The sequence below is a fragment of the Narcine bancroftii genome, chromosome 2, assembly GCF_036971445.1.
Source record: "Narcine bancroftii isolate sNarBan1 chromosome 2, sNarBan1.hap1, whole genome shotgun sequence".
Taxonomy (NCBI): domain Eukaryota; kingdom Metazoa; phylum Chordata; class Chondrichthyes; order Torpediniformes; family Narcinidae; genus Narcine; species Narcine bancroftii.
In genome coordinates, this window is record NC_091470.1 from 154,954,810 (window position 1) to 155,026,898 (window position 72,089).

Below are 72,089 nucleotides of genomic sequence, written 5' to 3' on the forward strand. Positions count from 1 at the left end.
TATGTGGGGAGTCCGAAATCTCAGGAAGTCATGTCTTTTGGCTCGGTACGACAAGAACACCTTCCACAAATTTTCCAATGATATCACGGTCCTGGGTTGTATAAAGGATTGGGATTGAAAACTTGGCTGAATGGCGCACCAACAACAAACTCAATGTCGCCAAAACCAAGGAGCTGATTGTTGACTTCAGGAAGGGAAAACCAGAGGTGTACGATCCAGTGATCATTGGGGGATCAGAGGTGGAGAGGAGAGGAAATTAAGTTCTTGGAATCACCCAGGAATTTGAAGTTCTTAACGCCTGTCTACTGCTGACTCCTCCATTTCTCTCTGAATCCCCCCATTAAGCCCACAATCGGCTCCTCAGCTTTGTAAATAGTTGAGTGCAAGGTTGTTGTGGTGACGCCACTCAACCAGCTGATCCATCTCCCTCCTGGACACTTCCTCGTTGCCGTCTGTGATTCTGCCGACAACCGTGGTGTCATCGGCAAATTTGTAGATGGTATTTGAATTGTGCCTGGCCACACAGTCGTGGGTGTAGAGAGAGAGTAGTGAGTTTGAGTGTTGATTGCCAGTGGGGAGGAGGCATTGTTACCGAGACCACTGACTGTGCTCTTCGATTAGAAACTCAAGCATCCAATTACAGATGGAAGTGCAGAGGCCCAGGTTTTGAAGCTCGTTGACCAGAACTGAGGGTGCAGTGGTGTTGAAAGCTGAGCTGTCGTCGATGAAAAGCAGCCTGATGTATGAGTGCCGGTTGTCCAGGTGATCCAGGGCTGGGTGGAGAGCCAGTGAGATTGCATCTGCTGTGGAACAATTGTAGCAGTAGGTGAATGCAGTGGGTCCAGGTCTTTACTTGGGTGCGAGTTAATTCTGGCCATGACTAACCTTTCAAGCATGTCATCGCAGTAGATGTGAGTGCTTCTGGGGCCTGGAAGCGTCCAGGAGGGAGATGGAACAGCAGATTGAGTGGTGTCACCGCAATGACCTTGCGCTCAACAATTTACAAAGCTGAGGAAACCGACTGCGGACTTAATAAAGGGGAATTCAAGAGAGAACAAACCAGTCCTCATTGAGGAGTCATTGAAGCAGGCTCACTCAGCTTTTCTTGGGCACTGGTATGATTCATGCCCTTTTGAAGCAGGTGAGAACTTCTGACTGCATCCGTGAGAGATTTAAAACATCCATGAATATTCCAACTCGTTGGGTGGCCACAGATTCTCAATGCCCAGTCAGGCACGCCGTCAGGACCTGTCGCCTCGCGAGGGTTCACCCTCTTGAAAGATGTTCTGATGTTGGCCTCTGAGACAGATATCATAGGGTCGCCAGCTTCTGCAGGGATTCCCACTGGCACAGTTGAATTCTCCTTTTCAAAGTGAGCATAAAGGGTGTTCAGCCCATCAGGGAATGAAGCCTCACAGGCATTTATGATGTTTGGCTTCACCTTGTGGAATGTAACGGCCTGCAAGATCTGCAGGAGCAGGCGAGTATCTGATTCTGAGTCTATCTTCACTCAGAATTGCCTCTTTGCAGTTAAGATAGCTTTCTGTTTCGCTTCAGCTGGCAGCTCGTTCCACACTCCCACCACTCTCTGCGTGAGGAAATCCCCTCTAATGATCCCCTAAACTGCTCCCCTTTCACCCTTAACCCAATTTGGACTTTCATCTATTTTACTGCCAATTCTTGCACATTCAGTGACAGCTATTGGTGGAACGTGTCAGCTCCATTGCAGTGGATAGCAGACTGAAGAGCTCAGAGCCGTGTCATGTTTGGTCATCATTTATCCAGGTATGATGTACAATGTGATCTAAAGTTGAGACTGGATGACACAGTGGCTAAAACACAGGTGCTGTTGATTCATTTTCCAGGTGGTAGAAATTCAAGATAATCGTAGCATTTGGCCTATTGTGTCCGCAGAAAATCAAATGAGGCTCTCGATCCACAATCTCCTCGCTTATGTCTCCGTGAGCTCATCCAACTATGTTCTATCCAAAATTAAAGGTTTTGCCACCAGTCAGGTTTGTGACCCTGCTCCTGTGTTGAAACAGCACTCATGAAAATGGCAGCTGCGTCCGTGATCCTAGCAACTATTCTCCTTCCTTTCCAACTGGACCTAAGTTCCATTTTCCTCCGTCACTGCCACTTGTATCTGATCACAATTAGCACCAGTGTGAGGAGGTCGGGGAGGGGGATCTGTGGAAGCCGTAGCCTCCTCTTCAACTGAAGCAGACTGAAGGTGGTGCTTTATTCAAGGAGGTGTTGAGGACTGAAATGAACGCTGGACATTCCTGTAAGGTGAACATCCCCAGTCACTGGGTTCATGTAACAAGTGAGAGAAATTTCAAGAGTCCATAGGAGGGTTAAACACCAGCAGTCTTGTTCACAAGCCCTCCAGGGCACAAGCTGCCTTCAGTGCAAGGACATGGCCATTCTGTGGCCTTCACTCCTCACTCAGTAAACATTCCCGGAAGTGTCCTGCACCGGAAAGTGCGACTCTTTCCCTTCCTCCTGATGTGGCACTGGATTATACCGCCAAAAATCCTTGTGCGCAGCCTCTGCCGAGCCACCATCCTCTTTCCCCGAGTCTAAATCCCTCTGCTCCTCCTGGATCGGAAACCCTTCGTCCACTTCTGCGCCTTCCTCCTCCTCCGGAGCATGATACTGGTCCTCCTCTGACCCTGGCCCAGACGCCCTCTCCTCCTGGTAATGGTAGCAGTTCACGAAACACTTGCCGGTGTTTATTGTGACGCTCACCGTTGGATTTCCGCTGAATTCCATAACGGGTGAAGGTGTTCCTAAATAAACAAATACCAATCAGTGTTGACAGCTGAAACCATCAAATCACTAGAGTACTGGACCCGCAAAAGAGCCTCCCACTGGGATTCCAATGGATCAGAGGTACAATCTCTCACTGGAAACCACTCGATCAGGGGAATTGGCGTTGGAGGAAAACTCATTTCATTGGATGCGGTAGGACTACTTGAAGGGACACCACCTCTCTCTGAGTACACCGACTCTCGGGAGTGACAGTGGATAGAAACTAGCTTTCGCCTGGCGCTAGTTGCGCGTGTTTGCAGACTCTACAAAATCTGCCGACACCGTGGTTGAAGTGAAAACACAATGCGGGAGAAACTCAGCAGGTTTAACAAAAACACAGTAGCAAAGGTAGAGATGCATGTCCAATATTGCGGGATTGAGCCCTTCATCAAAGTGTCAGCAGAATGTGGGCAGTACCCCCACCCACAAAAATGGTGGGGGGAGGGAGGGTCATGGGGAGGAGTACAGTCTCACAGGCAGGAGTCATAGAGAAGGAGGGCACACCAGCGAACAGGAGGGGCAATGTTTCTGCGAATGGAGAGGGAAGGCGGTGGAGAACTGGAGGAGATAAGGGAAAGGAGGGAAACTGGAGAGTGGGCGAGTGGAAACCGGAGAAGTCGATGTTAATGCCTTCCAATTTACGGGTGGACCTGTTTAGGTAGCACATGAGGCCACGGACAGACATGTCAGCACGGGAGTGGGGCGCAGAATTGAAAGGGTTGGGCACTGGGAGATCCCTGTCACTGATGTGGAGTGAGGTAAGGTACTCAGCAAAGCGACCCCCAGTCTGCATCCAGTCTCTCCGATGTAGAGAAGGCCACAACAGGAGCACCGGACTCCCACAGATACACGTGAAGCGTTGCTTCACTTGGAAATGACTGTTTGGGGATGCTCCTTTGCCCATCAGTAATGATTGGCATCATATCCTTGACTTTCTAAGATGCTGCTTAATAGCAGGCCAGCCTTGGAGATGGGATGAGGGCGGGCCCATGCTGCTCCCACCTAGGACAGACTCTGGGATCGAGCACTTCTAATCTTCAGCCAATGAGCTGTCCTACCTGAGCTAGGCCGGGATTCCCGGCTGATGTACCCCTGGTCTTCCTGGCAATCCATCGGTGAGTAATTGTTCGGAGCAGCAAAGTTTGCTTGTGAACGATCCTCTTCCTTGAGGCCATTCCCTAGGTCCGGCTTCCTCCTGGTGCCTTGTGAGTCTCCACTGCTTTTCATGGGTAATGAAGGGAGCTGGTCCCCCACAGACGTTGGACCACCGTTCTGCTTGCAGGTCTGATCCCCGGCGACCATTCCCTCTCCCTCCGTTTCATTCCCACTAATTAAACAAATGGCCTCCACTTGACTGACATCCCTCACAGGCTGGAGGAAGAAGGAATTGGTTAAAACAAAATCTCCAAGCATCAACATTGTCTCCCCATTGGTCGACCATTCACCGCTACACATCAGTGGTTCTGTCACGGAAAGGGTGGAGAGCACCAAGTCCCTTGGTGTGCACATAAGGGATCACCTACCCTGACCTCACAACACCTCTTCATTAGTCAGGAAGGAGCAGCTGTGCCTACACTTCCCAAGGAAGTAGAGGAGGACAGGGCGACCGACCCCCATCTCGACAACTTTAGAGGAGCACAATTGAGAGTGACCTGACTGGCTGCTTCATTGTGCAAACCATAAGACATGTTTTTGTGCGTGCCCCATGGACCGGAGGGACGCTGTTTCGTCGGGTTGATGATAATAAACGGACTGCCTGTGTGGAGTTTGCACGACCTTCCCTTCTACTGCATGGGTTTCGTCCGGATCTCCTTGCTTCCTCTGGCTAAACGGCCAGTGTAAATTGTCTCCAAAGTGTACGTGAGCGGAAGGATCTCGGTGGGATTGATGTGTGCGGAATTACTAAAATGTGGTCAGTGCAGCAGTAGAGTAAATGGGTGGGTCAGAGTGGACCTATTGGACAGGGAGGGCCTGCCCCCATCCTGTATCTTTCCGTGACACGATGGCCTGAGCTTGGTCGGTGACCTCATTAACCATCGATGCTGAATGATATCTTTAATCCTTACCATGTCAGTCTCCAGGTCATGCTTCCTCCCTGAAAGAGAAACAATGAAAGTAACATGAAATCAGTTGGGGAGGATGTAGAGATGCAGGTTTGATTTAGTACAGCTGAATAACCAAGGGCTCAACTCGCATGTGGGAGAAGAGGTGAACCATGGTGGAAGAATACTCCCCATTCCCAAATGACATATTTATCCTTGAGTGGGATGTTGGTGGCACCGGCAGACCCTCAAGCGTACTTCAACGAGCCTTGGAGCTGCAGGATTCTGACCCAACAACAATGAGGATAAAAGGGAAACATTTTCAAGAGAGGATGCTCTGTAACTTGGAAGGAGCCTGCAGAAGGAGAAGTTACTCTGCACCTGTTCCAGAACCTTCCGTCTGCTTGGGTGGGAACTGCCGACTCAGTCACAGTGATTTGCTGCATTCACATATTTCAGGTGTGTGACTTGCTTTGTCCTGGATAGCATCAAGTTTCTCCAGTGCTGAGGGAGAGAGATGCACTCAAAAGAACATAAGAAATAGGAGCAGGGGTAGGCCACTCAGCCCATCAACCCTGCTCCGCCATTCAATGAGATCACGGCTGATTTGGTGATGGTCTCATCTTCACCTTCCTGCCTTTTCCCCATATCCTTTAATTGCCTTCCTGTGCGAAGATCTACCCAACCTTGATTAAATATATTTACTAAGGTCACCTCCACTGCTTCAATTAGCAGCGAATTCCACAGATTCACCATCCTCCGGGTAAAGCAGTTCCTCCTCATCTCTGTCCTAATCTACTCCCCTGGATCTTGAGACTGTGTCCCCTAGTTCTGGTCTCCCCCACCGATGGAAACAACTTACCTACCTTTATCTGATCTATACCTTTCATAATTTTATACATTTCTATAAAACCCACTCTCATTCTTCTCGGGAAAGTGACAGACCAAAAAGATTTTGATGGGTCAGGAGGTGAATCGCATGTTGTATTGGGACAGCACTTCTGTTTACCTTGTCAGTGGACACACCAGCTGCCAATCAAGGTTTGATTCCTCCCCACCCATGAGTGCACACCTTGCTGTTGGACCCATGTAAATTACCTGCACTGGACTCTCCAGCCTGCTTGTACTTGGCCTTGGGCCATTGGCTGTTGTAATTGGATTAACCCTCCTAGCAACGAGCCATTGGTCCCTGCTAAACGATCTGGGCTGGCCTCTCCAGCACTATAAAGGTACCATGTGTTGTTTGTTCTCCTTCTTTGCCAGCTTGGGGACCACCCTGCTTCACTCTAGGCCTAGAAATGTGGAAGGATGCTGGAGAAACTGTTGGTAAGTTGTGCACTGTTAAATGGGTTGGGAGTGTTTAATTAGTGTCCTTTGTAGCATAGAGCCGTGCCTGCACTGAGTCAAGGGGCGCTGGGGCATTGTATTGATTTTCCCTTGGTCATCGTATGTACCCGTTCAGAGACAGACAGAGACGGAGATTGAGAGAGACGGGGTGGGGGGTTTGAGGGAGAGCGAGAGACGGGGGGGGGGGGGGAGAGAGATGCTGCATCTGTTACCATTTCCCACACTTGCCTTCTGTAAATTAAATCCTTCCCTACCAAAACTATATGTCCAGAGTCCTTGCCTTTAGACCTACCAAACCTATTTCCTCACTCACAACACATGTCCAGCAATCCTCTGGCTTGATGAGCATCGAGCTGGGCCACGGCATGGATGGTGGAATACAGTTCCAATGGTCCATGGGGTTTCATGGATGCCCATCTTTGTGTTGTTAGATCTTTTCTGAAGCAATCTAGTTACACACTATAATGGCGATAAGGGGCTGCCTCCTCAAGGACTGTTTGATGGTTCCTTCTTCTAATTGAATTACTGACTGATGCAGCTGCCATGGGTAGGATTGGTGAATTGATGTTGAGTACGTTTGTCCTTCAGATCAGTCTGACAGTGGGACATAGCCAGTAATGGTGCTACTGAGTCGCCATTAGCAAGGGGTTTTCAAGTCCTTATCTGAAAAACATTTACGTCTTCTTCCATGTGGTACCCGGCAGCTAAAGTTACCCACACTTTGGCTGAATGAGTGCAGTAGGTGGTAATCAGGAGAGGGTATGTTAATGTCACGAGACTTCTGCAGAAGTAGCTGCCCCATCTTCCCCTGACTGTAAATCACTGGTGGATTTGTCCTGCCATTTGGACAGGCCATGGCAAGGGAGGTACAAGAAAGACAGCAGATGCTGGAAAACTGGAGACGCTCTGAATGGTTACAGCCCTAAACATTGACCATCTATTGCACCTGTGAGCATAGCAGTTAGTATGACAATATAACAGCCGCCAGCAGCCCGGGTTCGAATCTGGCACCGTCTGTAAGGAGTTTTTAGCTTCTCCCCGTGTCCACACGGGGTTTCCCTGGGTGCTTCGGTTTCCTCCCACCCTTCAAAAGGCATGGGGTTGGAAGCTTAATTTTGAGTGGGTGCCACGGGTTTAAATGCCTGGAATCAGTTTCTACCATGCACTAAATAAAATTTAAAATAAAGTAAAAAATGTTTTAAATTAAAATTTCCATGGATGCTGTGTTCTTCCAGCACCTTTTGTTGTGTTTATCCTGTTGGAGGAGCGTGGTCTGTTGGTCAACTCTCCCAACTGAGGCTCACGTCTCGAGATGAGGAGGAGTTTGCAAACTTGATGGTGTCCCAGTACAATGTCCAGGTAAGTTCTGATGTTCATATTGCGTTCTGAGGCAATTAATCGATATGAGCTAGTAGTTGGCTTTGCATTTATGTGGTTACTGGGCTGCTATCACAGAGCTCCGAACCAGATTAAGAGCGGGCTTGTGGGGGCAGGGGAGTATGTTTCATCTGTGAGCCAATGGCTTTGTACAGCCACATGAGCTGTATCTCCTGAGCAGAGCACATTGCAGATCACCAAGAAAACTAATAGCTATGTGGGAATACAGAGACAGGGATGGCCACCAGAGGGCAGGCAGTGACAGAGAAGACTAAATGAACAATCGACCAAAATAACACAAAATTGCTCTCGCGTACCTTTTCTCTTGTGATGAAGACAGACTGTTATCCCAGCTACCACAGCAATCAAGGCAAAAATCCCAAAAAACAATGCTGAAAAATAACAGAAGGAAGTTGTATGTTAACATTTGAGGAATGGTTAGCTTAGTGGTCAGCCCAACATTGTTACAGCACTAGTAATTGGGACCAGGGTTCGAATCCCACACTGACTGTAAGAAGTTGGTACGTTCTCTCAATGTTTGCAAGGTGTTCCTCTGGGGGCTTCGGTTTCCTCCCACCGTTCAAAGCATACTGGAGGAATTAGGCCAATTGGGCGGCACATGGGCTGAAATTGCTCGTTACTGTGCTCTGTCTAAATTTTAAAATCTAAATTGAGACAAACAGAAGGGAAGAAGCGAACAGTGGGCAGCACTTCACTCCAGCACTTCACTTCAGCCTCAGGGTAGGAACTGGTGGGTCACATTCCCCACCCCCCTCCCTGGGGACAGAGGTTCACAAACCATGATTGTAAGACTGCAGGACCAAGGAAGGAGGGAAGCAAGTGGTGGGATTCCAAGGGTCCAACCATAACCTGGGGAACAGGGTTCAGGGATGCAAGGCAGGTTTCTGGCCTCGAGAGTGTCCCATCTCTCCTAGGGGATGGAGTCTGCTGCTGGACCAAGTGGGATTGCAAAAAGAAACTGTTGTTTCTTCCCACGGGCAGTGAGACTGCTAAAAACTCTCCATGACTTTATCAATCAAGAATATTTATTTTAATATATGTACTATGCATGTGTATCAATTGTTTGTATGTGAGTTATGTCTGCATGTGTGTTTGGCACAGAGGGCTGGAGAACGTTGGGTTGTAGGAGAACTTGGAGAGAAAAGAAAAAGAAACTTCCAAACTTACCCACCCACCAGTGAGGAAAGTGAGCTGATGCTCCATGGTTGCTTTCAAGGACATTCATGGTTACTGTTTCCATTTTAGTCCAATATGTGACCTGCACAGTGAAGCAAAAGGGCTGTGAGAGAACAATGCAAATCTGCAGCTCATGGTGCAAGGTTAATGAGACCATCTCGTATTAAATGGGTCATAGTGAGGGATGGCATGGTGTGGAGATCAACCAATATTGGACACGGGGATCTGGTACCTGTGTTAGGGCAGGAGGGTGAGATGCAGTCATTGGTTCGGTGTTCCTCTGAGTGGGGACTTGTGGTAATAATTTGCTGCTGCAAATTGTATCATTCGTGCTGCTTCCCTTGCGTAGAGTCTTTCTCCCCAGCACTGCACACCTGCAAAGCAATCACCACATAAAACATCATGAATTCCTCAGTAAACCCCTGGACCAGCAGAAGAAAGGAGCAGCTGGGAAATTTGAGTAAATCCCGAAGGAAACATCATCGAGTGTGATTTTCAAACCTGTAATTCTGTGTTCTACCTCTAGCAAATTTACACAGGTGTACCATGAAGAGCATTCTGACTGGGTGTATTACTGTCTGGTATGGAGGTTCAAATGCACAGGACAGGAAAACGCTATGGAGGATTGTAAACATAGCCAGTGCCATCCTGAGCATCAGTCTTCACTCCATTAAGGACATCTTCAAGATGTCTCAAGAGAGCAGTCTCTGTCCTCCAGGACCCTCACCACCCAGGCCGGGCCCTCTTCTTCCCCTCAATGACCTGCCATTTTTTCTTCTTCTGTACAAATTTAAAAAAAAATATAATTTATAGCAATTTTTTTTAACCTGTAATTCTGCTGCAAAATAACAAATTCCTTCACACGTTCATGAAAATAAATTCTGATTCTAATTCTTATTCTCTCCACACCAGATCCAACCCTGCCCCCAACCTCTTCCACCCTAATGCCTTCGAGGGCTCGGAGAGCCCTGGCCAGACCTCTCGTGGTGATAGGTTTGATGTCCCTCATCCCATTGGACATTCTGTGCCTGGTCTCATTCCAAGTATTGATAAACATGGAATTTCACCAAATGGAAGAAGATGGTAGGCGCTAATCAGGAAATGAGTGCCATTTTCCCCTGGAACTTCATTGATGCTGGAGTGTTCAGCCTTGGGACTTGAAACCAAGCAGATACAGGGGAGTAGAGGATGGCTATATGGTGATCTTTAAACATTTACCAGCTTCTGGAAGATTTCCAGTAAAATTTTTAAAAAACTTTTAAATAGTGACTTCCCCCGCCCCCCACAACTGAAGAAAAAGGGAAACAGAAGCAGGAAACAAAATGCAAGTTAGTTTGACATCTGTTATTGGGAAATACTGGAATCCTTTATTACAGAAACCTTAGCAAGACATCTCGAAAGCTACATGAAAGTCAAACAGAGTCAGTTTGGCTTTATGAAAGGAAAATCACACTTGACAATTTTAGATACTTTGAGATGCTGTAAGGAGTCACGTGATGGAGTAGTGGCCGGTCAGGGAATTCCAGCCCTCTCCCGAAAAGTTAAAAAAAAAACACGCAAAACACAAAGGTACAAGATTAAAATTTATAATAAAGTAAAAATAAAGGTGAGAAGAAAATGGCAGCGAAGAGAGAAAAGTTGAAAACAATGGGAAGAAAAGAAGAAGAAAGAATGTCAGAAGAAGAAGGTGAAGGCCTTACCTGTCCGAAGAGGCCCGCCGCGGAGAGAGAAGCCTGCTCCCGCAGGTCAGTGGAAGTCCCGGGCTCGGGACTACAAAAATGGCTCGCAGAGCAGAGTAAAAGTGCGCAACCGCGCATGAAAAAAAAAACACTGACGGGAGGGGGGAACAGCTGCGGAGTCGATCTCCACAGCTGAGAGAGACACCTGCAGCACAGCAGCAAGTGCAGAACATGGAAAATAACGACAACAAGAAAGAAGAGGGTAGAAAGAAAACAAGGAAACAACAGATGGTCAATCCAGAGGAAGAAGAAGAAGAAGAAGAAGGAGAAGAACAGAAAGAAGTGGAAGAAGAAGAGAAAGGCAAGATAATGGATGTATCTTTTTTTAAAGAATATATGGAAGGTACAAGGTACAATATATGGAAGAATATATGGAAGGTACAAGGACTGCCTAAAGAAATCTCTTGGTGCCTGCCACATTGACCACCGCCAGTGGGCTGATAATGCCTCAAACCGTGCATCTTGGCGCCTCACAGTTTGGCGGGCAGCAACCTCCTTTGAAGAAGACCGCAGAGCCCACCTCACTGACAAAAGGCAAAGGAGGAAAAACCCAACACCCAACCCCAACCATCCAATTTTCCCCTGCAACCGCTGCAACCGTGTCTGCCTGTCCCGCATCGGACTTGTCAGCCACAAACGAGCCTGCAGCTGACGTGGACTTTTTACCCCCTCCATAAATCTTCGTCCGCGAAGCCAAGCCAAAGAAAGAAGAAGATATGGAATCAGTGAAAGAATGGCAATTACAAGAATTTAATGAGATAAAAAGAAGAATTAAGAATGCAGAAGAAAAAATGAATAAAATGGAAATGGCCATATCAGACTTAGGAAAAAGAGTGGAAAATATGGAAGAACGAGAAACAATTGTAGAAATGGAAGTAGAAGACTTAAAAGAGAAATTAGAAGAATCTAATAAAAAAGTTAGACACAGGAGCTGTTAGCTCAGAAGATAGATATAATAGAAAACTATAATAGAAGAAATAATATAAAGATAGTGGGCCTTAAGGAAGATGAAGAAGGCAAGAATATGAGAGAATTTATAAAAGATTGGATCCCCTGGGTCCTGGGAAGACCAGAATTACAGGAAGAAATGGAAATAGAGAGGGCACATAGAACTTTAGCCCCGAAACCACAACCGCAGCAAAAACCAAGATCCATTTAGTAAAATTCTTAAGATATACAACAAGAGAAAATATATTGGAGAAAGCAATGAAGAAAGTAAGAGAGGACAAAAAGCCACTGGAATATAAAAGTCAAAAAAATTTGTTCTATCCAGACATAAGTTTTGAACTCCTGAAGAAGAGGAAGGAATTCAATACAGCGAAAACGATCTTATGGAAAAAAGGATATAAATTTATGTTAAGGTACCCAGCGGTACTTAAAATAGTTATTCCTGGGCAACAAAACAGACTATTCTCGGATCCAGAGGAAGCACGGAAATTTGCAGAACAACTACAAAACAAGCAGAGAGATGAAGACATGTAATAAGAGTAAAATTGACCACGAACTATATGTATGTGTGTAAAGGGGTATATGTGTGTATATGTATGTATATATATATATATATATATATATAGTGTGTATACATGAATGTATCCGTATTTAGAGGAAAATATATAGAGTATAGACAAGAATTAATAAGGGAGGGAAAGGGAATAGAGGGAATAAGGAGGGAATTAAAAGAGTGACCTTTGTTACATATGAAAATTGAAATCTTTTCTGGGGGGGCTGGGTGGGGAGGAGTTACGGTCACTACAAAATCAGCTGACGTTTGTGAGTGAATTCACAAATCCAAATGGAGAGGGGAGATGTGGTTGTCCGACAAGGGATAAAGGGCAACTCAGGAGGGGGAGGGGAGAATGGGGTTAAAGAAGTTTTAAATAGGAGAATAAGGAAAATGTTTGATGTTTTAGAAATGTCTTATAAAGTGTTCAAAACAAGAAAGCAGAAATGGATAAGAAGGAAAGGTGATGATGGAGAAACGGAAAGGGAAGATAAACAAAGTATGAAATGGCTACACTGAACTATATGACTTTAAATATTAACGGAATACATAACCAAATTAAAAGGAAGAAACTGCTAAATTTACTGAAAAAAGAAAAAATTGATATAGCATTTGTGCAAGAAACACATTTAACTGAATTGGAGCACAAGAAATTAAAGAGAGATTGGGTAGGACATGTAACAGCAGCGTCATATAATTCAAAAGCAAGAGGAGTAGCTATATTAATTAGTAAAAATGTGCCAATTAAAATAGAAGAGGAAATAATAGATTCAGCAGGGAGATATGTAATGATAAAATGTCAGATATATTCGGAGTTTTGGAATCTACTCAATGTATATTCACCTAACGAAGAAGATCAAAAGTTTATGCAAGATATTTTTTTGAAGATAGCAGATACGCAAGGGAACATATTAATAGGAGGGGATTTCAACCTGAATTTGGATTCAAATATGGACAAAACTGGGAAAAAAATTAACAGAACGAACAAAGTAACCAAATTTATAATTAAATCGATGGAAGAAATGCAACTCTTGGATATATAGAGGAAACAACACCCAAATGAAAAGGAATATTCATATTACTCGGCTAGACATAAAACATACTCAAGAATAGACCTATTTTTGGGGGGCGTGGCAAGATGGCATAAGGATCAGACGTGCCTTCCAGTCCTCTCCCGACTCTTTGTTATTGTTTTGTCTAGAAATGCCCGTTAAAACTTTTTAAAAGTTTAAAAATAGTTAGAAGTGTTAGGCTAATCCCTGATGGTACAGTTGTTGAAGAAAAGTAAAAAAAAAAACGGCAACAGATTGTCAAGAAACTACATTTTCCAGGACTTAAAGATTCCAAGCCTACCTGCACACGGGAAGCCAGACTACAGTGTGAGATGGACCCAGGGGAGGAGATCCAAGGTTCGGCAGCGGAGTCCAGTTCTATGTCGGTAGGACTCTTTGAAGATGGCGCCCGGCAGCCCTTAGAACAAAGGGCTAGCCGGGCGCATGTGCGAGAATCAGCACTAGCTGTAAATATTATGAATGAACCTTTACTCCTACAACCAGCTGAGACGCTGTCTGCTGAAAATCCGACAGGGAGTGGAGATTTAACCTTGGATAAAGCACCAGTGCTGCAAGATGTACTATTAACAAAGGAGACTTTACTAAAACCCGATTTACAAGAAGTATTTGATAAAATATGGGGTAAGAATATCCCTAGCCACAGACCTCCAGATACTGCTGAGGAGGCTGTGGCAGGGGTTTCTACATGCAGCCAAACTATAAGAAAAACTGCTAAAGTTAAAATGAGGGAAGAAATAGAAGATCCTTCAGTGAAACAGAAACGGCAGAAGCCTATTGTAGTTGAATCTACTCAAATGGATATGTATTTTCAGAATTTTGGAACCAAGATATATCTTACAATGTCGCAATTATTCAGAGTTGTAGTTCAAACTAATACTGAGCTTAAGGTTTTGACAGAAACTATCACTAAACAGATGGCTGATTATGGAGCTTTCAAGCTTGAAGTGAAAGAAAAATTTGAAGATGTTGATCATGAAATGGATATAGTACAGGAACAAATGCAAGAAGTAAATAAAACAATTGAAGATTTACAAATTCAGAATAAGAATCTGATGAAAAAGGTTGATTATTTAGAAAATCAATCTAGACGGAATAATATAAAAATTGTTGGTTTACCAGAAGGTATGGAAGGACCGGATCCAAGAAAATTTTTTACTGAATGGATCCCGCAGGTGTTAGGACGGGATAAGTTCTCGGACGGTTTAATTTTGGAACGTGCCCATAGAGCTTTAAGAAGAAAGTCTTTTTCAGGATAAAATCCAAGATCGGTTTTGGTTTGTTGTTTAAATTATTGCGATAGGGAGACAATTTTGCGCACGGCTATAAGAAATGCACAACAAAGAAGATCCCCCTTGATGGTCGAAAATAATTGTGTTTTCTTTTATCCGGATTTGAGTCAAGAAGTTATGTTTCAACGGCGTGAATTTAATCCTGTGAAAGAAGTGTTATGGAGAAAAGGATATAAAGCAACATTTAGATATCCAGCAGTATTGAAGATTTTTCAAGATGGTTATCAACCCAAATTTTTTGATAATCCTAAGGAGGCTATGGATTTTGCTCAATCTTTGTCAATTACGCAATTTCAAGAAAGACGTAGTGCACCACGGTCTTCAAGAAGAAATGGAGATAAGGGAGATAAGAGAGATAAAATTGTTCAGAAAAATTTGGAGATGGAAGAAGGGAAATGATCCCCAAGAAGAGATGGAGATAAGGGTGGCCGTAGAGATTAAATTGATTAAAAGAAAATTCTGGAGATGGTTTTAGATAATGATTATGTTAATATGATATGGGGGTTGGGAGAGGGGGCTGGATGGGCAGTATTTTCCAGCAGCCATCAGCTACATGTGAGTTATCTCACACCCATTTTTTTGGGGGGAGTTACCGCATTGTGCGGTTTAGACGGGAGGAGGTATTTTTAACCTCCTACCAGGTTTTTCTTTTTTTTTGTATTATCAGATTAAAGAGTGAAGGGGTTTTTTTTTGTTTAATAAAAAAAATTTTTTTTTCCTTTTTTTCTCTTTTTTTTCTTTTTTTTTGATTGTATTAAGAGAGGGTAAAGGGGTAAGAGTTGGGGTTTTTTTTCTAATTGTTGAAAGATATGTCGAAATTTAAGTTTGCTTCTCTTAATGTTCAGGGTTTGAATAATCCTATAAAGCGTAAGAAAGTACTTGCTTATTTAAAAAAATTTAAAGTAGATGTGGCCTTTTTACAGGAAACTCATTTGACAGATAAAGAACATTTGAAACTTAAGCGGGATTGGGTTGGACAAGTCTTCTATTCTTCATTTAATTCAAAGGCAAAAGGAGTTGCGGTTTTGGTACATAAGAATTTACCGTTTCAATTGCAAGACGAGGAGAAAAATGGAGGAAGATTACTTAAGTTGAACTGTATGATTTCTAATGAAGCTTGGACTTTGATTGATGTTTATGCCCCAAATGTTGAAGACTCTGCTTTTATTACAGAAATATCTTTATTATTGGGACAAGCTAATTCCAATGTGATGATTGGGGGGATTTAAATATGGTATTAGAACCGTTATTGGATAAGTATCCAAAGGTAATTAAGAAATCAAAGATGGCGATACATATGGCTAATATGATGAAAAATTTGAATTTAGTTGATATTTGGCTTAGATTTAATCCTACACAGAAAGACTTTTCTTTTTATTCTTCTCGACATAATTCTTTTTCAAGACTTGATTATTTTGTAATTTCGGCACATTTACAGGATAAAGTTATATCTGTGGATTATAAGGCAAGGTTAGTCTCGGATCATTCATTGTTATTATTGGAATATCAAAGTTCTCAAGTTACACAACATACTTTAAGATGGAGATTTAATACTATGTTACTACAAAAGCCAGAATTTATTGTTTATTTGAAAAAACAAATTGAGGATTTCATTGCTAATAATGTTCATTCTGTTTCTGATCAGTTTGTTTTGTGGGATGCAATGAAAGCTTTTTTACGAAGTCAAATTATCAGTTATGCATCTAAATTGTAGAAAGAGAGAGTTAGAGAAACTGAGGATTTGGAGAAGAAAATAACAATCTGTGAAAAATAATTTCAAAAGAAAGCTACTGAATTTCAAAAGATCCAATTAACTAATTTAAAGTTGAAGTATAATAAGTTACAGTCATATCGATTTGAATGTCTGTTGAATCATTCAAAAATAAATTTTATGAATGGGGTGAGAAAGCTCATAAAGTATTAGCTTGGCAATTAAAAAAAGAACAGTTATCTAGGATTATATCAGCTATTAGAAATAAATCGGGTATTACTTTTAGTCAAAAAGAAATTAATGATGAATTTTGTAATTTTTATAAAAAAACTTTATTTGACTGAATGTAAAGAGATAAAAGAAGATGCAATAGACTCTTTTTTGAAAAATATTAATTTACCACAGTTAACTCAAGAAGATAGACAGGAGTTAGATAAACCTTTTATGGATAATGACATTGAAATGGCTATAAAAGATATGCCAAATGGAAAAGCGCCCGGTGGAGATGGTTTTTCTATTGAGTTCTATAAGACTTTTTATGTTGATATATCTTCCTTATTTAAGAATGTAATACAACAACTTTATGATACTTTTCATTTACCTGAGTCCTGTTCTAATGCTATAATTACAGTTATACCAAAAAAAGATAAAGACCCTTTACAGGTAGCTTCTTACCGTCCTATATCATTGTTAAATGTAGATTATAAAATAATGGCTAAAGTTATGGCTAATAGGTTAGCTCAGTATTTACCAAAGATAATACATCGTGATCAAACAGGTTTTATTAAAAATAGGTATGCTTCGGATAATATTTTACGATTAATTACTTTAATAAATAGATCTAAATCACATGGTGGTTTCATTGGATGCAGAAAAGGCATTTGATAGAGTAGAGTGGAAGTTTTTATTTCAAGTACTTGAGAAGTTTTCGTTTGGTCCCTCATTTATTGGTATGATTAGGGCTTTGTATAATGGACTGAAAGCTAGAGTTGTTACTAATGGTTTGCTTTCAGAATCTTTTAATTTAACAAGATCTACTAGACAAGGATGTCCATTATCACCCGCTTTGTTTGCTTTAGTTATTGAACCTTTAGCACAATTAATACGTCAGAATGAAAGTATCAAAGGTATGAGAGTTTTGAATGAAGATTATAAAATAAATTTATTTGCGGATGACGTTTTGCTGTATTTGGTGGATCCTGATGTTTCTCTGCCAGCACTTCAAGATTCTTTAGAGATTTATGGTCAATTATCTGGTTATAAGGTTAATTGGACTAAAAGTGAAATTTTATCAATTAGTAAAGATGATTATTCAATGTTTAGAAATATTACGAATTTGAAGTGGACGAAACAAATTAAATATTTGGGAATTAATGTTAATACTGATTACCAAAACTTATATTCACTTAATTATCTTCCTTTAATGAAGAAGATTAAGGCAGATTTAGTTAAATGGAAAGATTTACCTTTGGGTTTATTAGGAAGAATTAATACTTTAAAAATGAATATTTTTTCTCGTATACAATATTTATTCCAATCAATTCCCTGTTGTTTACAAAAAAGATTTTTTAAGGACTTATATAAGGTAATTAGGGATTTTTTGTGGAAAGGAAAATTCCCTAGGGTGGCTTTGAAAAAATTGATGTGGGATTTTCAATTTGGAGGGTTACGACTACCTAATTTTCAATTTTATTATGAAGCAGCTCAATTTAGATTTCTTAGCGTATTAATGGCCACACAAGAAATGCCTAGTTGGGCACAGATAGAATTGGCAGTTATTTCTGAAAAATTTTCGAATTAATTTTTATTTTGATGGAATAAAAATTTGTTACGAACTTATGATGTACCAATATTGAAACATTTAATGAATTTATGGACAAGTAAATTACATAAAATGGGATTGAAAAATAAGTGGTTGGGAAGATTACCATTATTTAATAATCAACTTGTTCCTTTCACGGTATCTAATACTATTTTGAAACAATGGGAGGAGAAAGGAATACATAATTTATCTGACTGTTTTTTAGAAGGTCATTTTTGTTCTTTTGTAGAATTGCAAAAGAGATTTGATATAAGTGGTCATTCTATATTTGTGTATTATCAGTTAAGATCTTTTGTAAAACAGGTATGTGGTTGCCAAATGAATTTATTGTCTGAAACTGATTTTGAGAAATACGTACTCTCATTTCCAAAAAAGGGTTATATATCAGGCTTGTATCGTATTTTGTTGGAATGTGAAAGTAAAATAGATTGGGATAAATATAAAATGAAATGGGAAAAAGATTTAAGCTTAACAATAACTGAAGAAGATTGGTCTGAAATTTGTCGTAACAGTGTTCGAAAATTGATCAATGCTAGATTGGCGATGATCAATTATAGTTTTATACATCAATTATATTTAACACCCGAAAAATTTAAAAAATTTGGTTTTAGTAAGTCAGATCTTTGTTTTCGTTGTGATCAGGTTTCTGGTACTTTTTTAAATGCTGTTTGGTTGTGTGATCGGTTACAACAATTTTGGAAAGGTATTCAATCTGTATTTAATAATCTATATAATCTTCATATTGTATTAGACCCTGATATATTTTTATTAGGGAATATGCAACCGTTGATTGATTTAGAATTAGATAATTACCAGATTTCTTTTATTTATTTAGCGTTGGCAGTGGCTAAGAAATGTATAACGATTACTTGGAAGAATAGAAATGTATTGTCTTTAGATAGGTGGTATTCAGAGATGAAGTTTTGTTTGGTTATGGAAAAAATATCATTTTCTATACAAGATAAGATGTCTTTTTGAGTTAAAGTGGACTCCATTTATTGATTATATACAATTTAAATAAGTTTGAATTATTTTTTAAAAAAAAACTTTTCATTTATATATATTTTTTTCTATACATATGTTTTTTTTCTTTCCTTTTAGTTTTTTTTTATTAGTTGGCTTTTTTTCATTTTAAGTTTTTTTTTGTTTGTTTTTGGTTTTTTTTATATATAGTTTTATATAATAAAAATTTTGTGGACTAATAATTAATACTTAATTAATATTTTTTCAAATATATATTGATTTTCTTTTTAAGATATTTTTTTTTAATTTATTTTTCTCTTATACTAACTATTAATTCTTCACTCTTTATTGTGGGGGTGGGGAGGGGGGAGTTTAGGGGTTAAAAATTGTTTCTTTTCTTTTAGTCTTAGTTTTTAGTTGTCAGGGGGAGATTTTGAGATTGGTATTGTATTAATTAATTATGTTACTTTGTATTTGTATTACTTCGTTTTGTATTTTTTTTGTATGTGAATTACTGACTTTCTTTATATGTTAAAATTAATAAATAAAGTTTCAAAAAAAAAGTATAGACCTATTTTTGTTATCAGCTCGTATGCAAGATAGAGTAAGAAAAACAGAATATAAAGCTAGAATATTATCAGACCATTCACCTTTAATATTGACAATAAAGTCTCCAAGAATGTCTTTCTTTGGCTTGGCTTCGCGGACGAAGATTTATGGAGGGGGTAAAAAGTCCACGTCAGCTGCAGGCTCGTTTGTGGCTGACCAGTCCGATGCGGGACAGGCAGACACGATTGCAGCGGTTGCAAGGGAAAATTGGTTGGTTGGGGTTGGGTGTTGGGTTTTTCCTCCTTTGCCTTTTGTCAGTGAGGTGGGCTCTGCGGTCTTCTTCAAAGGAGGCTGCTGCCCGCCAAACTGTGAGGCGCCAAGATGCACGGTTTGAGGCGTTATCAGCCCACTGGCGGTGGTCAATGTGGCAGGCACCAAGAGATTTCTTTAGGCAGTCCTTGTACCTTTTCTTTGGTGCACCTCTGTCACGGTGGCCAGTGGAGAGCTCGCCATATAATACGATCTTGGGAAGGCGATGGTCCTCCATTCTGGAGACGTGACCCATCCAGCGCAGCTGGATCTTCAGCAGCGTGGACTCGATGCTGTCGACCTCTGCCATCTCGAGTACCTCGACGTTAGGGGTGTGAGCGCTCCAATGGATGTTGAGGATGGAGCGGAGACAACGCTGGTGGAAGCGTTCTAGGAGCCGTAGGTGGTGCCGGTAGAGGACCCATGATTCGGAGCCGAACAGGAGTGTGGGTATGACAACGGCTCTGTATACGCTTATCTTTGTGAGGTTTTTCAGTTGGTTGTTTTTCCAGACTCTTTTGTGTAGTCTTCCAAAGGCGCTATTTGCCTTGGCGAGTCTGTTGTCTATCTCATTGTCGATCCTTGCATCTGATGAAATGGTGCAGCCGAGATAGGTAAACTGGTTGACCGTTTTGAGTTTTGTGTGCCCGATGGAGATGTGGGGGGGCTGGTAGTCATGGTGGGGAGCTGGCTGATGGAGGACCTCAGTTTTCTTCAGGCTGACTTCCAGGCCAAACATTTTGGCAGTTTCCGCAAAGCAGGACGTCAAGCGCTGAAGAGCTGGCTCTGAATGGGCAACTAAAGCGGCATCATCTGCAAAGAGTAGTTCACGGACAAGTTTCTCTTGTGTCTTGGTGTGAGCTTGCAGGCGCCTCAGATTGAAGAGACTGCCATCCGTGCGGTACCGGATGTAAACAGCGTCTTCATTGTTGGGGTCTTTCATGGCTTGGTTCAGCATCATGCTGAAGAAGATTGAAAAGAGGGTTGGTGCGAGAACACAGCCTTGCTTCACGCCATTGTTAATGGAGAAGGGTTCAGAGAGCTCATTGCTGTATCTGACCCGACCTTGTTGGTTTTCGTGCAGTTGGATAATCATGTTGAGGAACTTTGGGGGACATCCGATGCGCTCTAGTATTTGCCAAAGCCCTTTCCTGCTCACGGTGTCGAAGGCTTTGGTGAGGTCAACAAAGGTGATGTAGAGTCCTTTGTTTTGTTCTCTGCACTTTTCTTGGAGCTGTCTGAGGGCAAAGACCATGTCAGTGGTTCCTCTGTTTGCGCGAAAGCCGCACTGTGATTCTGGGAGAATATTCTCAGCGACACTAGGTATTATTCTATTTAGTAGAATCCTAGCGAAGATTTTGCCTGCAATGGAGAGCAACGTGATTCCCCTGTAGTGCATGCAGCCATCTTCAGCGCAAACTCCGGGAGATCCAAAATGAGTGGTGGACTAGCCTCGCCAAACGAACACAGCTCAGCGCGGACATTGGCGACTTCAGGGGTTTCTACGAGGCTCTAAAGGCTGTGTACGGCCCCTCACCCCAAGTCCAAAGCCCGCTGCGCAGCTCAGACGGCAAAGTCCTCCTCAGCGACAAGATCTCCATCCTAAACCGATGGTCAGAACACTTCCAATCTCTTTTCAGTACCAACCGCTCAGTCCAAGATTCCGCCCTGCTCCAGCTCCCTCAACAGCCCCTAAGGCTAGAGCTGGATGAGGTTCCCACCCTGGATGAGACATATAAGGCAATCGAACAACTGAAAAGTGGCAAAGCAGCAGGTATGGATGGAATCCCCCCAGAAGTCTGGAAGGCTGGCGGCAAAACTCTGCATGCCAAACTGCATGAGTTTTTCAAGCTTTGTTGGGACCAAGGTAAACTGCCTCAGGATCTTCGTGATGCCACCATCATCACCCTGTACAAAAACAAAGGCCAAGAATGTATAGATGGAGATTAAACTCCATGCTACTCAAAAGGCAGGATTTTAGAGAATTCATTGAAAGATAAATAAAAATGTATTTTGAAATAAATACGGAATCAGTGGAAGGTAAGTTTATACTATGGGATGCAATGAAAGCGTTCATTAGAGGGCAAATAATAAGTTATGTAACCAAGATGAAGAAGGACTATAATCAGGAAACAGCAGTTGGAAAGGGAAATAGTAAATATAGAAAAAGAATTAGCAATGAAGGAAGATACAACTAAAAGAAGAGAATTGGCAGATAAAAAAATAAAATATGAAACACTACAAACATATAAGGTGGAGAAGAACATAATGAAGACAAAACAGAAATATTATGAACTAGGGGAAAAAACGCACAAAATTCTAGCATGGCAGCTTAAGACAGAACAAGCTAAGAAAATGGTATTGGCATCAAGGAAAAAAGACAAACAAATCACATATAATCCAAAGGAGATCAAGGAAAACTTTAGAGAATTCTATGAACAATTATACCAAACTGAAAACGAAGGGAAAGAAGGCAAAATAGATGAATTTTTGGCTAAAATTGAACTACCAAAATTACAAATAGAGGAACAAAATAAATTCACAGAACCATTTGAAATAGTAGAAATACAAGAGATAATAAAAAAATTACCAAATAATGAAACACCAGGAGAGGATGGATTCCCAATAGAATTCTATAAAACATTTAAAGATTTATTAATTCCTCCCCTCCTGGAAGTAATCAACCAGATTGATAAAACACAAAGCTTACCAGATTCATGTAAAACAGCAATAATTACAGTAATACTAAAGCAAGGAAAAGATCCACTCGCACCAGTGTCATATAGACCAATATCATTACTTAACACAGATTATAAGATAATAGCTAAACTATTAGCAAACAGATTAGCAGAGTATGTACCGAAAATGGTAAATCTAGACCAAACTGGATTTATTAAAAAAAGATGCACAACAGACAATATTTGTAAATTTATTAACTTAATTCATGCAGTAGAAGGGAGTAAAGCGCCAACAGTAGCAGTTGCTTTAGACGCAGAGAAGGCCTTTGACAGAGTAGAATGGAATTATTTATTCAAAGTATTGCAAAAATTGAGTTTACCAGAGAAGTATATTAATTGGATTAAAGCATTATATAAGGGGCCATTGGCGAAAGTGACAGTAAATGGATATATATCAAAGCAATTTAACTTAAGCAGGTCAACACGGCAGGGATGCCCACTATCACCCTTATTGTTCGCATTAGCTATAGAACCACTAGCAGAATTGATAAGAACAGAAAATAATATAAAAGGGATAAAAATAAAAGACAAGGAATATAAAATCAGTTTATTTGCGGATGATGTTATAGTATACTTAACAGAACCAGAACTATCAATAAAAGAATTATATAAGAAATTGAAGGAATATGGAGAAGTGTCGGGTTACAAGATTAACGTAAATAAAAGTGAAGCAATGCCAATGAATAATGCGGATTTCTCAAAATTTAAGAAGGAAACACCATTCAGATGGCAAATGCAAGCAATAAGATACCAAGGTATACAAATAAATAAAAATCTCAGCCAACTATATAAACTCAATTATTATCCACTAATGAAAAAATTACAGGACGATTTAGAGCATTGGAAAGATTTACCACCAACACTAATAGGAAGGATAAACTGTATTAAAATGAACATTTTTCCAAGGATATTATACCTATTTCAGGCATTGCCAATACAACTGACAGAGAAATTCTTCAAGGAGTTAAAGAAAATAAGAAGGAAATTTTTATGGAAAGGGGGGAAACCAAGGATAGCACTAGATAAATTAACAGAATGGTATAAACAAGGAGGCTTACAACTGCCAAACTTTAAAAATTATTATAGAGCCGCCCAATTAAGATACCTATCAGATTTTTATCAAACAAGGGAAAAGCCAGATTGGACTAGATTAGAATTAGATAAAATAGGGGAAAAGATACCTGAACACATATTATATAAATGGGATGAAAAATTGGTACAACATAGAAGTTCTCCAGTATTACATCATCTACTCAATATTTGGAAAAAGATTCATGTAGAAAGGAATAAAACAAATTATCAATTACCAAAACTAATATTGACGCAAAATAAGTTACTCCCTTTTACAATAGATAACCTTTCCTTTAGAGAATGGGAGAAAAAAGGGATGAAAAGAATAGAAAATTGTTTTTCAGGAAATAGATTATTATCCTTTGAACAAATGAAAGATAAATACAATATAACTCAAGATACAGTGCTGGCATATTACCAATTGAGATCCTACTTGAAGCACAAATTAGGAAGCAGTCTGAGTTTACCAGAGGGAAGTAACTTTGAATATGTGATTACAGATACAATGATAATCAAAAGATTTATAACAAATATGTATATTAAACTGCAAGAAAAGGAGAATGAGGAAACAAATGGTAAAACTAAACAAAAATGGGAACAAGATTTAAATATAAAGATAAAAAAGGAAACATGGGAGAAGTTATGTTCTGGAACGATGAGAAATACAATAAATACGAGGTTATGTATGATACAATATAACTGGGTACACAGGCTATACATTACACCTCAAAAGTTAAATAAATGGGACCCAACAGTATCGGATAGATGTTTTCGATGTAAAAAAGAAATGGGAACAACAATTCATGCAATCTGGACATGTGAGAAAGTAGAAAAATTTTGGGAAGATCTAAACCAAATATTAAATAAAATTACAGAAAACAATATACCAAAAAACCCAGAGATCTTCCTCCTAAGTAACATAAAAAACAAAGAATTTGGAATTGATTTGGATGGTGCACAAAAAAGATTTGTTAAGATAGCTCTAGCCGTAGCAAAAAAATGTATTATGTCAACCTGGAAATTGGAAGATAATTTGAAAATACAACAATGGTATATAGAAATGAATAAATGTATTCCATTAGAAAAAATAACATATAGTTTAAGAAATAATATTGAAATATTTGAACAAATATGGGAGCCTTACATGAAACACAATAGAGAAAACCTACTGGGGACACTACCTAAATTAACGAAAGGAGAAGGAAATGAAAAGAATTGACTCAGTGGAATTTCTTGTTTATTTTTATTGAATGACAACATTGTTTGACTGGTTTAATGTATCCTAGATTTTGTACTTTAAATGGATGGGGGGTGGGGGAGGTAGGGAGGGTGGGATGGGAGGAGGGAGGGGGGGAGAAAATGGCACTGTATATATTTGAAAAGGAAAAAGTATGTATTATGGTCAATGTGGTTTATGGTGTGAAAAATAAAAAAATTTTTAAAAAAATGAGATGCTGTGAGCAAGGTGGACAAAGGGGAATCGGTAGCAATTCGAACTTCAAAATGACTCTTGATTAGGCACCACAGGAAAAATTGAAGAATTTGAGAGTAATATATTAGCATGGATAAAGAATACCTGACTAACGGAAAAGAGTCCAGGCAAGGTAGAACGAGCCTGGTACCACAGAGATCAGTGCAAGGGCATTCATGATAAACTACATGAATGACTTAAAGAAATGGTCCAAGTCTATTGTAGTCAAATTTACTGATGGCACAAACATTGGAGGGAAAGCAATGTAGGCAAGAGGATATAAAATATGTAAAAGAGTAACCGACTGACAAACATTTGTCAAGAGCCACAAGGTTATTATTTCCACAGGATGAACAAAAAGTGGAATATTGTTAAATGGAGAGAAATGAAATAAGGATCTGGGAATTCTGGTAAATGAAATTTCATATACAAATAGACCAAGTAATTAATAAGACCATTATGGCTTTTATTACAAGGGGATTGACAAAGGAGGTTGAGAATATCTGCACACGGCATCTGTGAGCCCTTTTTAGTGAGGTTTTACTTGCAATGCATCATGTTCAGAGTAGATTCACTTGCTGGAATCCAAGGTTGAAAGTTGTCTTTTGGGGAAATGTTAGCGGATGGTCCTATACTCACTGGAGGTTTGCAGGATGAGAAGTAATCCTATTGCAACATAAGTTTCTGAGATAGAGTCATTGTGGAGAGAATGTTTCCCCTCATACAGCAAGGAGTAAGACTTTACAAGGAGACATTTGAGCATCTTTGGAATTCTTTGTTCCAAGGAACTGTGCGGATGGAATAGCAGAGGACGGTGACCACGCTGGCAGACCAGTGAAGGGCTCTGCAGCTGAAGAACATACAGGTGCAGGCTGTTGGTGACCCAAGGTGAGGAACCCATCTAGGCTGTGGGCAACCGTGGTCAAAGAACTCTCATCAGGCTCGGACTGCTGGAGATTGGCTTGAGACTGGCTGAAGGGGTACCAAGTATCAGAACCCAGATATGAGAGGCTTCCTCATCATGTCGAAGGTTTGAATCTGGTGCTCGGATTGCCGATGTTTTGGACTGGAGTCTGTGTCACTATGGAGGCGGCAGGAGCGCTGGAGGCAAATCCATGGACAATCAGTAATGCTTTGGGGGGGGGGGACGATGAGACTCTCTTTAGCTTTTCTCTGATTGTAAGAGGTGCCTGGCAATTTCTGCTGATTGCAAAACTGCTTTACTGCAGACTAAAGCAAATTTTGTGTACTATAATACCTATTTTATTTCAAGGCTGAGGTCAATATCTATTTGAACAAAAGAAGAAATAAATCTTAATGGGAACAGAGAGGAATTTATACTGGACAACAAAATGTTTTCTTCCTGAACACATTTGGGTGTATTTTATGGATTTTGGGCTGCTAATCATGAGAATTATCTTAAAATTTCTTATCACATACTATTTTTAGATATAACCTCTTTTTGTGATTTCCTGTCATATTTTGTCTACTTTGAGCTTATAAAACCACGAAGTGCAACGTGTCGTTGAAAATTCATTTTCTGCATCCACACTTGGACTCCTTCCCTGGTGATCTTGGTGCAGTCAGTGATAAACATGGTAACATAGAAAGTAGGTGTAGGTGTAGGCCATTTGGCCCTTCAAGCCTACACCACCATTCATTTTGATCATGGCTGATCATCTAGTCAGTATCCAGTGCCTGCATTCTTCTCGGACCCTCTGATCTCCTTAGTCACAAGGGCCAAATCTAACTCCCTCTTAAATATTGATAAGGAACCAGCTTCAACTACTTCCTGTGGCAAAGAAGTCCACAGATTCACCACTCTCTGAGAGAAGAAACTTTTCCTCATCTCAGTCCTAAAAGACTTCTCCCTTATCCTTAAACTGTAACCCCTGGTTCTGATTTTGCCCAACATCGGGAACAACCTTCTTGCATCTACCCCATCCAATCCCTTAAGAATTTTATGTTTCTATAAGATCCCCCTCAATCTTCTAAATTCCAGCGAGTATAAGCCTAGTCAATCCAGCCTTTCTTCATATACAAATCCTGCCATCCCTGGTATCAATCTAGTGAACTTTCTTTGCACTCCCTCTATGGCTAGGATGTCTTCCTCCGATAAGGAGACCAAAGCTGTACACAATACTCCAGGTGTGGTCTCACCAAGGCCCCGTCCAGCTGGAGTAGAATCTCTCTGCTACTGTACTTGAATCCTCTTGCTATGAATGCCAACATACCATTTGCTTTCCTCCCTGTCTGCTGAACCTGCATGCCCACTTTCAATGACTGGTGCACAGCGACACCAAGGTCTCGTTGCATCCCCCCTTTTCCTAATCGGACACCATTTAGGTAATAATCTTCTCTCCTGTTCTTGCCTCCAAAGTGGATAACCTCACATTTATCCACATTATATGGCATCTGCCAGGCATTGGCCCACTCACCTAACTTGTCCAAGTCACCCTGCATCCTTTTAGCATCCTCTACACAGCTAAACCTGCCTCCCAGCTTTGTGTCATCTGCAAACTTGGAGACGCTGCTTTCTATTCATCTAAGTCATTGATCTATATTGTAAATAACTGGGGTCCTAGCACTGAGCCTTGCAGTACCCTACTAGCCACTACCTGCCATTCTGAAAAGAACCCATTTATTCCTACTCTTTGCTTCCTGTCTGTTTCACCAGGACATTGCGACCATGGAAAAGTGGCATCAGGGCAATGAGAATCCATCAGTGTTGGCCGACTATTGTTGGACACTGATGCGAGAGGCGCTGAGTACAAACGAATATCAGCGGCAAAACATTTTTAGGTCAGTTGAACTATCACAATGTGTCGGCACCATTATGTGATTAAACACTATAAATTCAATCAAAGTTTATTTCATGTTTCTCCAACTTCCTATGTGATACAGAAAACTTGGTTATCTTTGTGTTCAGCTGTAAGTTGTCTATCATAATTCAGGAAACAAACCTCTTGAAAAATATTGTCAAGTGTTATAATTAAAGCAAAGAACATCCTCACTCTTATTTAATGGCTTTCACTTTGTAGTGTTTCTCAAAAGGCCATTTCCTTTAAATTATGTCCTGGGATCTTTCAATAAATGGCTATGCCTGTGGGATGGAATGTACCCAGGAACTGTGGATAGTACTAGTCCTAATCTGATACCAGTTTACTAATTTTGCATCCAGTTGAAATGCATAGAAAACATGCACACTTCCCTCTGTTCCTAACTTTTTAAAAAACCTAAATTTAGACATAGAACACGGTAACAAGCCACTTTGGCCCACGAGTCTGTGCCGCCCAATTTGATCGACACATCCTGTACATTTTTTGAATGGTGGGAGGAAACCAGACCCCCTGGGAAAAACCAATGCAGACTCAGGGAGAACATACAAACTCCTTGCAGACAGCATAGGGTTCAAACCATGGTCCAGTCCTGATCGCTGATGCCAACTGTGCCACCCAACTTGTCTTTAACCTGTCCTGGAAGTGCTTTTATGGGGTAGTGTAGGGGGGAATTTGGTCCATTCAGTACCTGCCAGTTAAGTGTTTGATGGGGCACAGAGTTGAGGGAAATTTACTCTGAATTCAAATCTGTTTTTCTTGTTGTTGTATCAAACTAATGGAATCTAAGTGTGCATCTGTATCTCTGAACCTTGCCCATATAACACTTTATCTTTCTTTGTATGTGCATGCATCTTTTTTCTCCCCTACAATATTCCTATTTTCTGTGTTCCTTTTTCTTTGTATGCATTTCTTTTTTCATCTTCCCACATCCATGTATATTTTTTCCCCTTTGTGGCATCTTTTTCCTTCTCTTTCCCAGGTTCTAACCCAAGCTGCCTCGTGCTGGTAGCATGTAATGGATCGACGTTGAGGGTGCTTTAGCCTATCTCTAGCCCACAATAGATCTTCCTAAAGAGTGTCTAATGCCACCTGACAGCTAACTGCTCAGGAGGCCATGTGCGTCAGATTATCAAAATTGCAATCCTAACACAAGGAACTACTTACTCAGTATGGGGTCTGCAAGGCTCGGTGGAAGAAACGACATTGGAGAATGTTCCAGAGGTGCATGGTTCACAACTTACATCGGTATCTTTAGTTCCTGGGATTCAGAAACACAAAGTCAAACTTTGCAGGAAAATCCAACCTATGAGAATCCCAATAATTCCCCCCCACCCCCAAAAATCTGATCATACCTTGCTCAACAACACCATGACCTTCATTGCATTTAGTATGTTTTCGGCATTGGTTACATGTTTTGCCAGTAGCATCAATGCAGTATGAACCTTTGCGGCATAAACACACCCTCATGGAGGTTGATGTGCAGGGCTGAACCTCTTCCTGGTCTGTATTGGGGACAGAAGGAAAATGTGGTGCTGCCATTAAGTTATGAAAAGTCTTGTGAACAAGTTCTGTAAAAGAATGCATGGGAGGTGCCTTGTACCTCACAATAATACTACTGATCCCCAGCAGCAAAAAAACCTTCATTGGCTGCCATTAGCCAAATAACTAAAGCACCTTCACAGACACCAAGAAAAACTTAACCTGGGACTTGGAGGGCAACAGGAAGGACTTTAATTACCTCATATAGCAAGATCATTGACTGTGCAACGCATCTCATTCGCTCAAGAACTGGGCCACTAGCTTCACACATCATTCCCCTTTTAACCCTTTGCACTCCGCATCCCTGTTTTCAGGGACTACAGACAAGCGCAGATACCCCAGTTTTCCGCAACTGGTTTTATCCCCAACCATCTGCTGGTTTATACTGCTATTTGTTCTGTAGTTTACCCATGGACCCAGTCCAGAATATATACTATAAAAGGTTAAAAATTGCCAGAGTTCAAAGGGTTAAGCAAACAACTTTTATTTATAAAGTACCTCAAATAATTAGCATAGAAACAGGCCCTTTGGTTCACCATTAAGTACCCATTTTATTTTCCTTGCATGCTCATTAACTCTTTCCTGATTCCACCTCTCAGCTCCACAATTTACTGTGGTCACTTAACCTACCCAACCACACGTCCTTGGGATGTGGGAGGGAACTGGAGGGAAAGCCCAGCCAGTCACAGGGAGAACATGCCAACTCCACACAAATTTTAACCCAAATCATTGGAGCTATATGGGAGTAATTAGAACCATAGAATGTTACAGCACAGAAACAGGCCCTCCAACCCTTTTAGTCTGTGCCAAACATTATTCTGCCTAGTCCAACTGATCTGCACCCAGTCCATAGCCCTCCCATCCATGTACCTGTCCAAAGATGTTAAAATGGACACCTCATTCACCACTTCAGCTGGCAGCTCATTCCACACTCCCACCAATCTCTGTATGAAGAAGTTGCCCCTCATGTTCCCCCTCCCCCCCCTTCTATCTGGAGTACCTTAATAAAGGGCTCTAGCTCAAAACATTGGTTATGCATCTTTATCTTTGCTGCATAAAGTATACTTTGACCAGCTGACCTTATCCAGCCTTGTGTTTTTACAAGTCTGTGGCACATTATTACAATAGATGACTGTTTGGTAAGGATGCAGAAGAATTCTTAAGGAGGAAAAGGTGGAGAGACAGACATATTCAGGGAGGAAATGGTGGAGCTTTAACCATTGGAAGTTGGTAGCATGAAGTTATTAAAGAATAAAGAGAGCAGATGAGGCCAGGACTGGGGATTGTGGTAATTAAATAATCTGGGGTTCCATTCTCTATAAAAGTAAATTTAAAGGGAGTGACCTTGTACGCTTCTCTGATATGGTGATTTCTTTGCAGCTTTTTAGATTTGGTTCCCAGCAATTTTTGGCAATGACATACACAAGGATTGAAGCAGCCAGCAGCTCATTGAGTCAGATAGTTTCAGATGTTATTGGAATTTGTCCAAATTACTTACTGTAAGAAGCTGTAAATTATAAACATTTGGTAGCTCACATTGCCAGAACACATCACACATGGGAAGTAGCAAAATCCTCTTGTCCAAGATAAACAGGAAGTGTTGAGAATGCGTATAAAAACTCAGGGGGTTGGGGAAAAGAGGAAAGGAAGATTTTCCATGCTGCAGTATCCTGAACTCCCACTAATTTCCACAATTACAAAAAACTCCATATGAAGTCTGGAGTATTCCTTGGGATTCTTGTGAATGGGTGAAAGTCTAGAATATCCTTTACACTCTCCTATGATTCTCCCCTGAGTTGTCAATTCACCATTTGCAGCATTTCAATTCAGCCATTCCTAGGGCATGGGTATACAATAACATACAACAACTACAGTATGGAAACATCTCGGCCCCTCTAGTCCATACCGATCTGAGTAATATCCTCTAGTCCCACCTACCTGCACTTTGTCCATAACCCTCCAATCCTCTCCCATCCATATACCTATCCAAGGTTTCCTTAAATGACAAAATCTCAGCTGTCCTGTTCCCTGAAATTTACCATTAATGGGGTAATGGCAAAAAGTCAAATAATGATTCATTGACCAATCTACAGGAGAACATGAGAAATAGGAGCAGGATTTGGCCCATTGAGCCTGCTCTGCCATTCAATGAGATCATGGCTGATCAGATGATAGGCTAATCTCCACCTTCTGCCTTTTCCCCATATCCATTAATTCACCTTCTATGTAAAAATCTTTCCAACCTTGTCTCAAATATATTTACTGAGGTCACCTCCATTGCTTCAAAGGGCAACAAATTCCACAGATTCACCACCCTCCAGAAAAAGCAGTTCCTCCTCATCTCCGCCCTAAATTACTCCCCTGGATCTTGAGGCTATGTCCCCTAGTTCTGGTCTGCCCCACCAATGAAAACAACTTTCCCACTTTTATCTGATCTAAGCCTTTCATAATTTCTATAAGATCTCCTTTCATTCTTCTAAATTCCAGCGAGTACAGCCATAGGTGACTCAATGACTCCTCATAGGCTAAAACCCTCATCCTTGGAATCAACCTGCTGGACCTCCTCTGCACTGTCTCCAAACCCAGTCCATCCTTCCTCAGTAAGGAGACCAGAACCGCACACAGTTCCCAGACGCGGCCTCACCAGGACCTTGTACAGTTACAGCAGAACCTCCCTGCTCCTAAACTCAATCCCTCCAGCAATGAGGCCATCGTTCCATTTTCCTGCCGCAAATGTGAAATTAGTGCCTATTCCAGGGAGGATGAGGTAGAGTGGTCAGAATGTATCACCCTACCTTCCCATCCCGAATCACCATCTACAGTAATGACACTGGAAACCTCAATAACTCTTGGAAATGGTTGCCCGGGTGGGGCGTGGCAAGATGGCATAGAGGGAAGACGTGTAGTTCCACCTTGCCCCAGTTAGACTTATAAATACCCGATTTTAAAACTTGTAAAAGTGGTTAAAAATAGTATTTACAGACTTTGGAATAGTGAAGGATTGAAATGGCTACAAACATGAAGAAATCAAAAGCTCAATTGCAAAAGGAATTACCTTATAAAAGTGTTGAAGAATTGAGGCCTACCTACCAAGTTAAAGTCACATGGAGCTCCCAAGCCTCAGAGGACTCCTGCTTGACTAAATATTACACCGGCGCCGATCGCGCATTCACAAGATGATGCCGGTTCGGTGATGAGCTTGGCCGTCCCTGACTCATGCACCCGTGAACCCGGGCGTGCAGGTGGATCGGCTGAGTGAGGACAGACTCGTGAGCCCGCAGTATTGCCTGGTGGTCCGGGGCCGTGTAGTATAGCATCGGAAGACGCACCTGCACGGACAGTGACTTTGCCAGGCATGCACGGTGTGTTGCGGGTTCGTGAATTATTGGAAAAAAGTGTGGGCTGTGAGGGAGCCTGAAAGACGGCGGGCTGATGAGGTCGGCACGCTGTCAATGGGTGTTCAGACCTGCAGCCACACTGGAAGAGGAGCCACTGCATTAGGGGAGGAAGAGAGCTCAATCTTACTGGAATTAACACAGGAAGAAATGGGGGCTGGGACCAGAGAAGGTAGGCCTCAAACATGCTGTTTGGTCTTGTGTTAAAGTACAACCATTTTGGGAAGGAATTTGATTAGTCTTGGAAAAATTATTTAAGATTAAACTTCCACTAGACCCATCAATTTTTTTTTGGGTTATATGGTTTCTTTGAAGGGATTGGGGTTGGATAAATTTCAAATTGCATTTGTACATTTAGCATTATCTGTAGCATGAAAATGTGTAGCTAGTACTTGGAAAGATAATGTGGAGATTAATATAATACATTAGCATAATTGATTAAGAGCTTGTATTCCGTTGGAAAAAATTACATGTAACCTACGATAATTATTCCTTCTTTGTTAATATGTGGTCTTCTTATTTGGACTATATGAATTTGAAAATACTTTGAAATATTCTATTTTGTTTTTGTATATGGCTCCCCTTAAGGGAGCTGGCTAAAGGGCTGGGAGGGTGGGATGGGTTTTTCTTTATGTATCTAAAAATTTCTTGCTGTTATTTGATTGTATTTTGTTTTAAAAAAAAAATCTTTTAAATAAAATTTTTTTAAAAAGGAAATGGTTGCCCACTGGGGAGACCCCAGAAGGTTGGCATCAATGGTATGTTGAACCACTAAGGCTCTCCAACCCTCATCTCCCCCCTCTCAAGCCCCAATACCTCTGACCCATTCCTCAACCAGAGTAATCGCCAGTTGTAATCTAAGAAGACCACTGCTATGGGCAGTTTTATAAACTCAGTCATCTCCCATTTAGGAAGCAGATTCCCATGACGTACCTTCGCTGCACTGAGCTTCACACCCCCTGCACTTCTTCAGTTTATTCCAATATGCTGTGTACTGCTTATCAGCACATGCCTGGCATTGTGTGTCCTTCTCTGCTGAGCATAGCTGGAGTACACGTGTACCTGAAATATAGAAAATACCTCATAAATCAGTGGTCCAAGCCTGAGAACTCTCAAGTCAAGAGAATAAAATTCTTGATCTTGACAATAAACTTGAATTTCAACTTGAGAAGAAACCAAAGCAGGAACTGGACATGTAGTTGGCTCCCCATTCAACCCAACCCAGTCACAGGAGTAACCTGGACTATGGACTTTCACCTCAGCCTTGGCATGGGTGAAATGGGTCAGGTATATCAAGAGAAAGAGCAAAGACACACCCTGCCTCTTGAATTGCTGGAAGGGTTAATGATTTGTGTCCAATAGGATGATTCTGTTTCCTGAAGATAAACTGCAAAGTCATGGGCTCCAGTTCCACAATGATTATTTCCTGACATTTTACAATCAATTATTGAAACCACTTGCTGAAGGTTCTCTGGAATCAGAGTGAGATGGGAGGCTGGGGGGAAGGGGACAAAGTTCTTCCTGGAGTGGAAGTGCTTTTGCAAGTCAGGGATCGACTCTGCAACTGGGAACTATTTGTGGACAGTTTGATGAGGTGTTAGAAAGGCAGGGCCTCACAGAGTGTAGCGTGAATAAAAGCTCACGACTAGAGGGAGAACAAATGCTTTTATTAGCTTTTAACTGAGGGGTGGGTCTCGCAGTAGTCCTGGGAAACCAGGGTTATAGATGGGGGTGGAGTCAGCCATCAGCACAACACACTACCAGTGAATCTCAGTTCACTACATTCACCCCTTCCTGTAGAATTTAGGGTTTGTGAATGAAGACAGAGAACAAAATGTACAGTTATTTACAAATTTACAGAATTAAGTGGTCTGGGGGTCTGGAGATCTTGGTGGAGCACCTTAGCACTGGGGGGCCTTGGACTCCTTGTGAGTGAGGAGAGCCAGGCTGGTCTCTGGCTCAAAGTTGGAGGGGGAATGCACTTTCCTCCTGAACTGGATCCCCCAACTGGGGGGGGGTGGGGGGGGGTAGTGGGAATGAGCTCTGTGGCTCACAGGGCACCCAAGGCAACGGACCCTCTATTCCGGTGGGTGCCAGGTCCCTGATGAAGACAGTGTCCTCCCTTCCATCCAGGTACTCCACAAAGGTGTACATGGGATTGGCATGGAGCAGTTTCACCCCTTCCACCAGGGGGGGTCGGTCTTCTCACGTGCTTCCTGAGAAGGATTGGACCAGGAGAGGTGTGCCAGATTGGGAGTGTAGTTCCCGATGCCGACTTTCTTTCAGAAGTGAATAGGAGCTCGTGAGGAGTAGCATTGGTCGTGGTACCTAGTAGTGACCGGATGGAATGGAGCACCTTCGGGAGGATTTCCTACCAGCATGAGTCTGGAAAGCCTTTTAACTTCAGAGCCAATTTGACAGCCTTCCAGACTGTGGCATTCTCCTTTTCAACCTGCCCATTTCCCCAGGGATTGTAGCTAGTAGTCCTGCTGGATGCAATGCCCTTTACCAGCAGGTACTGTCATATCACTCATAAAGGCTGAGACCCGGTCACTATGAATATAGCTGGGATACCCAAACAGGGGAAAAATGGAGTCTAGGGCCTTTATGACTGATGAAATGGACGTGTCTGGACATGAAATGGCAAACGGGAAGCGGGAGTACTCATCAATGACATAGAGGAAAAAGGTGTTCCCGTTCGTGGAGGGTAGAGTTCCCGTAAAATTGACACTGAGCCGTTCGAAGGGCCAGAATGACTTGACCAGGTGTGACTTTGCAGGGTGATAGAAGTGCATCTTGCACTCTGCGCAGACCTGGCAAGACCTGATCATTTCCCTGATGTCTTCCATGGAGGAGGGAAGAATGCACGCCTTGACAAAATGAGTCATGTGGGTAACCCTTGGATGGCAGAGCTCATTATGCAGAGACCGCAGTTGGCCGGTATGTGCTGAGGCACAGCTTCCTCTGGATAAGGCATCTGGAGGGTCATTAAGAGCTCCTGGCTGATAGGCAATGACATAATTGGAGGTGGAGAGCTCGATCCTCCACCTAACAATCTTGTCATTTTTGATTTTTCCCCTCTTGACATTATTGAACATGAATGTGACCGAGCGCTGGTCAGTGAGGAGCGTAAATCTTCTACCAGCCAGGTAGTGTCTCTAGTGCCTTATGGCTTCTACAATGGCTTGAGCCTCCTTTTCCACCGATGGTTTCGGGAGCTCGTGGCCTTGTAATGTCTGTGAAAAAAATGCAACCAGCCTAAATTATGTTCCTTTATTAAAAGGGATTAAAATAGATTTGATTAAATGGAAAGATCTTCCGTTAACGTTAATTAGTCGAGTAAATTGTTTAAAATGAATATTTTTCCTCAAATCCAATATGTGTTTCAGTTGATACCTTGTTTACTTTCAGAGTTTTTTTCAGGATTTGAATAGCACGGTACAGGAATTTTTATGGAAGGGGAAATTAACACAAGTAGCTTTACATAAACTTACATGGAAATATGCATTGGGTGGTCTTCAATTGCCTCATTTTTAAAATTATTATGAAGCAGCTCAGTTGAAATTTGTTAGTATATTGATGGATATGGACCAACTTCCAAGTTGGGCGAAGGCGGAAATGGCTTGTATTTCTGAAGTTGAGGTACATCAGTTCATATTTATGGTAGCGGCCAGGGCTACATTGCTTTCCACTTGGAAAGGTACATTCTTGTCCACCGCGTGCATGGCGGCTTTCGCAATGTGATTCTGGAGGTAGTTAAAAGCTTCAGCCGAGAGGGGGAAATTAGTGGCTTTTAAGAGAGGGCGAACCTTATCAGTGTATTGGGCGTAATATAAGAAAAACCCCAGGCATATCCTCAAAGCCTTGTGGTCCCAGGGATGGGGAGCTCTATCAGGGGGTGCATCATATTGGGATCAGGCCCAATCATACCATTCTCCATCACGTAGCCAAGGATAGCCAGACGTTTAGTCCTGAACACGCACTTGTCAGAGTTATAAGTGAGGTTCAGGGGTTTTGCCGCGTGGAGAAAATTCTGGAGGTTGGCCTCCTGGTCTTCCAAGGTATGGCCACAGAGGGTGACATTAACGAGTTAGGGGAAGGTAGCCTTTAATCCACACTCATCCACAATTCTGTCCTTCTGCCTCTAGAAGATAGAAACCCCATTAGTGATACTGAAAGGGACCTTCCAGAATTGATAGAGATAACCGTTAGCCTCAAATGCTATATATGGATGGTCCTCAGAATGGATTGGCAGCTGGTGACATTGTATCCACCACATAGCCAAGGATAGCCAGATGTTTAGTCCTGAACAGCTTTCAGGTCGATGGTCGAATAGACCCGATACTGCATAATATCATTCACTATGTCTGAAATTTGAGGGAGGGGGTATGTGTCCAGGAGTGTGTTCCGATTAATAGTTTGGCTATAGTCAATTACTATCCTAGTCTTGTTTTCCCCTTTTACCATTACCACTTGTACTCTCCATGGGCTGGTTCTAGGTTTGATGATACTTTTGTCGATCAGACGTTGAGTCTCAGACTTTATGAAATCTCGGTCTGCTGTGCTGTAGCTCCTGTTCTTGGTAGCAATGGGTTTGCAGTCTGAGGACAGATTCAGGAAGAGAGGAGAGGGGTCGATGCTCATCTTGGAGAGGCTACATGTGGGTTCTGATTTTAGGGGCCCTCCGTTCTGAACCATTACAGGGGGGAGGGGGCCAGAATACTCCAAGGTCAAATTTTTAAGGTGACACAGGAAGTCCAGACCCAGCAACATCGGAGCACAATCAAGTACATATAAGCAAATCTTACAGATCTCCATCCCCTTCAAATGGCAGATGTACGATACAATGTTGTTGAACATGCGGAGAATGCAAATAAGACACGAGAAATGTGCAGTAATTGGAAGGATACATCTTTATGTTGTAGTCTTGCACAGTCCGTGAGTCTATGAAGCTTTCAGTGGAGCCTGTGTCGATTAGGCATTTAGTGGAATGTCTGTTTACCTTCACAGTCACAATGGAGTTGCTGAGATGGTGAGATCTGTCCTGATCCAGGACCATCAAGGCTAAGTCTCCGGAGACTCCATACTCCTCACTCGAGTGGCTCCCACCTATGCCCTGCATAGGTAAGATGGCATCAACCTCGTGGTGCGGCAAGACGGTCGCCCTCCTTCCTCCTCTGATAATGATGGCACAAGTTTGAATATGGGTCACGGCAAGAAGGCCACTGAACCTTTTCACACCACTTACCTACTGCTACACTCTGTCGGCGTGTCGCACAGCAAGTGTGTTCAGGTGAATTCGGGGCAGACAGCTTGGGGCTGGAATCAGATCCGGGAGCGGAGCAGCCCACAGACTTCCCTGGGCTTCCCCTCAAATGACAAACCCTTGCCCAGCTGGAACACACTGAGTCTTTTGCTTGGCAACAAGATCAGGGATGCTGACTCTTGCCGCAGAAAAAGCACTTCCTAGCATGGGAAGGAGCATCCATTAGGGCTGGGGTAGTGGGAGCAGCTGGTCCTTGGAAGGGGTCACCTGGGTGATCGAACTCACTGGCTTCGAGGTCATCGTTCTCAAGCTTAGCCTGTTCCAGTGATTTGGCTGGTTTGACATGGCTAGCCAGGTCCTTCTTTCCCGACTCAAGCAATCGCTGCCTCGTATCTCGAGCGACCCCCGTGACTGGAGTGTCTCGGATCTGTTCTTCCTCACAAATGTAGCCCATAGTCACTTCGTACCTGCTCTTCTTGGCGAGTGTCCACAAATCCAGCAGGTAGTCATCGATGGTCTTTCCTGGCCGCTGGCAACGTAGAACTATTCGGTGTCTCGCTAGGACCTCATTTTGTGACCAGGATCCAAGCCTTCAAAGCCTTGATGGCAGCGTCATGTGTAGTCCAGTCCCTGATGACTCCATAACCTTTCATTCCTACCCACAAAACAAGTGCAGACCTCCTGAGTTCATCGGTGTAGAAGACATCTCTGGTTACGATCAGATAGGCCTGGAAGCATTCTCGCCAATACGTGAACTCCTCCGCCACATACCTGGCTTGAGTAGCACTTCCATTGATTAGGGAATAAGCTAATAAAATTGTAGTGTGAATCAAAGCTCTCACGACTGGAGAGAACAAATGCTTTTATTAGTTTATAACTATGGGTAGGGTCTCACAGAATGGAAGGGTTCTGCGTTTAGGTGGGAAACCCAAGGTTAGAGATGAGCAGATGAGGGTGAAGCCAGCCATCAGCACAACACCCTACCAGTGAATCCCAGTTCACTGCACAGGGCCAACCCACATTATTTCCACACAGTTCCGAGTGGGACCAGCTGAGATGAAGACGGCACAGTACAGCTTCATGTGGTTACTCTAGGCCAATCTATGCCCTGTTGATTATCAGCCACTGAGGTACAATGGAAGACTCAAAAAGGTAAAAAGTTCTAACCTAGAGAAGTCCACACAAGAATGCAACACTTGATGCTCATGGTTGCATTAAAAAGCAGCAAAAGAAGGATTTACCTGAAAAAGATGCACAAGCATGTGAGAGCCAGCATGAGAGAGAGATGCACACAAATAATCAGACCCAGGAGAGACAGAGGGAAAGAAAGAGTGAGGGTCAAGGAGCTGAAAGAGAGAGAGAAGATGAGAATGGAGAGTGGGGGCAGGTCAGGAAAAAGAAGGGCGAAAGAGAAGACAAAAAAGAGCGTGAAGGGCAAAAGAGGCAGAGAGCAGTGGTGAACCAAACAGGGCAAGAGAGATGAGGTGGTGAGAGAGGAGGGTTTGAGAGGGCAAGACAGAGAAGGGGGCAGAAGAAGCAAAAAGTGAGACCTCAAAACAAAGGATCAAGACAAATGGGCAAAAGAAAGGGTGAAAGAGAGGAGGACAAAATAGAGGGATGGCAAGAAAGAGGGAGGCTGGAACCTGCTCCGACTGTTTTGCTCCTGTTCTATTGGACCTTCTGACTCTGTGGTCACAAGGCCATGTCTTATTACAGGCAGAAGCATGCTTGCAGGAAGTAAAAAATGGAGAAAAAAAATTTCCTGCAAGCAATTTCTGCTAAAGCTTCAAGTTTCATTTGCAGGCTTGCTTCATATAACCTGTTCTTGTTGTATTTCCCTGCTGACTCACACTCTCTGATTTAGAATCAAGAGCTTCTGAATAATTTACTGGTGCTTAAACCCAGATCTAACACCGTGTAACCTAATAAATAGCTGCTAGATCTCAGTTGTAATCATTTAAATTACCAACAGCTGCCTCAATATTACACCCACATCTTAGACATTGGGATGGGATTCGCCTCATCAGTCATTCCCAGAATTAGTCACGTCTTCTCCAATAACCTAACAAAATGTGGTCAGATTGTGCACGGGGTTTGCTCTCTATCCCATGCTGCACCAATAAATCAGACTGGCTTTATTTCACATCTGGGAACTTGTACATTTATGACTCATTTTTCAGATGTATAATGTTGTCATTGTCCTGCAATAAAATTACACAGAAGGAACTCGCAGCATCCAGAGGAGGTTAAGATATATTACCGACACTTTGGGCCTGAGCCACTCTTCATGGTATAAGCAAAAAAACTGCAAGGCATCCGAATAAAGTTTGGATACTGGGGAGAGAAAGGAGTGCAGACCAAAAGGTATCAATTGGATATGATAAGAGGAAAGGTGAGAATTGATTTTGGCTCTGCAAAAGCTGGGTAAGGCAGCAAGATGAGGGGGGGTGGGGATGGTGGGGGGTGTTCAATGGAAACCAGAGAAGCCGATGTTAATGCCCTCCAGTTGGAGGGTACCCAGTTGTTCCTTCATTTTGCAGGTGGTCTCGGTCTGGCAGTGCATGAGACCATGGACAGACATTTCAGCAAGGGAATGGGATGGGGAATTGACATGGGTGGCCACGGTGATCCGCACTATTGTGGTGGACAGAGCTGAGATGCTCAATGAAGCAATCTCCCAGTCTGCACCCAGCCTCTCTGATGTAGAGGAGGCCACAACAGGGCAGTAGATGATCCCTGAAGATTCACAAGTGAAGTGTTGCTTCACTTGGAAGGACTGTTTAGGGCTCTGAATGATGTTGAGGGAGGAAATCTAGATGCAAGGGGGGCATCTCCTGCGGTCACAGCGGTAGGTGCCAAGGGGATGATTGGTGGGGAGGAAGGAGTGGGCGAGGGAGTCATGGAGGGAGCGGTCCCTGCAGAAGGAGGAGAGGGGAATGTGTGCATGGTGGTTGGAAATGGTGGAGGAGAATATGTTGGGCAGATTCTGGTGGCGTGGTAGGTGAGGATAATGGGAATCCAATCCTTGTTGTGCAGTGTGCCAGAGGAGGCCAGGGCAGATGTGCAGGTAGTGGAAGAGATGTGGGTGAGGGCTTTGTTGAAGATGGTAGAGGGAAGGCCACTTTGAAGAAAGAAGACATGTCTGATGATCTGGCATGGAAGTCCTCATCCTGGAAGCAGATGTGACGGAGTCAGAGGAATTGAGAGAAAGAAATGGAATCCTTACAGTGGACATGATGTGAAGAGTTGTAGCTGTGGGAGTTGGTGGGTTTGTAGAAGAAGGTGCTGATTCTCCCTAGGGTTCAGTCCCCTCCTCGCCAAGTTAGCGCTGAATCTCATGTGGCTATTTTTCTCCGAATTGGACATGTTTTCATCTCCATGAAAGAGGTAAGGACTGGCCCTCTGCAAGATCTTACATAACATTGTCACTTATAAAAAAATATATTTTCAGACAGTTTCATCTGGTACAACCCATTGCCTGCACTGTTATATTTGCTAATCTCACAGGAAAATTAAACCCATTGTCTAGAATTGTCACGAACTTCCCACAAGATCACATTTATTACACAAAGCTAACAAGCTTCCCAGACATAGCCCACATTCCCACAGCATATACTGCCCTCAAAACCAAAGTCAGTAAAATGGTTTGATTTTCTCGATAATCAAGGGTGCAGTTTGTTTCATGTTTTTGATCATGTGAAAGCAAGCAAGTATCATCTTGGTCTGATGTTTGTCCGTATGCAGTTAGATGTTATCGAACTTCCTATCTCTATACCACTTCCCAACGCAAAAACATTAGTCTGCAGATGTAAGAGCTAAGCATTATCAGACATTGCAAGTTCCAATTAAAGGTGCTCCTCATTTAACATGTCAATGTTAAACCTCAAAGACAGAGGGTCACTGAATGGTAACATGTGTGTAACAATTATTTTCTTTTAATGCCAATAACAGAGATATTTGTTATAAAAGGTAGCCCTGCACAGGAAGTTGTCTGCATGTCCGACAATGACAATGTGGTTAAAGCATGTGGGGGAGAGATAGAGGCATGGCGTGTGAGAGACAGGTGGAGCAGAAACAGGAGGATGTCCTAATGGGATACATAGAGCTGATATAAGTGAGAAGTGGAGGTAACAGGACAACATGATTTTCTGGGAAGGCTTTTCATTTAATATAATTTAGACAAACAGTATGGTAACAAGCCATTTACACCCAATTAACTGATACCCCAGGATGTTTTGAACAATTCTGAGACAGTCCTGCCATACACTTAAACCATGACTGAGCTGTAACTTTTATTCATTTATCTACTTTCACTCAAGTCTTGATACCCCAAACTAACTTCAATATATCTCTCTTCATCTTAAAACCGTGAGTTGATCTCAATATTTAGAGGCTTTTGTGAAGTGGGTTCTATATTTGGACTCTCTGTGGGAAATGGTCTCTTCCCCCTTTTCACTTTCACACTCATTGTAAAACTGTGCCCTTCATCGACTCTCTATCTCCATAATTGAAAACGGGTACAATGTGACCCTACCTGGTTTACATTTACTGCAGCACAAATTAAGTTTGTAATTGAAGTATTCTATTGTTGTATTTGAGCAGTCGGATGCACTTTTCCTGGCAGTAGGATTATCCTGCAGAAAGACAAAAACAGGATGCATATGCAGACAGAGAATAACTAATGGCATAAGCATAATTCTGTATAAACACAGCCACCATATAGATTCACCCCCATCTATATTTAAACCTTAATATTTCCATTTGGTTATCAACTACCCATCATTTTCCTCAGAAGCCTCTGTAATTTTGTACTTGCTGACATTTCTCTACAACTTCCTCTGTTCTAGACAACAGTCTATTCAATGTCTCCCCATAACAAGATTGCTTCAGCCCTTGGCAACATCTTCATAAATACTATCAACATGCTGCTTCTGACCACACCAATATCTCTTCCACCTGCCCAAAGTTGTCCAGAAATACCCATCTGGGGCAGCACTGTTAGGGTAGCGAATGGCACAATGTTCTTACAGCCCCAGCGACCAAGAAATGAACTTGAATCTCAGGCTCTCTGTAGGAGTTTGTATGTTTACCACATGTCTGCGTGGATTACCTCCGGGAGCTCTGGAACCCTCAGTTGGGTGTAATTGGATGGCGTGGGCTCGTGGGCCAAAAGGGCCAAAATCATATATACTCATGTAATCATCAAATTTTTTAGACCAAGATTTTAGGATGAATTTTGGGGTCAACTTTTACATGGGTCAAACTTTTGACCCCAATAAGTACCTGTGACATTCAAGGCGTCAAGAGTTCGGATGGCTGGGACTTGGTGGAGATTCCGCGTTCAGGGGCGTCAGGAGCTTTGATGGGCAGGCAGGTGGGGCCTGGAAGAGAGTCTGTGGGCAGGGCTTTGGGAGCTCCGGTGGGTGTTGGCCAGGGCAAGGGTCCGCAATTGGGTATTGGGAGTTCCGGTGGCGGGCAGTTGGGCCCTCGAGAGCTCAGATGGGCAGGTGGTCGGGGGTGGGGGGGGGGCGCAAACATCCGCGGTCGGAGTGTCAGGATCTTGGAAGGGCGGGCAGTCAGGGCCAATAAAGAAGGAAGGGTCCACTCTGACATGGGTATATACGGTAAATTTGAACTCTGCATTCTCTGTCCCTTTCAGATTGATTCAATCCTTGTTCGTACAAGAATATTTCATTTCTTTTTGCAATTATTTTTCCATCTCAGAAATTTGCCTTCCAATTCCCTGACTGTTTAAACTATGCAGTTATGATTCATTCACCACAGTTTCACCTTTTGCATTCCTCAATGCAAACCATAAGGCCTCATTCATTGATCTTTCCACCTTATTAATGATCACCTGAAATCATTGATCAAATAATCTTGTGTTTCCCTGGACTGGCGGGACTACACCCCAGGGTCCTGTAAATGGTAGCTTAAGAGATTGTGAACGCATTATCAGTGATCCTTCAGGAATCACTGGAGTTGGGAATGTTTTCAGAGGACTGGAAAATTGCAAATGTCACCCGAGTATTTAAGAAGGGAGAGAGACTAAAGAGAGGAATTATAGGCCAGTTAAACCAAACCGGATTATAGACTATTATTAAGGATGATGTTTCAGAAAACACAAAATAAATTTGGCCAAATTCCTTCAGGGGAGATCTTGCCTGACAAATCAGTAGGAGTTCCTTGAGGAAGCGATGAGCAGGACAGACAAAGGAGAGTCAGTGAATGTGGTTTACTTGGATTTTCAAGAGGCCTTTGACAAAGTGTCAAAGATAGGAGCACATTGTACTGTGGGAAAGGTACTGGCATGGATGGAATTAAACAGTAAAGGCTTTGATTATGCATGGATGGAAGATTGGCTAACTGGTAGAAGGCAGAGTAGGATTTAAGGTGGTCTTTTCTGGCAGCTATCAGTGAATAGTAGTGTTCCACAGAGATTGGTGTTTGGTCTGTGACTTTTCACATTATATGTGAATTATTTAGTTGATATAATTGGTGGTTTTGAGACCATGTTTGTGGATAATGTGGAATAGATGGAGGGCAGGTAGTGTTGAAGAACTAGGGAGACTGCAAAGGGACTTGAATTGGTTGGGAGAACAGGTAAAGAAATAGCAGATGGAATACAACGTAGGGAAGTGTATTGTCATGCACTTTGGAAGAAGGAATAAAGAAGTAAACTAGGTTCTAAAGTGGGAGAGAATTTAGAGAGCAGAGGTCCAACATTCAGGATTCCCGAACTTGCAGGGTGAGTCAGAAATAAGGAAGGCATAGGCAATGTTAGTATTCATTTCAAGAGGACTAGAATATAAAAACAAGGATGTAATGCTAATCAGACCACATTTGGAATATTGCAATGGATCCCATGTCTAAAGAAGGATGTCCTGGTGTCAGAGAGGGTCCAGAGGTTGACGAGAATGATCCCGGGGATAAGAGGGTTTACATATGAAGAGGGTTTGATATGCTCTCTGGTGTTTAGAAGGATGAAACATAACCACATTTGGAAAGGGCTAAATAGAGTGGTCATGGAGAAGTTTCCAGTCGTGGGAGAGTCTTGGACCAGAGGGTACAAATTCAAAATAAAAGGGTGTCCTTTAGAAGAACAATGAGGAGAGGTTTCCTCAGTCAGAGAGTTGTGAATCTTTAGATTTTGTTGCCACAGACAGCTGTGGATTCCAAGTCATTTGGTATATTTAAAGCTGAAGTTGATAGGTTCTTGATTCATAGAGACATTAAAGGTTATGGGTAGGAAAATGGGGTCAAAAGGAGAAATACATCAGCCATGATTTGAATGACAGTGTAAACTCAATGGGCTGAATGGTTGAATTCTGCTCCATCTTATGGTGTTAATGATGCACTACAGCAACTCACCAATGATCTTTACATAGCACCTTCCAAACCCATCACCTTGGTTTTTATTGTCATATGCATAGAAATACAGCAAAAAAAACTTTGTTTTACATGTTGTTCAACCAAGTCAATCTATACTTGAATAAAACAGTGCAAGGGTGTAGAGCTCATTGAAAGAACCAAAGACTTGTTGATCCAAACCAAGGCTTTTATTAGCAAAAGACAGGAGCTCTTCAGAGGTGGCTGACCAGTCCGGAATGATCCGACCTGGCTAGGGACACAACCCTTTAAGGCCCAGACAGTAGGCGTGGCTAAGCTCTCAGCCAATCGCTGTAAGCACAGTCATTACATACTCTAGATACTGTAACTATATACATTGGTGATAGGTCTGTACTATCACAAAGGGCAGCATTATTTTACTCATTCAATAGTCTGATAAACCGGTGATGCATTTTCCAACTCGTGTATCTTCTGGGAGACAGGAGGACAGAAAAGAGTGTGCATCCAGAGGGGAATAGTCAAGGGAGGCAAAGACATGGCTATTACCATCACCTGGAAGTTCTCTGCAAGTCACACACCATCCTCACATGGAAATACATCACTATTCTTTCACCGTCTCTGGGTGAAAATTCTGGAGATCCCTCCCTAGCAGCACCATGGGTGTAGCCACACTCAAGGACTGCAGCAGTTCAGGAAGGCTGCTCACCACCCCTTCTCAAAGACTAACAGGGACAGGAAGTTAAATGTTGGCTCCACCTATGAAGCCCACATACTCTGAATGATTTTTTTTTTAACTCAAATGCACCAGCTAATCTCTGAAAAATATGAAGATGCTAGAGACCTCAGAGATGTTAAAATAATGACCACCATTAAGTAAGGAATCAGTGTGGTAAATGTGGAGTGGTGTCCTTGTGGTCTGCCACAGGGGACTTCATCATCAAGCTCCTCCTCCACAGGATCCTGCCACTGGCTGAAGACCTCGCCCCCTGAATTGCAGTGTGGATTCTGGTCAACTAGGAGCCACGAGGGTCATAACCTTCACTACAAATGGAATGCAGGAAGAAGTACTAACCTGATCAATTGTGATTCACAAAGGCCTTGATAAAGAGAGACGGCGGAGATTCAACTCCATGCAAGAAATGATCTCGACCATTAGGTTCATAGCAGACCCAATCTCAACAGAGTGATCTCAACCTCAAAGTGGACCCATGTCAAGCATTGGCCCATCTGTTTTTCTTAATCTTTTTCTCCATAATGCTGAACCCTGCCTTCAGTGACATTTAAAGTAGAAAGTATTCGACCTTTCTTTCCTCCAAACCAAAAACAAGATCACTCCAAATTTAACCATCGAGCTGCAGTCATAATATTTGCATATGCACATGTTAGAATCTGAGCTTGTCACTGTTGACATTCACAGAAACACTTGAGAATGCACCTTGGACTAAATATCTGCAAAGGTGCTTTCCCCCATTGTATGATTCAGGTCTATGACATAACTCTGGAAAAGAACTCCCATATTTTGGGAGCCAGCTTACATCAAAAGAAGACTTCAGTTACATGGTTCAGCAGCCTCACCTTTTGGTCAGTGAGGAAAAGAGGGCATCTGAAGTTTATGAAGCAGTGACTCCTGCTCTTCATCACACTTCTGAGACATAAACTACTAAAACAGACACCACAATGCACTTGATAGGTACCATCAACTTTGCCTCCGCAAAATCCTTCAAATTCATTGATAGGCTAATTGAACCAATAACTGTGTATTTTCCCATGTCACTTTGTCAACTCCAATGGCCATGTCCAACACAAGCCTCCATGTCACGGCAAGAGCTAACAAGGTGAATAGAGAGGAAAATGGTTCAGGGATGTTGACAAAGTCTCCTTGAAAAGGCACAACATCCTCACTGGTGTGGTAAATCCTGGCCATAACTACCGAAAATGAAATTGAAGTATGCAGGGCTGCAGTGAGAAACTCACATCCATGCATCGGGAGCACAAAGAGGTCTAGTACAAATAAAGGGGTACACCATTTCACAACCTAACCTGCACTGCCTGTCAAGCCTCTCTGCCTCACCTTTGCCAAGTCAGTGGGTCTTAATATGGTCTATCAGACACACCAGGAATGAAATAGAAGCATGTATTTCTCAACAGTTAAACCAAGAAGACTCCCATGGTGAGTCAGATGAAGGGGTTGTTTACATCGAAGGGGCGGCAGCACTAAATTAGGTGACAATAGATTGTGTTGATGGCAGCAGAAGTAACAGACAAGTTAAAAGGAGAAGTTAAAACAAATCTATAGTTCATGGAATTCATTACAAGGAAGCAGATCTACTTTGGATCCCAGTAAATCAAATTAGCATATTTTCTTAATTGAAAAGGATAGGGAACTTTGGAGAAGCAAAAGCATTTGGGTGAAAATGTACAAAATCTCCAACTAGCTAGCTGGGGAGAAAAAGGATTGAAGGACATGAAAAAGAGGTAACTCCTGCTTTAAGATCATGGGTTTAATTCCTAGTAAAAAGTGTCAAGAAATAGGATGAAAAAATTGCATTTATTTGATTGCTTTCTTTTCCATATAAATTCTTCAAGGCCAAATGGTTGTAATATGGTGCTATCTGTAAAACAGTTAGGATACAGATTAGTAATCTCTTTACTGAAGACCTGGTTAGTGTATTTTTGTGGAAGATTGAAACCTGGTTAGTGTGTTTTTGTGAAAGATTGAAGACCTGGTTAGTGTGTTTTTGTGGAAGATTGAAGACCTGGTTAGTATATTTTTGTGGAAGAATGAAGATCTGGTTAGTGTATTTTTGTGGAAGATTGAAGACCTGGTTAGTGTATTTTTGTGGAAGATTGAAGACCTGATTAGTGTATTTTTGTGGAAGAATGAAGACCTAGTTAGTGTATTTTTGTGGAAGAATGAAGACCTGGATAGTGTATTTTTGTGGAATATTGAGACAGAAAACACAAGCATAAATATAAGAATGGACATCAGAATAAATAAAAAAAAGGCAAAAATAAATGTTAGAGCTGCACATCGGTCTTCTCTTGACTGGTTCTGGGTCATTTAGCACTCCAGCACAAATATGTGAGGTTTGAAAGCAAAGGTGGGTCATCAGCTGAAAGAGCACAGTTAAACATTCAACTCTGGAAAAAAAAAGTACTATTTATAAACAGAAAATGTAGTGCAGAGAGAAAAGGCCCCAGCGTGTGAGAGGAGGTGGCTCCCACGGCAGGTTTGAACATGACTTAATAAATACCAATTTCCTTCCTGCACGTACTGCTGTCCCTTGCTGTTGTTAGCATTTGAACAAGTAAAGCACACAAGGCAGTAAATTGTCTGTCAAAGGAACTGCTCAGAATATTCTGCCAGTCCAGATCACCTTACTATTGCAGTTGCCGTTGATATTCAATGTCCGGTTAACAAACGTGTAGTCATCTTAATTCCAAATTTATAAATCTTGCTCAACAGTCTTTGAAGTTAAGGAAGAGGAATCTGTCTCATGACAAAGCAGCATATGGGGATATTGGAACTCAAGGACAGAATGGTTGTCATCAATGCTGCATTACAGCTGAATCTGTCACGTTTTTAAAGTAAGAATTAGGATTGTGATGAGAGTATCCTTTCCAAAAATCGCCACATACTGCCTGTAACAGGGCGACCAGAAATGCACATGGTATTCCAAGTGCACCCTAACCAAAGTTTTATATCGCTGCCGCAGGACTTCCTTACTTTTGCACTCAATGACTCTTCCAATGAAGATAAGTGTACCCTCTGGTGACCTTATAGAGGTATATAAAACCATGAAAGGTCACAGTCTAGGGTAGGGGTGTATAAAACTTGGGGACACAGATTCAAGATGAGAGACAAAGATTTAAAGGGAATTTGAGGGGTTATATCTTTCACACAAGAGGGTGGTGTGTTTGTGGGAAGAGCTGCCAGGTAAGTGGGAACTGCTCACACTAACCATCTAAAATATTTACTAAATGTTATTTATATGTAAAACCCCTGTTATCCAGAATTTAAGCACACAGCAGCATCAAGAAATTGGCAAAAAAATATTGCAGAAAATAAATGGGTAAAAAATAGGGAAATTTAAAATTGATCCATTTGGCCGTTAGTTCAAGCAACCAGAAAATTCACTTATCCAGCATTTAACAATCCACATAGAGGCCAGATACTAGGGATTTTAATGCTTGTATATTTGTCCTGTTTTCAGTGACAACCGCTCAGTCCAAGATTCCGCCCTGCACCAGCTCCTTCAACAGCCCCTAAGGCTAGAGCTGGATGAGGTCCTCACCCAGGATGAGACATATAAGGCAATTGAACAACTGAAAAGTGGCAAAGCATCAGGTATGGATGGAATCCCCCCCAGAGGTCTGGAAGGCTGGCGGCAAAACTCTGCATGTCAAACTGCATGAGTTTTTCAAGCTTTGTTGGGACCAAGGAAAACTGCCTCAGGACATTCGTGATGCCATCATCATCACCCTGTACAAAAACAAAGGCGAGAAATCAGACTGCTCAAACTACAGGGGAATCACGCTGCTCTCCATTGCAGGCAAAATCTTCGCTAGGATTCTCCTAAATAGAATAATACCTAGTGTCGCCGAGAATATTCTCCCAGAATCACAGTGCAGCTTTCGCGCAAACAGAGGAACTACTGACATGGTCTTTGCCCTCAGACAGCACCAAGAAAAGTGCAGAGAACAAAACAAAAGACTCTACATCACCTTTGTTGACCTCACCAAAGCCTTCGACACCGTGACCAGGAAAGGGCTTTGGCAAATACTAGAGCGCATTGGATGCCCCCCAAAGTTCCTCAACATGGTTATCCAACTGCACGAAAACCAACAAGGTCAGGTCTGATACAGCAATGAGCTCTCTGAACCCTTCTCCATTAACAATGGCGTGAAGCAAGGCTGTGTTCTCACACCAACCCTCTTTTCAATCTTCTTCAGCATGATGCTGAACCAAGCCATGAAAGACCTAAACAATGAAGACGCTGTTTACATCCGGTACCGCACGGATGGCAGTCTCTTCAATCTGAGGCGCCTGCAAGCTCACACCAAGACACAAGAGAAACTTGTCAGTGAACTACTCTTTGCAGACGATGCCGCTTTAGTTGCCCATTCAGAGCCAGCTCTTCAGCGCTTGACGTCCTGTTTTGCGGAAACTGCCAAAATGTTTGGCCTGGAAGTCAGCCTGAAGAAAACTGAGGTCCTCCATCAGCCAGCTCCCCACCATGACTACCAGCCACCCCACATCTCCATCGGGCACACAAAACTCAAAACGATCAATCAGTTTACCTATCTCGGCTGCACCATTTCATCAGATGCAAGGATCGACAACGAGATAGACAACAGACTCACCAAGGCAAATAGCGCCTTTGGAAGACTACACAAAAGAGTCTGGAAAAACAACCAACTGAAAAACCTCACAAAGATAAGCGTATACAGAGCCGTTGTCACACCCACACTCCTGTTCGGCTCCGAATCATGGGTCCTCTACCGGCATCACCTACGGCTCCTGGAACACTTCCACCAGCGTTGTCTCCGCTCCATCCTCAACATTCATTGGAGCGCCTTCATCCTTAATGTCGAAGTACTCGAGATGGCAGAGGCCGACAGCATCGAGACCACGCTGCTGAAGATCCAGCTGCGCTGGGTGGTTCACGTCTCCAGAATGGAGGACCATCGCCTTCCCAAGATTGTGTTATATGGCGAGCTCTCCACTGGCCACCATGACAGAGGTGCACCAAAGAAGAGGTACAAGGACTGCCTAAAGAAATCTCTTGGTGCCTGCCACATTGACCACCGCCAGTGGGCTGATATCGCCTCGAACCGTGCATCTTGGCGCCTCACAGTTCGGCGGGCAGCAACCTCCTTTGAAGAAGCCCGCAGAGCCCACCTCACTGACAAAAGACAAAGGAGGAAAAACCCAACACCCAACCCCAACCAACCAATTTTCCCCTGCAACTGTGCCTGCCTGTCCCGCATCGGACTTGTCAGCCACAAACGAGCCTGCAGCTGACGTGGATATTTACCCCCTCCATAAATCTTCGTCCACGAAGCCAAGCCAAAGAAGAAAGAAAGAAGTATTATATATCTCCATATGTGTACTGTCTGGTTGTGCACCTGCATGTTTTGCACTGAGGACTAGAGAATACCGTTCCATCAAGTTATACTTTTCAATCAGATAATAATAAATGACTTAAATTACCATGTTTAAAAGACATTTGGACAGATACATGGATTGGAAAAGTTTGGAGAGATATGGGGTGAATGTGTAAGACAGGTAACTGGGCTGAGTGGCCTGTTATCATGGCTATAACACTATAAATGAAAGCCCTTTTCTTGCAGATAGTAGGCGTCTCTAACAAGACCAGCAGTTGCAGCCCATCTCGCTGTATCAAACCACAAAGAGAATATTTGCATATTGAAAATTCCAGTTCAGCATCACCATATGTCTCAAAATGTACTTAAATATTGTGTTCCCATCTCTTTGTTCACCCCCCCCCCCCCCCCTCAGTCAGCAAGGCCGATATCTGGAACAACTAAATATCTGATCTTCCTGTAAATACTCTTTAAGATAATATCCAAAACACATTACATGGATAGGAAGGGCTGAGAAGGATTTGGAGCCTATGCAGGCAAATGGGACCAGCCAAGATCCTCAATTTGGTCGGCACAGATGAGTTGAGCTTATTGTAGAGTTTATGAAATAGTGGCCGAGAGACCGTATACCTACGTGCATTGTTGAGATGGAAGTAAAGGGTTAGTACCAATGTTCCCTCGAATTTTTAGTAGTCAATGTGCACAAAAATCTTATGTTTTCCTACGACAAAAGTATGTGGATAGTGAATGCTTGTGCAAATGTAAACATGAAATTGTTTCAAGATAATTTTGGCAAAGCCTATCTCTCATAGTGAATAAAACTGTATTGGCATGTTTTAATATACTGCAAGTATGATTAACTATTTGTTTAACTGATGAACTAGTTAACAGAAACAGGTAACTGAGAGATTATTTTCAATAAATATAATTATTAACTACTACATTATTTTAGGTAACTAACCTATTCTGCGCATGTTAATTTCCTTTGTGTGCTGGTTGCTTAGAGGGAACAGTGGTTAATACCTTCAAGTCCATGACCATCCACATTTTAGAGGAGCTCTCTTGGAGCCAGCACTTTGAGGCAACCATAAAAGGGCACAAATGCCTATCCTCTCTAAAATGTCTGAGGAGATTTGGCATGACGTCAAGTCTATTTTCAAAAAATATCCTGATTTATTACAGGCTGTAACAGAACCTTAAGTGCAAAGGAATGCAGAAGGCTGCAAAAGGTAGCAAACCGAGTCACATCCATCACAGGCATTGACTTCCCATCCATTGAAGACATTCATGTCAAGCATTCTCTCAAGAAGGCAGCCAACATCATAAAGGATCTCCATCACCCTGTCATAATCTCTTCTTGCAGCAACTCCTTTCAGGCAGAAGGTCCTGTACCTCTAGGCTCAAGAACAGTTTTTATTTCCCCAATAGAAATCAGGATCTTGAACTTCCCCAAAATACTCTAGCCCTAAATTACTCCAGGACCACCAATTCATTCGTTTGTACTATTGAAACATCATGATTCTTGCAACTATCTGCAGATATTTATTTATCTTTCCTTTTAAAATTGTATTAACTTATTTTCTGTATAATAGAGCAATATGGTAATTTAATTTATACATCTGTGATAAATGTATCTTACATTCCTGTGAGACTGCAGGAAATAAGAATTTTGGTGCATCTGTACTTTGTACTTCTATGAAAATATATTATACAACAGTTCAACACCACCAACCAGAGACAATTAGGCATTAAAATGAAATGCTCATCTTGCTAATTAAACTCACACTCGGAATAAAACAAATAAAAACAGCAAACTCCATATTGGGTTAGGGTAGGATATAATGCAGGTGGCATTAAGTTCTCTGCCAAACAGGGTGCGGCATAAGGACAAGGTATGGTACTGACAGTATACAGGAGAGAATGCAGTACAGACAGTATACAGGGTACAGCATAGATGCTGTACAGGACAGGGTACAGCATAGATGTCTTACAGGAGCTGCAGTATCGGCAGTATACAAGAGAGAATGCAGTGCACTACAAACAGTATACAGGGAACAGCATAGAAGAACAGAGTATAGCACAGACAACATACAGAGCAGGTCAACAAAGAACATTGCAGACCGGGTAGGGGCAAAAGAACAGCAGCATCGATACTTACAGCAAAGGTACAACATAGATAGTGTACAGAACAGACTGCATTTCAAACAAGGTTCAATGCGGACAGTGTTCAGAACAGCACAGACAGCATAACACATGGTACAGTTCACATAGTGCACAGCATAGGCAATGTACAGGGTAGGATACAGTGCAGATAGGACAGATTGTATACAGGCCAATGTTTATCTTTCTTTGGCTTGGCTTCGCGGACGAAGATTTAAGGAGGGGGTAAATGTCCACGTCAGCTGCAGGCTCGTTTGTGGCTGACAAGTCCGATGCGGGACAGGCAGACACGGTTGCAGCGGATGCAGGGGAAAATTGGTTGGTTGGGGTTGGGTGTTGGGTTTTTCCTCCTTTGCCTTTTGTCAGTGAGGTGGGCTCTGCGGTCTTCTTCAAAGGAGGTTGCTGCCCGCCAAACTGTGAGGCGCCAAGATGCACGGTTTGAGGCGACATCAGCCCACTGGCGGTGGTCAATGTGGCAGGCACCAAGAGACTTCTTTAGGCAGTCCTTGTACCTTTTCTTTGGTGCACCTCTGTCACAGTGGCCAGTGGAGAGCTCGCCATATAACACGATCTTGGGAAGGCGATGGTCCTCCATTCTGGAGACGTGACCCACCCAGCGCAGCTGGATCTTCAGCAGCGTGGACTCGATGCTGTCGACGTCTGCCATCTCGAGTACTTCGACGTTAGGGATGAAAGCGCTCCAATGAATGTTGAGGATGGAGCGGAGACAACGCTGGTGGAAGCGTTCTAGGAGACGTAGGTGATGCCGGTAGAGGACCCATGATTCGGAGCCGAACAGGAGTGTGGGTATTACACATATATCTATACTGTTTTCCTCATCTTCATATTTTTATATCAGTTTTACTCATCTCTCACAATCCTCACTTTTCTTTTAGATGAGTGTTACTCATTTCTCACAATCCTCACTTTTCTTTTAGATCAGTGTTACAGTGCAGTCAATGCACAGGTAGGATATAGTGTAAACAGTTCAGAATACAGTGCCCACAATGTACTGGACGGTGTACAGTGTAGAATGTACAGGAGAGCAAACAGGACGAGAGGCTGTGCTGTCAGTATGCAGGACAGACGACAGCAGACACCACAGGACGCCTGATTTAATACACTGACCAGGAACATCATGTGTATATTGGTCAAGATACAGTGCAGGAAGAGGACATCACTGTTAACCATATACGACATCAGCTCTTACGCGAAAACATTCCTTGATGCAACATCCTGATGTCAAAGCATTTCATTCCCCCCCCCACCCCATCCGCTGATTTTTTTCAGTCTGTGTCAAAACAATTTAATCATGTAATATTTCTGAAGTTTTCAAAAGACCGTTCTCTGAGTCTTTCACTCTTTCTCTCCCTCTCTCTCTTAAATGTTCTCGTTAATTGGCTTGTCTGTCTAATTTCACCATCTTAACTTTATTCCTGCTACCTCGACCCCGCTGTTCGCTCTCCCCTCCCCCCCCTACATTCGCTGCCAACTTCGCTCAAAGACACCTACCTGGTGAGCTGCGACCCCGGCCAGCGCTGCCGCCAACAGGCAGAGAAGGTGTCGGAAGATCATGTTCGTCCAGAGAAGAAGGGGCCGTGGACGGCACCGGGGGCGCTGGGATGCTGGGTTCGAGTGGCGCTGGCAGCGCGGAACTGTTCGCTCTGCTCGGAAATCCAACGTCAAATGACTCAGTGTTGGGTGACGCCGCTGAAAGGAAGCAGAGCCCGAGGGGAACTGGAAACCCCTGCGGGACCCAGGACTGCAAGCAGGGAACTGCGGCTGCTGGGATCCGAAGCCCACTGCAGCCTCCGTGCCTGTGGGAGACGTTTTCGAGCCGAGATTCTTGACTGCGTGACCCGCTGAGTTCCCCCTGCAGATTGTTTTTCACTACCGGAGGTGCTGGAATCTGGTGGGAGAAAAAAAATTAGAATTGCTGCATCCAGTCGTGGTCTGTAAAGAATGGGCGCAGCTCGGCTCCGCCCGCAATCGAGCGGATCTCCCAGTGGCAATCCCCACTTCAGTTCCCTGCCCCATTCGCTTGCTGACATGTCTGTCCATGGTCCCTTGCACTGCCAGACAGAGACCATCTGCACATTGCAGGAACGCCTCATCTTCATGTCTGGGGACCCTCCAACAGGATGGCATTAACAGCGACTTCTCCAGTTTCAGTTAACCCCCACCTTGTCACCTTTCCCCCAGATCCCAGAAATCAATTCTCTCCTCTCATCATATCCAATTAACGCTTTTTGCGGGTCTGGATTCCTCCCCCAGCTTTAGTCTTTATGCTGACGTGTTCCTGCTTATTCCGAAAAGTTGGGCTCAGCCTGAAACGTCGGAAACTTCTATGGACGCTGTGAGACCAGCTGAGATCCTCCAGCATTTCTGTGTGCTTTTACTACAATCACAGCGTCTTCAAACTTTCGAACATGAGTTGCTTAATACTTCAGTGGATCAGGCAGAGTCTGTGGGTGGAGGGAGTGGGGAATTGAAGAGGCCACGTTTCAGGAAGAGACCAGCTGGTTGCTGCCCTCCACCGCCATGGAGTCACCCAATGCAACCGTGCTCTCCCAGGTTAGGTTCCTGCAATAAGCAGAAAGTAACAGAGCAAAGAAAAACAGGATCTGCAGCAGTTTCTTTCAGAACAATTCAAGGACACTCTAGCAAGCCCAGGGTCAGCTAATAAGTTACTCCAGGACCATCAAGGATACCCACCACAAGCCAGGCCGCTTGGAATGACCCCAGGTTAGCCACACAGTCCAGGTCACACATCCAGGGGATACCCAGCATGACTTGGAACTGGGGACACAAGAGACCGACGGTGAAAATAACAGTCATTATTTATTGTCATATACATTGTACAATGTACATTTGTAGCAAAAATTTAACTTGCAACTAACTAGCTACTTAGTAAAAGAAAAACTAAAATAGTATACATTAAATTAGCGTACAGAAATAGATAAAATAAAAATATTTGAAGTTACCGTCGTACAAGAAAAAAATGGTATTCTAACAGTGCCTTTTTGTGGTACTGAGGTAATTTATGGTTAGTGTAAAAGATCCTGGGGAAAATAAAAGCTGTCCTTGAACCTAGGCAAAAAAGGGATTTGAATACATCAGATGGAGCAGGAGAGCAGAGAGAATGATGAAGGTGAAGAGAGCTGCTGAAAGAGGTAGGTAAGCCATACAAGGGAGCATGGCAACTTGATGGGAACAGTGGAGGAAGGGATAGGGTGGGAATGTAGAGAAGAGCAAAGGAACCAGGTAACAAGGGGTCTGGTCTTCAGCCTTCTCTATCTTCTTCCCAAAGGTAGCATTTGAGAAGGGGTTGTGACCAGAGTAATGAGGGTTCTTAACGCTGCCTGATTTAGGAAGCGCCTCAGTGGATGAGAGGTCAGAGCCTGTGATGGACTTGGCTAAGTTTGCCACCTTCTGCAGCCTTCAGCATTCCTGGGCACCTGAATTCCCCAAACCAGCTCTGATGCAACCAGATAGTATACTTTCCTCCTGTGCAAGTTTGATAAGAGTATTCGACAACATGCAAAATCTCCTCAAATTTCTTAAAAAGTAGCAGCCTTCTTCACGGTTGACTCGATGTGCTGGTACCAGGAGAGGTCTTCCGATATACAGACACTCAGGATCTTGAAGGTACCAACCCTCTCCACCTCTGTCCCATCAATGTTCCTCTGCCTCCACATCCTAAAATCCACCACAAGCTCTTGTTCTTCAGGATGTTGAAAGCAAGATCACCATTCTGGCATCACCCAACCAGAAATCGAGAGCAAAATGAATCTATTTGTTGCAGGAGATCATTGAGTCAGCGATATAGATGAGGGGAAATGGACAGTCAATGCTTTGGATCAAAATCCTGCTTTAGGACTGAGAAGGGAAAAGGAATCGTGGCATGTTAAAGTAATAGGGAGGGATCTGTGGGTGATAGAGAGGCTTAGACGTGGAGTAGAGTAGGGAGACAGTGATAGATGGAAGACAAAAAAAGGGGTTTGGATACATAAGATGAAGTCAGGAGGGGAGGGTGAAGGTGGAGACCATTGCTAAAGGAGATAGATGAGGCCATAAAAGGGAGGATGACAACCTGATGGGAACAATGGAGGAAGGGATATGGTGGGAGGGGTGTATGTAGGAATATGGGGAAGAGCACAGGAACCAGGTACAAGGGGCTGAGGTGGTACTGGAGATATTTGCTCATAATTGCAATTCACAATATCTCAGAATATGTAGTTCTCCATGCTGCATGCAAGGTCTAGGCAAGTTCATGCTATGACTGATACCTGATAACAGCAAGGAACATTCACAGCTCACAAGCACCAGGCTTTGACCACTTCCAACGGTAGACCTCACCGCCTACTTCTGCTGTCACTGAGTACCCCAGATTTAACATTCTGGAGTTACCATTGACCAGATTTGTAAGTTCTCACACAACATACTATCCCTGCAATTTTATCAATGAAATCCTGGAACTTCCTGCTCAACTGTACCCCTGCAAAGTCTTCAGTAAAAGGAATGAAGTGGTTGGTGAAGGCAGCTCCCAAATACCTTTCCAAGGGAAATTGGGGATGAGGAATAAATGCAGAGTCAGCCTCAGCTCCCTCTTCCCAAAAGGTTTCCCTCACTCACCCCATTTCTGTTTCTTTCTGTGATGGCACTCCTTAGCTACATAAGGTCAGTTGTGCCCTTCAAAGTGAGGAATTGATGAAATGCTGTGGATCATGCCAAAATTAATTATTTAAAGATGCTTGATTTCAGTTTGTAGCTCCTTCCTTAATGAGACAAAATGTTCCAAAGCATCAGACAAGTAGGCAATTCCTGCTTCCTAATCTCCCAGTTTTTCAGAAGGCAGGCAGGACAAGAACAGGGCCGCCTAACACAGGCTCAGGCATCACCCCATTAAATCTGCATTGAAGGGAGCATGATGGGAGAAGTGGATCAGATCAGAATTTACATGTTTCCAAAGTGAAGTAGACCACAATGGTATCCGGTTTGATGTGATCCACCATAATCTGGCAAATTCTGGCACTGATGGATACACTCCAGCACAGGGGAGTTTAACAAAGGCAGTAGTTGTTAACTGTTGGCAGACATTTCATCCTGACTCATTAGAAGAAATAGCACCTCTTTAATCTTCAACTGTTTCTCAAATCATTCTGTGATCAGCTTTCATAAATTACGAGTCTTGATATTAGACCATGTCAGATCAAAACAGTTGTGAGTGAGATGTTAAGTGTAACCAGAACATACTAATCTCTAATTCAACCACTCATTAAAATCCTGATGAAAGAAATAGAAAGTTGGTTCATGATGTCTTGCAGCTGGAGGGAGGTGACAGCAATTGTAGAGGTCTCCAAAGTGCTCATTCCAGTGTGCAGGACTTCCTCTCTGTTCTTGATCATTTCACCTCTGATTTGGAGCTTGGCACATGCAAGCATCATCTAAAGTTTGGCTACAGAGACCTTGATTCCCATTAACTCTGCAGATGGCCTCCACTCTGGTAGGAAGATAAAGATAATGCATTGCAAAGGAGTAAAAAAAATTGAATAAAGTGTTGGGACGATGGTGTAGCCTTGATACCATTCTGCACTGAGATTGGGTCCGTTATGCACCCATTGGTTAAAACCATGGCCTCATACCATCATTTGGCATACATAAAATTGGGAATTATTCCTGTAGACAACTGAATTTTTAGTCCCTACTTATTGATAGAGATAGATAACAAACAAATATTGAGCTCTACACATTTATGTTGGAGTTGCAGTATGGTAAAGATCATTTTCATTGAGTCTCTTCAGGATGGAATGCACATTATGATCTAGGGAGCAGCTGTTCAGCCACTGGGAGGAGGTAGGCTTTTCCAAAAATAAATTTTATTCACAATAAAAATTATGTACAAAGGAAAATGGCAAAAATTATTGCATTCTTTGTGTCATAACTATATATACATTTCTTTGCTGTACATCGACACATCAACCTCTTATTTTATTATATGCCACAAATATGGTCATCTCTGGTGACTTCCCCTTCTGTTCAAGGGACTTTTCCACTGTTCTCAGCTCCTAAAGTGGAAGGATGCTAGACTGTTGTTATTCCCCACAAAGACTACGCATTTGCTGCACCAAGCCTCCTGAAGTTGGCAGTGTTCCCTCACTGACATCTCATTGTGCCAGAAGACCCACAAGTATCAGGCAGACCAAAGAGTGCCTTTCACTGAGCTGCTGATCTTCCAGCCGCACTGGATGTCTGCCTTCATGCACGAGTCCAGGAACAGGTGGCTACTGGGGATGAACCATGACAAGCACCCTTCAATCCTTCTCCTCAGTCTGCAAAGACATGGGTGACTGTCTCCTCCCTGTCACAGTTGTGTTGAGAGCAATGTGCATTGAAGGTGATATTCCAATAATTCAGAAAGGATCTGGCTGGGAAGGCTCCTCTCCCCACCAGCCAGACCAGGTCCTGGTGCTTGTTCATGACTTCTAGCCATGAGGCATTCTGGACAGCCTGATCAAGGTTCCACCCGACAATATCAAATCTTTGTCTCTCAGTGCGTATGGGGCATTCTGTGCTGACCACTGCCTGATGAATTTGTGGTCAAAGTTGTTTGGAAAAACTTTTCCACAAAGGATAGGTTGTGCAGCAACATCTAACTGACTGGCAAAGGGGCCAGGCCCATCCTTCACAACACCTTGAACAGCAGAACCTAAGCATATAGTAGCATTCAGTCCCCTCATGTCTTGGTGGACCGCACTGTCAAATGTAGCCATCCATGAAGATGGTTGTCAAGACAATTCCTTGTTCTTGAATGGAGCACTCCTCCCATAATCCAAATTTCTGGTGGATCTTCATTAATTTTTGTCATACGCCTTGACCCCTCCAAACCAGATCCCCAGCACCATCAGGTCATCAAACCTAAATGTGAAGGTGGCCTGGTCAGGCCTGTTACTGAAGAGCATTGCTTTGCTTTTCTTCTGGTTAACTCTGGAGCCAGATACCAACTCAAATTGGCTGCAGGTGCCGATCAAACTGAGAACCAATTGTGTGTCTGAACAGAAGATGGCAACATTGACCATGTACAGGAAGGCTTTGACCTGAGTGGCTCCTCTCCCTTATGCCTCATCCTTTCTGATGCCTTCAGCAAAGGGCCCTATGCAACACACAAAGACAGGAGAGAATGGCCAATCCAGCATGCTTGATGGGGGAAGCTATCTGTTTCCCACCCATTAATTGTTGCTTCTCTGTGGATTGTCACCTTGTCGTGGTGGAGATGCTTGTGTGGGTCCTTTGATCCTGAGAGTGATGCTGTCTGTAGCTATGCTCCTGGTAGGGTCACCCGTGGAAGCAAGGCCGAGGGCCCTGGCAAGTCCTCAAAGGTGGAACAGGCAGACAAAGTTATTCTAAACTTAATGGCTGTGAAGGTGGGCAAAGGCTGCAACAAATCCATCATTTCCATGCCATCATAAATGTGTGAGATATCCAGTTGAAAGCCTTCTTCTGGTCCAAGATGACCAGGCAGGTGAAGAGTCATTGAGAAGAACTCTCACAATATCTTCTCATGAGGCAGACAACAAGGTGACTCATCTATAGTTATTGCAGTTGTATTTGTCTCTGCTTTAGGATGTGATTACAATTATGGTATGTCTGAGGTTCCCATGTACCTTTCTTCATTAATGTTGTCACTGAAGTTGTGAATTGAGGTCTTGGATTCTTCACTGCCCATATTTCAGAATTCCTTGAAGTTTATGAGTGGTGGTAAAGCTGGACAAATAGGTTGCTGTAGAATAGTGTTGACATGATGGACAAAGTAGTGGTCTTCAAAGTGTTCCTTCCAGGGGATGGATTTCCTTTCTCCTTTTGATAATTTCATCTGTTTTTGAGTGGGGCTGTGAGTATTCACACTTTAGATGACTTTGACACCTCTGAAGCATCTGCACATGCTGTGGTTTTCTGAGTTGAAGGACCTCTTTTTCTCTTTCCACCCATCACCTGTGGTCATGAGTTCCCTGCAGATGTATCCATCCACTCGGTTCTCATTGACCATGCAGCCTCCCCATCCAGTTGTTCTTCGATCTTTACACTTCTCATCTGTTTCCAAATCCCCACACATCCTCTGCTTCCACACAATCACTCTCTTTCTTCAACTTCTTCCAACTTATAAAACCCTCCAATATTTCTTCCAACTCCGATTCCAAGCACTCGAACATAATCTAGTTTTAATTTTGCTACCACAGGCAAAAATGTTTTCAGCCACCTAAGCATTACCTTCTGGAAACCCCCCTTGAAATATTCTGCTGCACTATCTCTTTTTCTTCAAAGGCATCACTATTTCTGAAAGCAAGCAGAACCATGATCAAGGGCTCAAACCCAAAATATTGGCTATGTACTTTTATCTTTGCTATAGAAAGCACACTGTTTGACTTGCTGAGTTTCTCCAGCTTTGTAGTTTTATTTCAGCCACGACCGACTTTTGTGTCTTACTCATCTCAAAGCAAGCTCTTTTGTGCAGTCCCAATGTCTCATGAATCAGGATTTATTGACGTGAACAAGTCATGTATATCGGTGTCTTGCAGCAGCATCAGAGAGCAAACATTCATATTACAACCATCTTACAACATTACCCTAAAAGAATAACAAATAACAAATAATAGGCAGTGTCTTTGGTTCATTCTTCATTCAGGAATCTGATGGCAGCGGGGAAGAAGCTGTCCTTGTGCCGCTGAGTACTTATCTTCAGGCTCCTGTACCTTTCTCCCCAAAGGTAACAGAGCAAAGAGGGCATGGCCTGGGTGGTGGGGTCTTTGAGGATAGAAGCTGCTTTTTTAAGACACCACCTCGTGTAGATGTCTTCGATGGAGTGAAAGTCTAGTGCCTGTGATGTCACAGACCGAGTTCACAACCCCCTGGAGTTTATTTTTGTCCTGAGAGTTAGCGCCTCCATATCAGGTAGAGATATAACCAGTCAGAATGCTGTCCACGGTACACCTGTAAAAGTTTACGAGTCTTCAGTGATGTACTGAGTCTCCTCAGACACCTCACAATGTATAGCTGCTGGTGGGCCTTCTTTGTGATTGCATCAACGTGAAGGCTCCAGGACAGATCTTTGGAGATGTTGACACCCAGGAATTTGAAGTTCTTGACCCTCTCTACTACTGAGCTCTCAATGAGGACTGGGTCGCGTTTCCCTCACTTCCTCCTGAAGTGCACAATCATCTCCTTGGCTTTGCTGATGTTGAGCACAAGGTTGTTGTGGTTACACCATTCAACGAGCTGATCTATCACCCTCCTGGATGCTTCCTCAATGCCATTTGTGATTCTGCCGACAACTATGGTGTCATCAGCAAATTTTGTGTTAAGATTTGTTTGCTAACTCTCTTTCAACTTGTTTTTGTGGTCATTGTTCAAAATGGCACTGAGGATGAATGGGAGGAGATGACAGTGAAGGGAATTTAACTGTCTGAGAGCATCAGATTTCTAAATTGATTTTGTCTGACCCCTACTGGCTTCTTTCAGTATTTCACCTGTGTCGATGCAGAAAAAAAACTGATCCATTGATAGATACAGTGGTCTGAAGAATGAATGGATTTCTTAATCTTGTTCTCAAGATTCAAGATTCCTTTATTGTCATGTAATAAAAACAATACATTATTACATGAAATTTGCTTTTACCTACCACAAAACAGACAGATTTTGTATCGACAGAAATGGTCTTTTACAGTCAGAGAAAGAGAAGCAAAATAAAAGTCCTGTGGCGGCACACAGCCGAATGGCGAACCGGCCCCACTTGTATCGCCATGAGGTGGGGCAGCCATTAGGAGATGGCGTCATCAGGGGTTTCTTCTAGACTCCAGCATCCCTTCCAGCGCGCGCCCTGGGCAGCGATTATGATGTCACAATGCACCAGGTGACTGAGCTCATGCTGCCCTAAAGGGGTGCGCGGAATTTGAATAAAAAGTCATTAACGACCATCGATGAGGGAGCAGCGATTTACTTCAGCTCCTCAAAGTGCCACACTGGTGACCCTGATGGGCCCAGACGACCTCCTGGACCCAACCAATGATGGACATGTCAGAAGTTAACATGTTAGTCCTCAAACTTCACCCTTTCTGGCCACATTGCCCACGGATGTGGTTCAGCCAAGCGGAGGCACAATTCCACCTCCGCAACATCACGGCTGATACCACCAAGTTTTACCATGTCGTGGATGCCCTCGATCAGGACCCAGCGGTGAGGGTGGACGATATCATCCATCAGCCACCAGCAACCGAAAAGTACACAGCCCTCAAGAATCTGCTCCTGGGGAGGAGTCATATGTTGGAGTAGTGGCCGGTAGGGTAAAACCAGCCCTCTCCAGAAAAAAAGTCAAGATTGCAGAGAAGAGAAAGAAGATGGCACCCAAGAAGGAAAAAGTAAAAACAACGGAGAAAAAAAAAGAAGAAAAGAAAGAAGGAACAGGGAGCCATAGTGGCTCCACAGGAACATCAAAAACCAAGATCCATCTTAGTAAAATTTTTGAGATATACGACAAGAGAAAATATATTGGAGTGGGTAAGGAATAAAGTAAGAGAAGAAAATAAATCATTGGAATACAAGGGTCAAAAAATATTTTTTTACCCAGATGTAAGTTTTGAACTCTTAAAGCAAAATCAATTCTATGGAAAAAAGGTTATAAATTCATGTTAAGACATCCAGCTGTGCTTAAAATATTTATACCCGGGGAGCAAAACAGACTGTTCTTGGATCCGGAGGAAACACAAGAATTCGCAGAGCCTATGCAGGACAGAAAGAGAGATGAAGAGATGTAATAAGAATGAAGGTGATAAAGTATATATAAAGATGTAAAAACAATGTATATGTAAAGAACTAAGGAGGGAAAAGAGAGAGGAAGGAAGGAAGGAAGGGATAAAAAAAGGGAGAGCTTTGTTTTATGTGTAAAAAAAAGTGTTTTCTGGCGGAGTTTGGGGGGGAGAGAATAACCGTCACTGCAAAATCAGTTGGTGCTTGTGAACAAGATCGCAACCCAAATGGAAAGGGAAGTTGTGATTGCCCAGCAAGGGATAAGGGGCAACTCAGAGAAGGGGGGGGGGGTCATTTGAGGTTAAGGTAATATTGGGTGTTGGAATTGAAGTATTTTAATGTTTTAAATGTATTGTCATACATTAATTTTTAAAAAGTAAAACTGAGAGATGAAAGGGAAAAAGGGGAATGGAGGTGGTTAGGAAGTGGAAAAGAGGTGTAAACAAGATACAAGATGGCCACGTTGAACTATATGACTAGAATACATAACCAAATTAAAAGGAAGAGGCTATTAAATTTACTGAAAAAAGAAAAAATTAGATAGAGCATCTGTGCAGGAAATGCATCTAACTGAAGCATTATGTCGGAACATAACAAATTAAAGAGAGACTGGGTAGGATATGTAGCGGCAGCATCATATAATTCAAAAGCTAGAGATGTAGCCATATTAGTTAACAATAAACACAAGGATACGCATGATACAGTATAATTGGTTACACACATTATATATCACTCCTCAAAAGTTAAAAGAATGGGATCCAACATTATCAGATAGATATTTTCGCTGTAAGAAGGAAATGGGAACAACAATACATACAATTTGGGCATGTACGAAAGTGAATACATTTTGGAAGATCTAAATTAGATATTAAATAAAACCACAAAAAATAACATACCAAAAAATCCAGAGATCTTTCTTTTAAGTGACATAAGAAGTAATGAATTAGGCCTCAAATTGGATAAAGCGCAAAAAAGATTCATTATGATAGCCTTAGCAGTAGCAAAAAAGTGTATAATGTCAACTTGGAAAATGGAAGAGAGCCTGAGAGTACAGCAATGGTACATGGAAATGAATAAATGTATTCCATTGGAAAAAATAACATATTGTGGTGGCTTACCACAAGGTAGGCAAACCAGCCCCGCTTGAAAGCCACGCGGCAGAGCAGCTGGCCAAAAATGGCGCCATTGGGCGTTTCCCTTCCTTCCAGCATGGGGCTCAGAAACCCATGCTGGGGAACCATGTGACACCCAGGTGACGTCAGCGCCCTCCAGCGCGGTTCTCAGCCAGGTCTGGGCTAGGAGTATAAGTGCAGCCAAGCAGCCTGCAATAAACTAGGCTGCTCACTGAGCTCAACCCGTCTGGTTGTGTGTGTTCTTTCAGGAGTAGTGTAGCCGCTGCTACAATTGGTGACCCCGACTGGTTTGAACCCATCATGAGCGAGCCTGGGATCAGCACTATAGCCATAAAACTGCCTGAATTCTGGGTTCAGGAGCCAGAGGCCTTGTTCATCTACGCGGAGGCCCAGTTTTACCTCTGCCAGATTTTGTCCGACACAACCAAATTCTACCATGTGGTTGCTGCCCTGGACCAGGCCACCGCCAGATACATGCTGCACCTTGTTCAGCACCCACCCGCAAAGGACAAATACGAGACAATCAAGCGAGTGCTTACCGGGTCCCTCGGATTATCCCGACATCAGCGTGCTGCTCGGGTGCAGCACCTCGACGCCCTGGGGGACAGGTCCCCAATGGAACTGATGGACGAGATGCTCGCGCTCATGGGTGAGCTCATGCCCACTCTTCGAGCGCATCTTCTTCGAACATATGCTTGGGGACATCCAGCTGCTGCTGGTCCAGGAGAGCTTCACCGACCCGAGGAAGGTTGCCCAGAAGGCCCAAGAGCTATGGCTCACACGATTCTTGGAAGGCTCAGTGGTCCAGCAGGTCATGAGGCATGGGTACGATCACCCCAAGGCCGCCCCTACCACTGCGGTAGAGTATCGGCCCCTGCAGGGTCCCCCGAGCATAACCAAGGCCACAGCATCCACTTCAGGCCTCTGCTTCTACCACCAGCTCTGTGGAGCCAAGGCTCAAAAGTGTTGTCAACCCTCCTCATTCCAGGGAAATGAGCAGGCTGGCCATTGTTAATGACTGCAGCGGCTGGCCAAGGACACAGCCTTCTCCACCTGCGGGACTCAGTCAGAGGCCGGCGGTTCCTCATTGACACTGGAGCCCAGATCAGCATCATCCCAACCACGGCCATCGAATCCAGGAACTGACCTCGTGGACCTCCCCTCCGTGCGGCCAACGCAACAGCAATCCAGATGTATGGAGACAAGACAGTCCACTTCCAGATCGGCCAAAGGAACTTTGCGTGGAGGTTCACCGTCTCATCCCTCCCGACTGCCATCCTGGATGCAGACTTCCTCCTCTCACACAGGCTTCTGGTGGACATTTGAGGTAGGCACCTGGTGGACACCCATACCTTCCAGACTGTTCGCCTTGACGCCTCCTGCTCGGAGCAACCACAGATGACCACGATCAGCATGCCTAGAGATGAGTTCCAGTGATCTTGGACGAGTTCCCGACACTTCTCAAGCCACAGTTCTTCACTGCCTCACCACGCCACGGGGTGTTCCACCACATCCCCACCCAGGGCCCGCCGGTTCACACCAAGACATACCAGCTCCCACCTGACAAGCTGCAAGTAGCGAAGGAGTTTCCTGATGCCAGACGCCTCCACCGATTCCTGCTCCCGAGCACTTTGGCATGGTTGGGTCGCCTGGTTTGGTGTCCCAGCTCACCTCACCAGCGATCGGGGCACCCAGTTCACACCTGCGCTCTGGGCACAACTAGCCAACAAGTTGGGGATCCAGCTACACTGCACCATGCCCTACCACACACAGGCCAATGGACTGGTCGAACATCTGCATCGCCACCTTAAGTCAGCGCTCATGGCCCACCTCACCAGTCCTGACTGGACGGACGAACTGCCTTGGGTGCTCCTGGGCATCCGCTCCACTCCCAAGGAAGATCTGCAGGCGTCATCAGCTGAGCTGGTCTATGGTGTGCCGCTGGCACTACCTGGTGAGTTCTTCAATGCATCTCACAATCCCCAGTGGTCGCCGCACGAACTACTTTCTCACCTCAGGGTACACTTGGACTCCTTCAAACCCCCACCGCCGCCCAGACATGGTACCTGCCCGTCTCACGTTCCCGGTGAACAGCTTTCCGTGGAGTACATTTTCGTTCCGCTGAGCCCAACCGCAGCACCTCTGCAGCGACCCTACAAGGGACCATACAGGGTTGTACAGCATTCCGGCTTGATATTCACACTGGACATGGGCAGCAGGCGGGAGCTGTTTACCATGGACAGGCTGAAGCCAGCGCACCATGATCCCACCGAGCCCGTGATCGTTGCCCAGCCCAAGAAGGGAGGCTGCCCGGCAAAAAAGGACATTGGTGCCAGTTCTGGGGGGGGCTGTGTGGCAGCTCACCACAAGGGAGGCGAACTGCCCCCACTTTGTGGGGAAACTTTGTGGCGAACTGGCCCCATTTTGGGCAGCCGGCCAAAATGGCACTGTCGGGGGTTTCCCTTCCTTCCAGCACGGGGCTCAGAAACCCGCACTGGGGGACCACATGAAGCCCGGGTGACATCAGCGCCCTCCAGCGCGGTTCTCAGCCAGGTCCGTGCTAGGAGTATAAGTGCAGCCCAGCAGCCTGCATAAACTAGTCTGCTCACTGAGCTCAACCCATCTGGTTATGTGTGATATTGCAGGAGCAATGTAGCCGCCGCTATTTATTTAAAAAAATAAAGTCACATTATTTGAAAAAATTTGGGAAGCATACATGAAACATAACAGAGAGAGTTTGCCTCAGATCTCTACCCCCTAAAATGATAAGAAGACAAAACGATTTGATTCAGTGTGTAAAAACAGATGTCGCATTTTTTTTGTTTACTTTTCATTGTGTGAAGACATTGTTTTATGGTTTTATTGTATTGTATATGTTGAATATTTATTGGTTTTGGAGGGGAGTGGGAAGGAGCAAGGGAGGGAAGGTAGGGGGGGGGAAAAGGGAAAAAAAGCCACTGGGTATATTTAATGAGAAATTTTGGTTGGATATGGTTCACAGGGTGAAAAATAAAAAATTATATTTAAAAAAAATCTGCTCCTGGGGAAGTTTGCGTCCAGACTCTTACGTCCAGACGGGTTGGGGGACTGCAGCCCCTCAGCCCTCATAGACAAGATGCTGGCCCTTGCAGAGGATCATGAGCCGTACTTCCTCTTCAGACAGATCTTTCTAGAGCAGATGCCAGAGGACATTCGGCTCCATCTGTCTGAAGAGGATTTCTCCAACCTCTGCAAGGCAGCAACCTGGGCAGATGCCCTCTGGCGAGCTAAGCAGGAGAACGAGGCAGCACTCAGCCAGGTCTCCAAGCCGACGTCCTGTCGTCAGCAAGATTCCCCCAAGGGCAAGCCCAAAGAAGCCCAGTCATTGTTGTGCTTCTACCATCAGCGCTGGGGGGGCGGCTAAAGCCTGCGTGCCGCCAGCCCTGCAATTTCCAGGGAAACAGCCAGGCCAACCGCCGTTGATGGCTGCGACGGTTGGCCACGTGAACAGCCTCCTCCTCTACATCTAAGACAGATCCACAGGCCGCTGGTTCCGAATCAACACAGGGACAGAGCTGAGCGTCCTTCCTCCCACAGCGCTGCAAACACGGACTCGAACCCCCGGTCCAACCCTGCGGACTGCCAATGGCTCTACAATCAAAACCTTTGGCGCAGATCGGGGAAGAGTTCACTTGGAGGTTCGTCCTGGCCTCGGTGAGCACCACGGTGTTGGGGGCTGACTTCCCAAGGGCTCACAGCCTGCTGGTGGATACCACCAGATCTTAGTCCACCCCAACGACATTGGAAAGACCACCATTATAACCCCCTTCAACTCGTTCGAGTTTCTCCGCATGCCATTCGGCCTGAAGAACACCGCCCAGACATTCCAGCACCTCATGGACACAGTGGGTAGAGATTTGGATTTTGTCTTTATCTACCTAGATGACATCATGGTAGCTAGGCGCACTCGCGAAGAGCACAAGGCCCATCTCCTTACCCAGTTCTCCCGGCTGGCAGAATTCAGCCTCACAGTCAACAAGGCCAAATGCCAGTTCGGAAAACAAACTTTGCAGTTCCTGGGGCACACCATCACAGCGTCTGGGGCAGCTCCAGCACCAGAGAAGGTGGCAGCCGTCCAACATTTCCCCAAGCCCTCCTCCCTCAAAGGGCTACAGGAATTTGTGGGGATGGTGAACTTTTACCATCGATTCATCCCCAACGCCACCCGCATCATGTGCCCTCTGCGGTGATAGCGACGAAGGAGAAGACCTTGGCCTGTTCGGGGGGGGGGGCAGACGAGGCTTTCACAGCGATGAACCGGGCCCTCACTGAGGCAACTTTGTTAGTGCACCCGCGCCCGGAAGCACACAAGGCACGATCAGTCGATGCTTCCGCCACGGTGGTCAGAGAGGTGCTCAAACAGTGGTTGGATGAACAGTGGTGCCTGCTAGCCTTTTTCAGCAGGCAGTTGTGGCCTCCCGAATTCAAATACAGTGCGTTCGACTAGGAGCTCCTGGCGCTGTACCTGGTCATCCGCCATTTTCGATATTTCTTAGAGGGCAGGATTTTTACCATCTTTACCGACCACAAGCCCCTCACCCAAGCACTATTGATGACCAAGGACAGGTGGTCAGCCAGGCAACAGCGCCACCTGTCCTACGTCTCGGAATTCACAACAGACATCTGGCACAGGACAGGTAAGGACAACATAGTCGCTGACGCGCTCTCCTGCCCGGCCATCAACACGCTAGCTCCCGGTCTCGACTACACACAGCTCGCACAGGCCTAACAGAGTGATGCCAAAACTCAGCACCCTCTCGCCTCCCAGTTGCAATATCTGGTACCCCAGATATCAGCCATTCTCGAGCCAGACTCCAGTTGTCTGGCGCCGGGTGTGAATCCCTCAACCACAATCACCAGCAGCCTGTGTAGGTTTCTTGCCTGCAGTCACCAACAGCCTGTATTCTTCAGGCGCAGAACCCCTCACTGCTCTGCCACCGTAGTCATTGCCCTATGGGTCATCTCCTCTGCCTCTTCCTCTCAAACAGGGTTTTCTCCCTGTTTTCTGGTGTCCCGCACCAGTCCTCTGCACCTTGGAGTCTGCCACCCCTCAGGTACTGTCACATAATTTTTAAATAAAACCACCGTCAACTCCATTCACAGGCTGTGTGGAGCTGACGGCAGTCGGACTGCATGGTTGGACCAGTGGAAGCGCTGTGTCTCTGCTCCCTGCTCTCCGTGTGCCACACCAGCGGCTCTGGCAGCACCACCATTTTTGATCTCTATTCCATTCTTGTACCCTCTGCCAAGGCTGGAAATATATTTAAACCCTCTCCTCATTCTTGTGTAACAGACGGAGGTATTTCGAGCCCATTGGATTGCCGCCACAAACAATCCTGCTCTTTGTTAGCATAAAGCACAGTTCCAATTTTTATCAAAAAGAAAACACAATCTGCTGGAGGAACTCAGCAGGCCAGGCAGCATCAGTTAGAATTCCAGAGGTGAGATCTGATCTCAATAATTCACAAATGAGGAAGCGAGACTATTGTTCACCTCATTCACCTTTTACAGAAAGTACATGCATTGTTCAGGTATCCACACTTCACTTAACTGTCAAAGTTCTAGACCTGGTCCAAAGAGTCCCCAGAAACTGTGCCCAGTCGATTGATACCTAGTCAGTAACTGCAAACTATACGCAGTCAGTACATGAATATTATTTTCACGCCTATCTAGGATAATAAATTGTCAACATTGCTTTCAATTGACACTCACTGATCAATACATTTTTCACCAATGCTCAGGTTGTATTTTGCCAGGATTATTCTGCTCCAGACCTCATCACAACCTTAATGCAAACAGGAACCACAGCCACGGCGCTGAATTCCAGAAGTGATGTCTGATGAACAACCGCAGTATTACAAGTCTCCCTTTAACTCCACTTACTAATTCAATCTGGATCTTGCTCAACAATAATCTGGGTTTTTTTTTTAAAGGCTGTTCTTTCCTTTCATAGAAGATTGTGTAGATTGAAATTAACACTCTGAATCTTTGCTAAGTGATAATGTTGGTCTGATCTCCATTATCTGGACAGTATTGAATATCTGCCAGAATTTATTTCTTATCACTAATCACTAACTACAAACTTGACAAATTCCATAAAATATGCTATCTTGTAATATTTCAATCAAATCAAGGGTGTGCCCAGAATGAACAACAATCTATCCCCAATCTGGGACCAAGTGCACAACAATTTCTGGATGTTGATTCCACCCATTAAAACTGAAACGCCTTTAACTGCAGGACTGGGGGCAGGGTATTATTTTATTTAACTAACTCTTTGATCACGTGAAGCTGAATTTCTATGTCTTAGTGCCTAAATATGAGTGCCAAACAAATAATTTCTTCTCTTCTGCAATATCATTTGAAGCAAAAAAAATTATCCAACCTTTTCTACAAATTCAATCCATAACCCACTGGGACAATTACAAAATGAGGTCAAGTTGGCC

At 43.5% G+C, this 72,089-nt stretch overlaps 1 protein-coding gene across 3 annotated transcripts; it reads right to left on the bottom strand.

The window, feature by feature from the left end:
- Positions 1 to 618: 618 nt before the first annotated feature.
- Positions 619 to 55,668, bottom strand: LOC138754428 (tumor necrosis factor receptor superfamily member 1B-like). 3 transcript variants are annotated; one of them, XM_069918689.1, is made up of 11 exons: positions 55,184 to 55,667; positions 42,588 to 42,687; positions 33,721 to 33,849; positions 29,206 to 29,355; positions 29,018 to 29,111; positions 9,010 to 9,151; positions 8,769 to 8,859; positions 7,898 to 7,972; positions 4,881 to 4,909; positions 3,873 to 4,185; positions 619 to 2,792 (listed from the first exon to the last, which is right to left on the bottom strand). In XM_069918689.1, the coding sequence occupies exons 1-11, from the start codon at positions 55,244 to 55,246 to the stop codon at positions 2,449 to 2,451; spliced, it is 1,530 nt and encodes a 509-aa protein (XP_069774790.1). In that variant the 5' UTR covers positions 55,247 to 55,667; the 3' UTR covers positions 619 to 2,448. The 3 variants fall into 3 exon arrangements, with proteins under 3 accessions (XP_069774790.1, XP_069774792.1, XP_069774791.1); XM_069918691.1 differs by lacking the exon at positions 55,184 to 55,667 and adding an exon at positions 36,718 to 36,931 and having other exon boundaries at positions 42,588 to 42,666; XM_069918690.1 differs by lacking the exon at positions 33,721 to 33,849 and having other exon boundaries at positions 55,184 to 55,668.
- Positions 55,669 to 72,089: the final 16,421 nt, after the last annotated feature.

What these genes read in the sequence shown, in the direction of transcription:
- LOC138754428 (XM_069918689.1), bottom strand. Translation starts at nt 55,246, where the DNA reads ATGATCTTCCGACACCTTCTCTGCCTGTTGGCGGCAGCGCTGGCCGGG. An exon ending in TCATGGTGTTGTTGAGCAAG is followed by an intron (nt 29,112 to 29,205) that starts GTATGATCAGAT and finishes TCTGAATCCCAG; the next exon opens with GAACTAAAGATACCGATGTA. An exon ending in CCTTGCAGACCCCATACTGA is followed by an intron (nt 9,152 to 29,017) that starts GTAAGTAGTTCC and finishes ATTGCTTTGCAG; the next exon opens with GTGTGCAGTGCTGGGGAGAA.